The sequence below is a fragment of the Camellia sinensis genome, chromosome 7 (assembly GCF_055761805.1).
Source record: "Camellia sinensis isolate YWXY chromosome 7, ASM5576180v1, whole genome shotgun sequence".
In the NCBI taxonomy this organism is placed as follows: domain Eukaryota; kingdom Viridiplantae; phylum Streptophyta; class Magnoliopsida; order Ericales; family Theaceae; genus Camellia; species Camellia sinensis.
Genome location: NC_138967.1, coordinates 45,727,456 through 45,799,544, shown reverse-complemented (window position 1 = coordinate 45,799,544; position 72,089 = coordinate 45,727,456). Strand labels below are relative to the sequence as shown.

Here is a 72,089-nt window from a genome sequence, read left to right as displayed (position 1 = left end):
GCGACGGCTCATTTGGAGACCGTAATGCAGATGGAGAAGGAGAGGATGAGGGGCTCCAGGAGGAGCTAGGATATTTAGGGGCACAATAAGAGACAGAGGGGTTCTAACCTACAGCAGTCCCAGGGTGCTCAGTTGAGGTCCACTTTTCCAATACCGACTTCGGGTTCTGAGAGAGGTGGTTAGGGAGATGCCACTTGTTTTAAGTGTGGTCAGTTAGGCTACAAGTCTTTAGCTTGCCCGTATAGAGGAAGAGGGCAGCGATCTACGTCATCTTCGACTTGTTCTCAGAGCCAGAGTTAGGGGAAAGGCCAGCTACTCACTTGTTATCAGTGTGGGCAAGTGGGGCACATGAAAAGGTTTTATCCTCAGTTGGGTGGCACACCTGATGCGTCTGGTTTAAGGCAGACACAAAGTCACCAGTCGGCCCAATCAGCATAGGCCTCGGGGCTAATCAGGGAGCCTCTTCGGCTCAGTCAGTGCATCAGGCTTGTGTTCCGACGGGTGAGCAAGTTGAGCAGAGACCTACAGTGTGTATGTTGTTACCGTGCCAGATCTTGTACCAACTCCTTCAGTAGTGCGAGGTACCTTCTTGTTTTGCAATTTAGTTGTTAATGTGTTGATTGATATGAGTGCATTCCATTCATTTATCTCGTCCGCATTTGCATCGGTTTTGGGGTTAGCGTTGGCCCGATTAGCATCTCCTATCTATGTAGAGTCACTTATTGGTGGTGAGATTGTTTTGAAGCAGGGGTGTTGGGGTTGCGACATAGAGGTTACCGATCGCTAACCTCCTTTTTGCATTTGTGTTGATTGACATATCTAGTTTTGATGTTATTTTGGGTATGGACTAGTTGTCATCATATCGAATTGTCATAGATTGCTACCGTTAGAGGGTTACTGTATATACCTTGAGCGGTGATTGCTTTTATTTTTGGGGGACCGGGTTGATAGAGCCTTATCACCGATGTATGATTCGTGTGGGCGGAGTGAATTTAGTTGCATTCTTGCCAACTTCTTGAGTAGGGAGTATGATAAAGTCTGAGTTGAGTTGCCAAGGGTGGTTTGTGAATACCCGGACGTTTTTTCCGAGGATCTTAATAGTTTACCACTTCATCGAGAGATCGAGTTCTATATTGATTTAGTGCTTGGCACGACATCGATTTCTATGGCACCATATAGATTTGTACCTACTGAGTTAAGTGAGTTGAAGATTCAACTCCAAGAATTGTTAGATAAGGGTTTTATCTTCCCTAATACTTCATCTTGGGGAGCACCGTGTCACGTACCGACTCATTGGGGATGCGAGTTTTACACCAAGCACCTTACAAGTGCATTAGTTTGTGAGTGGCAAGGTAGGCAGGGTAGATCCCTATTACATCTCCTAGGTTGATCTTTGGGCATAATTCACAGGGATATGCAATACCATTCGTGGAGCCGACTTCTCGGGAGGATGACAAGCTCCCAGTCCGTGACAAGTGGTATCAGATCCAACCTAGGGGCATTGCGACGGGGACGGTACGTAGGACTTACACCAAGTGCCTTCATTGTGGGGTCCACACTAAGGGTGGTGTCCGCGCGGGGCGGGTTTTCCATGGGTAGGGGAATGGACAAGCATGGAAGCAGGTAGGGTAATGTCTCCTTGACAAGGGCGTCAGGGACTGGCGGTGGTAGCATGTCACGTACTGACTCATTAGGGATGCGAGTTCTACACCAAGCACCTTGCAAGCACATTAGTTTGTGAACGGCAAGGCAGACAGGGTAGATCCCTATTGCATCTCCTAGGTTGGTCCTTGGGCATAATTCACGAGGGTGTGCAGTACGACTCGTAGAGCCAATTTCTCGGGAGGATGACAAGCGTCTAGTCCGTGACAACCAGCTCTCTTTGCCAAAAAGAAAGATGGCACTTTACGATTGTGTATCGATTACCGGAAGTTGAACCGGATAACTGTGAAAAACAAGTACCTAATGCCTCGTATAGATGACTTGTTTGATCGGTTGAAGGGGTCTTGTTGTTTCTCTAAGATAGACCTGAGATCAGGTTATCACTAGTTAAGAGTAAGGGAGGAGGACATCCAGAAGACGGCATTCCGTACGCGGTATGGCCATTACAAGTTTCTAGTGATGCCTTTTGGGCTAACCAATGCACTAGCTGTGTTTATGGATTTGATGAATCGGATCTTTCGTGAGTTCCTAGACCATTTTGTGGTCGTCTTTGTGGATTACATCTTGATTTACTCACCCTCCGAGAAGGAGCACAAGGAACACTTGAGAGTGGTGCTTGAGTTGCTGTCACAACCCAAACCCGCCCCTATGGATTTAGCATCATAACCGGCCAGTAATCCGTGATTACCAAAGGCCTGCTTAACAGTAATGACAATAGTCTAGAGTAAGGGGCTGGCGAAAGCCAAACAGTAATAAAAAGATATCCAATGAGCTGTGAAAATCTGAATGCAAAAAGACTTTTATGGACAAAGTCACATTCAGAACTAAAACATATATACACATCAGATGCACATAACAAACAGGTTAGGGACCTAATCCCTTCACCACAACTGTACAGTCAAGTCTTATTCAGTCAATACAAAACAGAGACAAAAGGGTGAATTCGAAGCACCCCAAAAATAGCCTTGGCTTGAGCAGACTCGGAACCTCGAAGTGAGGCACAATGGTTGGCTTGACAAAACGTGAGCTTAACTTGACGCTCCTAGCTTCGGTCCGGTGCCTGGACACTTACATATGAATATAAACAGTGAGCTAAAGCCCAGTGAATAACAAATATGTAAAGAGGTTAAGAATGAATGTCCTTTTAGTAATTAAAATAGTCAATTGCATCTGTAAGTCAGTTATTCGATCAGTGGCTCATAATACATGTCATACAGTCATTTAGAAACCATAGTAGTCATATGTGGTACATCCCATAGCAGAACAGTATAGTTAACAGTAGGTCTTAATAGACTGAACAATCAGTTGATGGCCATCGAAACAGTATACAGTATTGGTTCCAAATATTGGAACTAACAGAGATCTTTGTAACAGTAGCAGTAACAGTAACAGTAACAATACAGTAGCAGTAACAGTAACAGTAAGTTGCTACAGATGCCACGAGTACAGTTCATAAAATAGGACAAACATTCATTCAGTAAACAGTGTCACTTCAGAAAACAGTACAGTCGATCATTCAGAAATAATTATAATTGAACATATCTTTACAACATTGTTACTCACAGATTACTGGGCTATAGGCAGGCTAATCAGCATCCTCGGGTGCCAGCCCTACACAGTTACAGAACAAACACACTCTAAATTACACATTCGGGATTAATAACTTAGCCCTTAACTTGACTTGGTGTGGTTCTATAACATTATCCTCATAAGATGCCTTAAGCATGGCCTAGAATGCCTAGGATGGAATGAGGATGCAAAAATGTACTTTAAAACACTTTTCAAAATTTACTGAAAACAGGGGTCTCACTTGAGCGTGGCTTTCTCCGCTTGAGCGAGCTTACCAAAACAGAGAGGTCGCTCAAGCGTAGACTCCCTCGCTCGAGCGGTCTGTAAAAATGCAAAAAAGTACTGGTTGCTGAAATTCACCGCTTAATGCTTGCTCGATGCTTACTCGAGCGTGAGACACAGTTCCTTACTCGAGCGAGCGTAGCATTCTGTCGCTCGAGCGGAGCTCTAAACACAAAGGTGGTCGCTCGAGCGTGGAAGCCAAAATCTGGGTTTTCCAGATTTGCTTCCAAAGCTCAAACTAAGAATCAAACATGCCAAAACTCATCTTTTTGGGCCAAATTTTTGGAAAACACTTAGAAACCCATAATACAACATGTTTCGAAGATCATTTTATAAAATTAAAGCCCAAAAGTATGCCAATTGAACACAAATTCAACCCAAAATTCAAGAACATGATGTAAATATGCCATGCATGTGTTTATTTGAATTCAAAGCTTTTAACACATGATCAAATGAGCCATTGTTTCCAAAAACATGATGAATTCTTAGATTACAACTATAATCTAGACATGCATGGAAGGTTTTCATGCAAAACAACTTCAAAACTCCAAAATATGGACATGCATGTATGAATTCACTCTCAAAACAACACTTTAAGCTAATTCTTGACTCTAATCACCAATTTTTCCATGAACCATGCAAGAACAACTTAGATTCATAATTAAAGGAATGAATTTCCTACCTTAAGTCTTGAATTCCAAATGTAGAAGCCTAGTCTCTCAAATCTTCTCCAATTTCCTCTAAGTTTCAAGCTAATCTTTGTTGAACTCAATTTTGCTTCCAATTCTCTCTCTCTCTCTCTCTCTCTCTCTCTCTCTCTCTCTCTCTCTCTCACGTTTTGGTCTAGAGGATGGAAAAGATGATATACCAAACATATATGAAGTAGAAAAGAGATAGTCTTGAATCAAGCCACTTAGTGGCAATTGTGTAAATAACTCAAACTAATGTAATTTAACTTTAATAATTCCAATTTAATCATTCCAAATTGAATTTTAATTAAACCTACCATAAAATCATATAAATCCTAATTAGCATATAACACTAATCAATTTCTGATTCGGTCGCCGATAAGGCCTTCAATTCGCAATTCGAAATTTAAAACATGAACAGATCATTCTATAGCAAATAGATAGAAATGCACTTAAGGCAACATACTCATGTAAACAATTAGGATTTCATCTTAATCAATTATTTATCATGTTTAATCACAATTTAACGCTAATTAGAGGTGAGGGTTGTCACAGTTGCTTAGAGCCTACAAACTGTATGCTAAGTTTGGGAAGTGTGAATTCTGGTGAGAGAAGTTAAGTTCTTAGGCCATGTGCTTTCCGGGAAAGGAGTGACTATAGATTCATCCAAGATAGAGGCAGTGCAGAATTGGGAACCACCTAAGAATGCTTTTGAGATTCGTAATTTATTGGGGTTGGCCTTGTATTATCGTAGATTTGTGAAAGACTTCTCTAAGCTAGCCTCACCATTGACTAGATTGACAAGGAAATGGATAAAATTTATGTGGAATAAGACCTATGAGAAGTCTTTTCAAGAGCTTAAAGTTAGACTTACCACTGCACTAGTTTTGATTATTTCGGAGAGAGGATTGGGCTATTCGGTGTTTTGTGATACCTCACGGAAGGGTTTGGGTTGGGTTTTGATGCAAGAGGGGAGAGTAGTAGTCTATGGCTTACGGCAGTTGAAAACACATACGAAGAACTACCCTGTTCATGACCTAGAGGTAGTGGCTGTGATCTTTGCCTTAAAGATTTGGAGGCATTATCTGTATGGTGAGAAGTTTGAAGTGTTTTCTGATCACAAGAGTCTAAAATATCTGTTTACATAGAAAGACTTGAATCTGAGGCAGAGGAAGTGGATGGAGTTCATAGAGAATTATGACTTTGAGTTACATTATCATCTAGGGAAGGCAAATGTTGTGGCCGATGCATTGAGTAGGAAATCTATTAGCAATATAGCTTGTATTGCAATCTGGAAATGGGAAATGTTGGGTGCTATAGGTGAGTTTGACTTGCATCTCAGCGAGTCCATTGAGTCGGCAGCCTTGTTTTCAGCAATTACACAACCTATACTTGTGAACTGAGTGACAGAAGCACAGAGGGGTGACCTTGAGGTAGAATCCCTTCGGGAGAAAATCTCCAATGAGAAGGTAGAGAGAGGCTTGAACGTGTACTCCGACTCGAGTGTTAGATATGGACCGTCTCTTCGTGCTAGAGTCTTGCTGAGAGGAAGTATTCTGAGAGTTTCACAATTCACGCATTGTGGTGCATCTAGGAGGCACAAAGATATGTCACGACCTTTCGTCAATTTTGGTGGATGAAAATGAAAAAGGATGTGGTCGTGTTTGTATTAAAATACCTTACTTGTCAACAAGTGAAGGCCATCAAAGACTAGCGGGTTTGTTGCAACCCTTGCTTATAGGTGAATGGAAGTGGGAGCATGTCATAATAGATTTTGTTATGGGCCTTCCAAGGACTTAATGGGGTAGTGATACAATTTGCGTGTGAGTGACTCGATAGATCATCTTGACGACCTTTATATTAGGGACATAGTGAGGTTACACGGGGTCTCTGTGACGATTGTCTCGGATAGAGATTGACGTTTCACAGCTCGGTTATAGCAGAACCTACAGAGTGCCTTGGGCACGAGATTGACTTTTAGTACTGCGTATCATCCTCAGACTAACGGGCATTCCGAGCGTACTATTCAGATCCTTGAGGATATGCTTTGGGGTTGTGTTTTTGACTTTAAGAGGTCGTGAGAAAGACACTTACAATAGCTTCTAATCGAGTATTGGTATAGCACCGTTTGTGGCCTTGTATGGTCAATTGAATGGATCCCCTATGTGTTGGGCCGAGATGGGTAATGCACCTATATTGGGTCCAAAGTTAGTCCAGGAAACGACAAAGAAAGTTGCACTTATTCGTAAGAGGTTGGCTACTGCCCATAGTCACTAGAAAAGTTATGCCGACTGTAGGAGGAGACCCTTGTCTTTTGAGGTGGGAGATCATGTCTTCTTGAAGATATCACCAAGGAGGGGGTTTGATGAGGTTCAGAAAGAGTGAGAAGTTGTCCCCTTGATTCATTAGGCCTTTTGAGATCCTTGAGCAGATTGGAGAGGTAACTTATCGTTTGGCCTTGCCGCTATAGCTTTTCGGGGTTCATGATATGTTTCATATTAGTATGCTTCAGAAGTATAAGCCGGATCCATCGCATGTGTTGGATTGGACCGACTTAGAGGTAGATAAGAATTCCTCGTATAAGGAGAGACCGGTGAGAGTCTTGGATAGTCGGGACCAAGTCTTGCATATGGAAACATCAAGGGGTTGAGGAAGCAACTTGGGAACGTAAGTTGGAGGTCCGTAAGAAATACTCGGACTTTTTTGTTGATGCTTGATCAAGTATTGAAATTTTGTTATGTTAATGAAATATGAAAACATTGTATATGTTTTAAGAATATAGACACATTGTATATGTTGTATATGTTTTAGAAACACGGATTTAATGTAAACATTGTATATGTTTTGGAAAAATGTGAATTGTGCTTTCTATGTTGGAACTTATGTGTCGAGTTAATGAGAATAGGTGACCGGAGAATGGATCATGGTGATGGAATTGATTAATTATCTTTATTGTAATCGGTTTAAACATAGTTTTAAAACTTGATTAGAAATTTTGGGGACGGAATTCCTTAAGGGGGGGAGATTGTAGCGATTCCAGTTTTAACCCGACCCTTTTGTATCTTAGACTCAGGTTTCATGGTTTCATAATGTTGTTGATGTCTTTTTTCCCTCATACTTCCTTGAGTTTAGCTATTGGATTGTAATGGTTGTGTTTGGAACAAGTTGGTTGCTTGGTTTTCAAACTTTTGTTGCTCAGAATCTTACTCCTCTGCTTAAGCGGCACTTCTTGCGCTCGAGTGGGCTTTGTGAACTCTCAGTACTTTGCCAAGTCTACAAAACTACTAGAAGAGTGTATTCTATGCTCGAGCGGTGTTTTTTGTGCTCGAGAGGCCTTTCTTGTGCTCGAGCATTGGTCTATTGTTTGCAAATCTACTGGGAGTGTATATTCTGCGCTCGAGCGAGACTTATTGCGCTCGAACGGAACAACGTATTGTGTCTAACGCTTGAGCGTCACTTCTTACACTCGAGCGAACTGTGCGTATATCAGTTCGTAGTGGAACCTTTCTGCATTACTTTTTCACATCTATTTCTCTCAAAACCCAAGATCTAGGGCCTCTCTCTCTAAAACTCACTTTATCTCTACATTTTCACCTAGATTTGGTGGTTTCTCTACCCTTGTGCCTTTGTTAAAAAGATGGAGCACCTTAAGGGCTACGTTTTGATCCGAATAAAGCTTGGTTTCAGCGTCTTTAAAGCTCCTCCATTGCTTCCTTGGTCTTCTAAACTCGAGGTAGGGACTCTCTACACTTTTCTATGAGTTTTAACTTAGTTATTTGTTGATGTGTAAAGAATATTGGCACTTTGAGATGTTTTTGAACAAACCTAGGGTTTTGGTTTAAAATCAAAAGAGCGGTTTTCAAATGTATGTATTAAAAATGGTTATGGGAGTATACGTGAGGTTATGTTGTGATAAATTTGTTGATTTTGATACCCAGGGTGGATTTTGGAAGAAAAGAGAGTTTGCCCTAAAATGTCTCAAATAGTTATTTTGTATAAATAAATGAAATTAGTATTGATAATATGAAATTGGATGAATGTTTATATAAATGATGGAGTTGGGTATGTGTTATCTCTCAGCTATGGAAATTTGGATAATTTATTTGTCTTGGAGATTAGAAGTATATTTATTTAGAAATATCTGTTTTGGGCTATCGGTGGAGGATAGCTATAATTGTTCTAGAAATTACATGAGGATTAGGTGAATTGAAACTAATCTCTTATAAGTTGTCATTGAATATGACTATGTCTTTGATACATTGTAAATGTATGATGTTTGGAAAAAGAAAATGGATGTACTCTATGTTTGGGAGAAGAAAGGAGATGGACTCCATTGAATCAAGTTGGCCTTTGTGTTTAGGGTGAAAGTCTCAAAAACTGTGCGTATACATGAGTGCCAATTCCTGCAGACAAAATATCCATAAAATGGCAAAATGGAAGTATTTGTATAATGACTGTGTTGGTTAGAGATCCACTGAGTTGTACCTTCAGTTTGGTTGTCTGAATGAAATGGTGAATGGGTTATGAATTGAGATAAAATGAATTGAGATACAAAGCTCAACATGGCATGGTTTTGTGAAAAAGTTATAAATGATTTTATCATGGGCATTGGATATGCATATTATACTTATATCTTTGTTAAGATTCATACATTGTGTTAGATTATTTCTACTGGGTTTTGGATCACCCTATTTGGAAAAAATCATTTTCAGGTGTTGGTGATATGCCTTCACCAAGACAATAGCTTGGAGAGATTTGGAGCAAGAGCTTCTCTTTTGTTGTATTTATTTTGTATAGCCTGGGGCTTTATTTGTATTGAGCTTATGACTCATTTTTTATGTACCCAAGCCTTGGCTTGGAAAGATGTAAGCCCTTAAGGCATATGAACATTTGTTTAGCTATCATTTTTTATCGCCTTTTATCATGCATGCTGTAAATTCAGGATGAACTATTTATGAATGTATATCGCATGTATCACATTTTGTATATCAATTCTGATTAATGGAATCTTATCATTTCGATTATGTCATTTTGTATTAGTTGTTTGGAGTTAGATTATTGTAATTATTTTGGGGCGTTACACTCTCCTTTACAATCTGTTCATATCTAGTTGCGCAGTTCATGACCGAATCCCCTCTATTTGTTCGATGGTCTATATCTGAACTATTATCATTTGTTAGGTGGTTTACATCTGAACCTCTACCATTTGTTCGGTATTATTTTTTTAAACCAAGTACGATAGTTTCAAATGAAAAGGAATTGAACATGGGTGGGGGAGGGAAAGGGTTGTAGGGTAGTGATATGTCGGTGGGAGCGACGATAATGGGTAAGATTAATGAAAAGGAAATTTCTAGTGGAGAAGATGAAAGAATACGAAGTTAGGGAGGTGGATTGTCTGAGGGAAATTTTTGATTAAGGAAGGGGGCTAGAGGAAAAAAGAGACTAGAGAGATAGGTCAGAAAAGGAAGGAGGTGGTCGATGGAAAGAAGGGCTATCGGAGGGTTACTTAGGTAAGGATGAAGCTATCGATGGAAAAGTGTAGAAATGAAAATTCAAAAGGTATATTTGAAATTATAGTAAAGATTTAAAGGAAATGTTTGACTTTTCTCAAGTTGTCATCTTAATTTAAGAGAGCATTTGGGTTTGGTAAGCCTATTTTAGAATAGATTTCGATGATTTGAATCATTCACTTTTTTAGACTCGTTGAGTAGAATATTTATACAAAAAATTAAGATGAATGGATATTAGTAGCTAGATATTTGAATCATATTTTTTAAGTATTAGAAAATAGATGAAAAATATAATTTTAAGAATAACTGTCCATTTCTTGTAATACAAATTTGATTGAAATATATAATTATTAATGTCTGATCATCTGAATTTTATATATGAATATTCTACTCAATAAGTCCTAAAAAGTGAACAGTTCGGATCATCGAAATGAGATCTGTGGTGAGTTTCATGACTCTCTCAAGTTCTTTTATATTAAGATATAAACAAAATGATTTGTAGCTCGGCTGAAAAGAGCTCGAATGGCTTGAATTTATTGCCAGCCTGTCTCACATTCTTAACTCACGCCCATTGCCTTGTCTCTCTCCTCTCTATCTCTCTCTTTCTCAAACCCCAAAAGCATTCATGTTTTGGCAAAGCAAAGGAAAATATAAAAGAAGTGCTCTGTTAGTTTCAACAATAAAGCATTCATGTTTTGGCAGCAAAGCCACGTTAAGTGGTAACAATGGGCCAGAAACAGGTAATGCTATTTGGGTATCAGAGACCAAGGTATCTAAGACAAAGGTGGTAAGTGATGAGCTGCTTATTGAGAAGCCAAACGATGGAAGTTGCCATCAGAGAGAAGGCAGCATGTCGATACAAGTTCCAAGAAGCGTTAATGAGTGTAAGGAGGTAGCAATTGATGGTCATTTGCTCACACCAGGTTTTGTTAAAAATCTGAGTGGGTCTGATGTAAGAAGGCCCAGCATTAATTTGGAGGTAGTTCTACAAGAGGCCCAACTAGTAAGTTATGGAGGTGGGTCTGATAAGGTGATAAATAGCACAGGTGTGGTCCAAGCCCAAAATGGTGTGGTCCAGCTCCATAAACACCCTTGAGGTCAGTCTCAAGCCCATCTGTCTGGAAAAAATCATACTGTAGCCAAGACAAGTGAACCAGTGGTGAAAGGAAATAATCGAGGATATGATGGAAGGAAAGGAGGACCAACCAGTCGGGAGAAGCGAAGGCTACACAGAAACGAAGTACCATTCTCTGGAGGTTTTAAAAGGGGTGCGCTATTCAAGGCGGCAGCTGCAGCTGCAACCATCTCATATTCAATGTCTTAGACTAGTAGATCGAGTAGGAAAAGAAAAATGGTCCTTGATGAAGCTTATGCTACTCTGCAGATCGGAAAACAATTGGGTATGGATTGCGAAGGCAAGAAAGAATATGTGATTAAAAAATTTGTGCAACTGGAGAAACAAGATACAGAGAGGTTAGTTGGAGTTAAACAGGGAGATGGGTTTGGGCAGACCTAATTGGTCTAGATTGGGGGGTTGTAGTGGTGTTAATTTAGTTGTAATGAAGATTATGTCTTGGAATGTGAGAGGACTGGGTAGGTCGGATAAGCGGAGTAGAGTCAAGCTTCTTATTAAGGAAAGGAAAGTGGATGTGTTGCTCCTTCAAGAAACTAAAAGGAGTAATATTGATGAAGTTTTTGCTAAATCTATTTGGCCTTGGGAAAAGATGGAGTTTATGGCTGTAGACTCGGATGGGAGTGCTGGGGGGTTGCTGAGCATTTGGAATCCAGATGTCTTCTTGTTATTGGACTGCTGTTGCAACAGGAATTTTCTGCTGCTCTCAAGTACTTCTACTGTCTCTTTTGAGTGTGTGTTTGTAAATATATATGCCCCTAATGATGTGGTGAAGAGAGCTCAGCTCTGGGAATTTATTATTAGTATAAGATCATTTTTCCAAAAGCCTTGGTGTATGGGAGGTGATTATAATGAGATTAGATTTGTTGCTGAAAGAAGAGGATGTACTAGGAGAGCTAAAGGGATGTAGGATTTTAATAATTTTGTGGACAAATTGGAAATTATGGATATACCAATGTTGGGCAGAAGTTTTACGTGGAGTAATTCAGTTGAGGGTGAGAGATGGAGTAAAATAGATAGGTTTTTATTGGATCCTGGTTGGCTAGAAAAATTCAAATTCAAGTTATGGGGCTTGCCTAGAATAGTATCTGACCATTGTCCTTTGTTGTTAAAAGAGGATGAGAGAAACTGGGGTCCTAGGCCGTTCAGGTTCTTAAATGCCTGGCTTTTACACCCAAGTTTCACAGCTGTTGTGCAAAGATAATGGGTGGATGTGCAAGTGCAAGGGTGGGCTGGGTATAGAGAAAAGATGAAATTATTTAGGCTCAAAGATGAGTTGAAAAGGTGGAACACTGAAGTGTTTGGTTGTATGGAGGATCAACTGAAAAAGGATGAAAATGAGTTGCATGAGTATGATTTGTTAGTAGAATCAAGGCTGCTAGACTCACAGGAAACTGCAAGAAGAAGGGTGTTGAGAAATTTGGTGTGGTCATTAAGAAAGAAAAAGGATTCCATATGGTTCCAGAAATCCAGGTTGAACTGGGCTCAAAATAGGGATAGAGATACTAGGTTCTTTCATTTAATTGCTAGTCAAAGACAAAGAAGGAATTTGGTGGACTCAGTGACTGTTGATGGAGTTGGTATTGAAGACCCAGACCTGGTGAGGCAAGAAGTGCTAAGGCACTTTACAAAGGCTTTTTCGGAGGATTGGCTTTCTAGACCAAAATTGTCTGGTAGTTTTGTGAAAGTTAGTAATGCTAAAGTGGTAGAGCTTCTTGAAAAAGAATTTTCAATGGAAGAAGTATGGGATGTAGTAAAAGGTTGTGATGGGAATAAAGAGCCGGGACCAGATGGGTTTAACATGGCGTTTTCTAGCATATGAGGACTGATATATTCCAATTCATGCAGGATTTCTATCTTAATAGTAAGCTAGTCATAAGGCTCAATAGCTCATTTGTTACCCTCATTCCGAAAAAGATTAACTCCTAAGGATTGGCTGATTACAGACCTATAAGTTTGTTGGGTGTAGTGTATAAAGTTTTGGCTAAGGTACTAGCAAAAAAGATGGCAGAAGGTCTTACCATATGTGATTAGTGAAGTGCAAACGGCCTTTTTGGGTGGTAGGAACATTTTCTATGGGATAATGATTGCAAATGAGGTGGTGGATTGGTGGAAGAAGTCTAAAATGAAAGGAGTAATACTCAAACTAGATTTCGAAAAAGCTTATGATTCGGTTAACTGGGAGTATTTGTTTTCTATGATGGAAAATTTTGGGCTTGGGGAAAGATGGTTGGGTTGGATACGAACTTGTGTCACAACAGCAAGGATTTTAATACTTGTTAATAGATTGCCTACCAAGGAGTTCTGTCCACAAAAGGGACAAAGGCAAGGTGATCCTTTATCCCTTTTGTTGTTTAATATAGCAGCTGAGGGGCTTAACCTATTGTTGGAAAGGGCAAAAGATTTGGGTTTATTAAAGGGTGTTACTATTAGGCCTGCTGGTTTGAAGTTGTCTCATCTTCAGTTCGCTGATGATACTATCCTATTTTGTGAAGCTGAGTGGAAGGAGATTGTGACTGTTAAAAGAATCCTCAAATGCTTTGAGCTCATGTCAGGACTTAAGATAAATTTCCACAAAAGTGTGGTATGTGGAGTTGGGATTTGTGATGAAATGGTAAAAGCTTTTGCTTCAAAATTGAAGTGCCTATGCCAGAAGCTGCCTCTCAAGTACTTGGGCTTACCACTTGGGGCAAATTCAAGAAGAAAGAAGACTTGGCAACCTGTGGTGGAGAAAGTTAAGGCCAAGTTAGCTCTATGGAAGCGGAAGATGTTGTCCTTTGCTGGTAGGTTAACATTGATAAAATCTATTCTAGATAGCCTTCCTGGATATTATATTTCCATCTTTAAACTACCTAAAGGAGTAGCAAAGGAAATTGATAAGTTGAAGGCATCATTTCTGTGGGGCAGCTCAGAGATAAGAAGAAAGATTCATTTAGTGAATTGGAAAACTGTAACTCTAATCAAAGAACAAGGAGGGTTAGGCGTAAGAAGGGTGAGAGACATAAATGATTTTGTGCTAGCTAAGTGGTGGTGGAGGTATGGGGTGGAAGATAACTCTCTGTGGAAAAAAGTAATTATAAGCAAGTATGGGGGAGTTGGTGGTAGATGGCTACCAGAAATGGAAGGGATTGGCAATGAATCTTTTGTCTAGAATGATATACTCAGTGTGTCCAGGTCTAATCCTGGACTATTTAATTTTTTTTGTATCCAATTATAAGATGGTGATTGGCAATGGGTGTAGGATTGATTTTTGGCATGATAGATGGTATAGGAACCTTCAATTAAAAGTGGAGTTTCCTAGGTTGTACCAATTATATGTGGAAAAAAAAGGATCATTGTGTTCTTTCATGCAAATGAGGGATAGCTCAGGGGTTTGGCAGTTATTGTTTCGAAGGCCACTTCTTGCTTGGGAGGAAGAGGAGGTTAGAAGGCTGCAAGTATTGTTAAGAGATGCTTTTGGGCTTAATGTGGAGCTGAATGACTCAATTAGGTGGGATGCATCCATGGATGGTCAGTTTACTATGGCAGCAGTTTGAGAATGGTCTGAGTTAAGTCAAGGTCCAAGATTGCAAGCTCCTAGGTTGATTTGGAAAGGTGTAGCTCCACCAAAAGCTCAGTTCTTGAGTTGGCTAGCATGGAAAGGAAGGGTGAAAACCATTGGTATGCTAAAGAGGTTTGGGGCTGTGAGTAGTATGGTGGAGAATCTTTGCCCTTTCTGTAAACATGAAGAAGAATCTGTAGATCATATCCTGCTGAAGTGCTATAAGATTTGGAAGGTTTGGTCATCTTTGCTGAATTAGTGGGGCTTATCTTGGGTCATACCTGATACTGTTGATAGTGTGCTGCTATGGTGGTTGGGAACAAAATTTAAAAAGTCAGTTAGGAAGGTTTGGCGGCTTGTACCAGTTGCAATGTTGTGGTCTACATGGAGGTTAAGAAATGACTGTGTGTTTCATGGACGGCAACCAAATATAGAGGAGCTTGGTGAAATTGTAAAAGTGTGAATTAGGTTGTGTAACGCCCTAAAAAAATATACATAAAACCCCACATTCTTGACAAGCATTGATATAAGAGAAATAAACACTTTCCATTTATCAGAGTAGTCCTTACAGATGTATTACATGTTAACATCAAAAGTAAATGCCCAACGGCTTACAACTTTCCAAGTCAACACTTGGTTACACAAAAGAGAGTACTAACTCACATCATATTTAGCCCTTGGCCTGAATTTACATGTAATACCACAAAAGATAACAAAATAACAAAAAGAGTCTTAAACTCCTAAGACCTTCCAAGCTATGTCCTTGGAGGTGGCATATCACTTGGACCTGAAAATGATGTCCCATAAAGGGTGAGCCACAGCCCAGTAAAAATATACTAAACCAAATATAAGCATTGACAAAAATAGTAGCATTTGATAGATGGTTAACACTCATAAACGAATTATATCGCAATACAGTTCCATGACACTTGTGTCCATGTTACATTCCATTTTCCTTCACTTATCAATTCATTTCATAAATGTGGCTCAGAACCTGGCCAGATAATTTAATAGCAACTCGTATTAAACACTTCTTACTTCACAATAGATGCACATAATTGTTGTATCAATTTCAAACAAATACTTCCATACTTCATATATGATATACAGATTTGTTATATCAATATCTCAATAGATACACATATTTGCCGTATCAGTGGAGTACATCCCCTATCTCCTCCCAAACAATGTTCGGTTTAGGAGTCCATCCCCTATCTTCCCCTAAACCGTGGAGTACATCCACTATCTCCTCTTACACAACACAATGTATATAAACACGTATCATATACAAGGTTAATCAACACATAAGTTTAATGTATTATACCCAACGGTCATATTCGATGACATACTCAAAGTGATTAGTTTCGGTTTTCCCTAATCAACATGCAGTGTCTACAACAATCAAGACTATCCTCCACCGATAGCCTAAAACAGATATTTCTAAACAGAACATAAATGCAACAACAGATATACTATCAACATTTACCATAAGTGAGTGATAAATTAATCCAACTACACCATTTAATCACATAATTTCCCAATTTCATTATCCTCAACTCAATTTCACATTTCCCCAAATTAATTATACAAATTAATTATTCGTTACAATTAGGGCATTTACCCCCTTTTTCCAATAATAGCCCTAAGGCTCATTTTTCACCCATAATCCATAAACAACCTCCATTTCAAGTCTATAGCACAAATATGACTCAAACATGGAAAACCTCTCTTTTAGAAATTACAAAACAAACCCTAACTTTTCCAAAATTACCCAACAACCCCAACATATCAAAATGCCAAAATTTAAATACAAAGCCCATAAGATGGAGTAGGATATACCGACCTCAAAATTAGAAGCTCAAAGGAGAAGATGACCAAAAACCAAAGTGCTCCAAATCCGAGATTTTTCAGATTAAAAGCAAGCCCTCGCGACCCTCTATCTTTCTTACAAAGAACTTAGGGTAGAAACACACTCTATGTAAATCAATCCCTAGAGAGAAGATATGTAGAGAGAGAGGGAGAGTCGGTTCTAGTGTTTTGAAAATGAAAGAGATGAAAAAGTGAAGTGTTTACCCGCTGCTACCTACTGATATAACACAGGCTCGCTCGAGCGAAGGATTGGTCGTTCGAGCGACCAGGCACAAAGAATTCTCGCTCGAGCGTAGAAAGTCTCGCTCGAGCCAAGAATGCGAAGCTTCAGGTCTGCAACCCAGAAGCACGCTCGAGCGACAGAATGCTCGCTCGAGCGAAGAAACTCAAAACATACACCTCGCTCGCTCGAGCGAAGGAAAGCTTGCTCGAGCCAAGGAACACAGCTCTCAGGTTCAGAATCAGACGCAGACGCAAGCTCGAGCGAAGGACTTCTAGCTCGAGCCACCAGATACAAAACTCAACTCTCGCTCGAGCGAACAAACCCTAGCTCGAGTGAAGGATCTAAAACAAAGAGCTCGCTCGAGCGACAAAGTCCTCGCTCGAGCGAAGACACCAAAATCTGGGCAGCAACCTTTTGCTCCCAATCACACCCAACCTGTAACAAACCTGCCCAACACATCCTATAACTCATAAATAAGGAATTAAAGGATAACAACAAGATATAACAACAGCCAATACTACGGAACATAAGTTTGGAACACTGTACATAAAAGGGTAAAACCCGGGATCGCTATAACCTCCCCCCCTTAAAGAATTTCGTCCCCGAAATTAGGCACAAGTTTTCAAAAACAAGTTTTCCTTAATTTTCAACAATATTACATTTCAACATTCAATAATTTGACCCATTACTGATCATTCCATCTCTATTCAAGAGGCATTTCACAATATATATTACAACATGCATTCCTTCCCAATCCAACAATTTTCCAATAATACATTATTCACAATTCTATATCACGTTCAATGTTCATGATACATCTCCATTTCTACAACACATTCAACATATACGATGTTATAATAAACTTCCATTTCAAGGCAAGTTTTACAATGTTTTTATAAACCGAAACATATACAATGTTTTACAACTTAAGACATATTCAATGCTCTTAAAGTTTAACAACACAATAGAATATATAACATATACTCAAACATCCACAAATAGATTCGGATATTTCTCTCGGACCTCCAACTCACGTTCCCAAGTGGCTTCCTCCACCCCGTGATGTTTCCACAAAACTTTCACCAAGGGGATGGTCTTGCCTCACAAGACTTGATCCCGTCTATCCAAGACCCAAACCGGTCTCTCTTCATACGAGGCATCCTCGTCAACCTCTAAGTCGGTCCAATCCAATACATGCGATGGGTCCGGCTCGTACTTTTGAAGCATACTAACATGAAACACGTCATGAACTCCGGACAACTGCGGCGGCAAAGCCAAACGGTAGGCAACCTCGCCAATCCTCTCAAGGATCTCAAAAGGGCCTATAAATCGAGGGGACAACTTCTCTCTCTTACCAAACCTCATCACACCCCGCTTGGGTGATATCTTCAGAAACACGTGGTCACCCACGTCAAATGCTAAAAGCCTCCTCTTACGGTCGGCATAACATTTTTGACGACTCTGGGCTGTAACAAGCCTCCTACGGATAAGCTCAACTTTCTCCGTCGTTTTCCTTACCAACTCCGGGCCCAACAAAGGTGTATCACCCTCCTCGGCCCAACAAACTGGAGATCTACAAGGTCGGTCATACACGGCCTCAAATGGTGCCATACCGATACTCGACTGAAAACTGTTGTTGTAGGCAAACTCCACCAAGGGCAAGTGCCTCTCCCACGACCCACTAAAGTCAAGAACACAACCTCGAAGCATATCCTCAAGGATCTGAATAGTACGCTCGGACTACCCATCAGTCTGAGGATGATAAGCCGTACTGAAGGTCAACCTAGTACCCAAGGCACTCTGCAAACTCTGCCACGACCTAGTAGTAAAGCATGGATCTCTATCTGAGACGATCGACACTGGGACCTCGTGCAATCTCACTATGTCCCGAATATACAAGTCGGCAAGATGATCTACCAAATCTCTCACGTGCATAGGGATAAAGTGTGCCGACTTAGTCAACCGGTCTACAACCACCCAAATAGCATCGTTACCCCGCTGAGTCCTCGGAAGACCTACAACGAAGTCCATAGTGACATGCTCCCACTTCCACTCGGCAATAGGTAAGGGTTGTAACAAACCCGCGGGCCTCTGATGCTCGGCCTTCACTTGCTGACAAGTAAGGCACTTCGGTACAAAAACTGCCACATCCTTCTTCATACCCCGCCACCAAAACTGGCGACCCAAATCACGATACATCTTAGTGCCTCCCGGATGCACCGCAAGGCGTGAATGGTGAAACTCTCGGAGTACCTCCTCTCGGCAAGACTCTAGTACAAACAAACGGTCTCGGTATCTCACACTCTGGTCGGGATACACAGACAAACCCTTTTCAACCTTCCCACTGGAGATCTTCTCTCGGAGGGATTCTACCTCAAGGTCACCTCTCTGTGCCTCTAACACTCGAGTCACAAGTGTAGGCTGCGCAACAACAGAAAACAAGGCCGCAGCCTCAACGGATTCGCCCAAAAACAAATCAAACTCGCCAAGTGCACCCAACATCTCCCACTCCCGGATGGCTATACAAGCTGCATCATTAATGGATTTCTTGCTAAGGGCATCGGCCACAACATTGGCCTTCCCCGGATGGTAATGCAACACGAAGTCGTAATCCTCAATAAACTCCATCCACCTCCTCTGCCTCAAGTTCAAGTCTTTCTGTGTAAACAGATATTTCAGACTCTTATGATCCGAGAATACCTCGAACCTCTCACCATAAAGGTAATGCCTCCAAATCTTCAAGGCAAAAATCACACCTGCTAACTCTAGGTCATGTGTAGGGTAATTCCTCTCGTGTATTTTCAACTGCCGCGAGCCACAGGCTACGACTTTCCCTTCTTGCATCAACACACAACCCAAACCCTCTCGTGAAGCATCACAATAAACCGCATAACCCGAACCTCTCTCTGGAATAATCAAGACCGGAGCAGTGGTCAATCTAACTTTCAACTCTTGGAACGACTTTTCACAAGTCTCACTCCATACAAATTTGACCCATTTCCACGTCAATTTAGTCAATGGAGAAGCTAGCTTGGAGAAATCCTTCACAAACCGACGGTAATACCCAGCTAATCCCAGAAAACTGCGGATCTCGAAAACACTCTTAGGCTGTGCCCAATCTTACACTGCCTCAATCTTGGATGTATCAACAGACACCCCTTCCCCGGAAACCACGTGGCCTAAGAACTTGGCCTCTCCTAGCCAGAACTCACATTTTCCAAATTTAGCATACAACTTATGGGCTCTAACAACTCCAGCACCACTCTCAAGTGTTCCTCGTGCTCCTCCTCAGATGGTGAATAAATTAGAATGTCGTCCACGGAGACGACTACAAAACGATCTAAGAATTCCCGGAATATCCAGTTCATCAAGTCCATAAAGACTACCGGTGCATTGGTGAGCCCAAAAGGCATCACCAGAAACTCATAATGGCCATACCGCGTACAGAATGCCGTCTTCGGAATATCTTCCTCCTTGACCCTCAACTGATGGTAACCCGATCTCAAATCTATCTTAGAGAAACAACGGGAACCCTTCAACTGGTCAAACAAATCATCAATACGAGGCATAGGGTACTTATTCTTGACCATAGCCCAATTCAACTTCTGGTAATCAATACAAAGTCTCAAGGCTCCATCTTTCTTTTTAGCAAAGAGGGCCGGTGCTCCCCACGGCGAAACATTAGGGCGAATAAAGCCCTTATCTAGCAACTCTTGGAGTTGAATCTTCAACTCAACCAACTCGGCTGGGGCAAAACGATATGATGCCATAGAAATCGGCGTTGTGCTGGGCACTAGATCAATAGAGAACTCAATCTCTTGATGAGGTGGTAAACTAACAAGGTCCTCGGGAAAAACATCTGAATACTCACAAACCACTCTCGGTAATACAGTCTGGGTCTCATCACACTCACCACTCATGAAGCTAGCGAGAAGACCACTAAGCTCATTCTGCCCTCGCGGATCATACACCGGTGGCAAAACACTACCAACCCGATCCCCCAAGAAATGGAAACAAGCTCCGCTCACGGTACATACTGTGACCCTCTGGCGGTAACAATTGATAACAGGCCGGTATGACGATAACCAGTTCATATCCAAAATAACATCAAAACCCGACATAGGCATAACTACAAAAGGAAATGGAAGCCGGCGGTAGGCGACCTCTATATCACAGCCCCAACACCCCTTTTTCAAAATCAACTCACCCCCAATAGGTGACACAACACATATAGGAGATGCTAACTGTGTCAACTCCAATCCCAAAACAGATGCAAATGTAGTAGATATAAAAGAATGGGATGCACCCGTACCAATCAACACATTGGCAACCGAGTTGCAAAACAAAAAGGTACCTCTCACAATAGATAGAGCAGGTACAAGATCCTGCGCGGTAACAGCATACACGCGGCCAGAAGGTCTCTGATCAACCTGCTCACCCCTAGGAGCAAAAGACTGCTGCACAGACTGGGACGACGAAGCTCCCGGATTGGCCCTCGAGGCCTGAACTGACTGTGCTGGCTGAAAACTCTGCGTCTGCCTCGACCCAAACACACCCGATGTGGCACTCAACTGCGGGCAAAACCTCTTCAGGTGCCTCAGCTGACTACACTAATAACAAGACAGTGGCTGACCTCTATCCTGACTTTGGCTCTAAGGTCGAGCCGAAGATGAAGCAGCTCTCTGACCTCCTCCCCTCTGCGAGCAAGCTGGAAACTTGTGACCCGGCTGGCCATATTTGTAACAAGTAATGTCTCCCTGACTGCCTCTCTCAGAACCTACACTCGGCACTGGAAAGGTAGACCTGGCAAAACCACCATGAGACTGCTGAGGGTTAGAACCCCTCTGTCTCCTGCCATCACCCTGGCCATCCTGACTCCTCTTGGAGCCCCTCAATCTCTCCTCCTCCTCATGCATCATAATCTCCATATGTGCAGCTGCGTCCACAAGGCGCCTATACTCCCGAGTCATAGACCCGCCAACTCTCATCTTGAGTCTGTGCCTCAATTTCCTCTCAAACTCGAGGTAGCGACGTTCTTCTGACGCCACAAGCTCAGGTGCAAACCTGGATAGTCTAGTAAATGCGGCTTCAAACTCAGCCACTGACGAACTCAACTGTTTTAGCTGGCAGAACTGATCTCTCAACTTCTCCCTAACAGCAGGAGACAGAAACTTCTCTTGGAAAGCATCTACAAAAGCCTCCCAAGTGCCAACAATGCTACCCCTCGTGAACTTCCACCACTGACCCGCATCTCCCTTTAGCTGGAAAGACGCCAAGGTCACATTCAAAACCCCGTCTTCGATGCCAAGCATCTCAAACGTCTTAGTAATCTGCTCCAACCACTCATTCGCTTTAAGTGGCTCTTTCGGATCCCCCAAAAACTCATCTGGATTAGACCGGAAAAACTCCCTCTTCAGAAAGGAAGGCCCTACATCAACAACCTGGGCCTGATCTGGAGCCTGAACTGGATTCTCAGCTCTGAGGATACCTATGGATTCCCTGAATGCTCTTGCTATCTCGCGGGCTAAGGTACCCATAGCCTGTTAACCCACTAGCTCGGCCACATTGGCCTGGCCAACACCCTCCTGCTGTGCCGGAATCTCATCCGGTAAAGGCACCTCCTACCTTCTAGGCCTACCTCGCCTACCACTACGTCCACGTCCTGACATCCTAATAAAGGTAACGAAGAACATTAGCACATTCACAAATGTACCGAAGCTATAACACTCACGTCCTAATGCGATGGACAACAGTAATTCACTCCACGTAAGCACATAATCACATAAGCACTTACGAATTTCATTTCCGGATAATGACAGTCCCGAGGCATTACTAGAGTTCCAGTTAGAAACAGCATTGATCAAGTGCTTTTCCAATAGGACTCCCAGAAACCCAAGGATCCAATCAACATCCCAGAAACTAAATCCCATACCCAAGTAGTCACATAAACATGTTATCAAATAAACACATAATGTCATACATAAGTCTCTAATAAACGAGACGAACCCATTGTGATACTAACCACTTCCCGCGTACCCAAAGTATTCAAACCCGGTACGCTCTAATACCAAGTTGTAACGCCCTAAAAAAATATACATAAAACCCCACATTCTTGACAAGCATTGATATAAGAGAAATAAACACTTTCCATTTATCAGAGTAGTCCTTACAGATGTATTACATGTTGACATCAAAAGTAAATGCCCAACGGCTTACAACTTTCCAAGTCAACACTTGGTTACACAAATGAGAGTACTAACTCACATCATATTAAGCCCTTGGCCTGAATTTACATATAATACCACAAAAGATAACAAAATAACAAAAAGAGTCTTAAACTCCTAAGACCTTCCAAGCTATGTCCTTGGAGATGGCATATCACCTGGACCTAAAAATGATGTCCCATAAAGGGTGAGCCACAGCCTAGTAAAAATATACTAAACCAAATATAAGCATTGACAAAAATAGTAGCATTTGATAGATGGTTAACACTCATAAACGAATTATATTCGCAATACAGTTCCATGACACTTGTGTCCATGTTACATTCCATTTTCCTTCACTTATCGATTCATTTCATAAATGTGGCTTAGAACCTGGCCAGATAATTTAATAGCAACTCGTATTAAACACTTCTTACTTCACAATAGATACACATAATTGTTGTAGCAATCTCAAACAAATACTTCCATACTTCATATATGATATACAGATTTGCTATATCAATATTTCAATAGATACACATATTTGCTGTATCAGTGGAGTACATCCCCTATCTCCTCCCAAATAATGTCTGCTTTAGGAGTCCATCCCCTATCTTTCCCTAAACCGTGGAGTACATCCCCTATCTCCTCCCACACAACACAATGTATATGAACACGTATCATATACAAGGTTAATCAATACATGAGTTTAATGTATTATACCCAACGGTCATATTCGATGACATACTCAAAGTGATTAGTTTCGATTTTCCCTAATCAACATGCAGTGTCTACAACAATCAAGACTTTCCTCCACCGATAGCCTAAAACAGATATTTCTAAACAGAACATAAATGCAACAACAGATATAATATCAATATTTACCATAGGTGAGTGATAAATTAATCCAACTACACCATTTAATCACATAATTTCCCAATTTCATTATCCTCAACTCAATTTCACATTTCCCCAAATTAATTATACAAATTAATTATTCGTTACAATTAGGGCATTTACCCCATTTTTCCAATAATAGCCCTAAGGCTCATTTTTCACCCATAATCCATAAACAACCTCCATTTCAAGTCTATAGCACAAATATGACTCAAACATGGAAAACCCCTCTTTTAGAAATTACAAAACAAACCCTAATTTTTTCAAAATTACCAAACAACCCAACATATCAAAATGCCAAAATTTAAATACAAAGCTCATAAGATGGAGTAGGATATCCCGACCTCAAAATTAGAAGCTCAAAGGAGAAGATGACCAAAAATCAAAGTGCTCCAAATCCGAGATTTTTCAGATTAAAAGCAAGCCCTCGCGACCCTCTATCTTTCTTACAAAGAACTTAGGGTAGAAACACACTCTATGTAGATCAATCCCTAGAGAGAAGATATGTAGAGAGAGAGGGAGAGTCGGTTCTAGGGTTTTGAAAATGAAAGAGATGAAAAAGTGAAGTGTTTACCCACTGCTGCCTACTGATATAACACAGGCTCGCTCAAGCGAAGGATTGGTCGCTCGAGGGACCAGGCACAAAAAATTCTCGCTCGAGCGTAGAAAGTCTCGCTGGAGCCAAGAATGCGAAGCTTCAGGTCTGCAACTCAGAAGCACGCTCAAGCGACAGAATGCTCCCTCGAGCGAAGAAACTCAAAACATACACCTCGCTCGCTCGAGCGAAGGAACACAACTCTCAGGTTCAGAATCAGACACAGACGCAAGCTCGAGCGAAGGACTTCTAGCTCGAGCCACCAGATACAAAACTCAACTCTCGCTTGGGCGAACAAACCCTAGCTCGAGCGAAGAATCTAAAATAAAGAGCTCGCTCGAGCGACAAAGTCCTCACTCGAGCGATGACACCAAAATCTGGGCAGTAACCTTTTGCTCCCAATCACACCTAACCTGTAACAAACCTGCCCAACACATCCTATAACTCATAAATAAGGAATTAAAGGATAACAACAAGATATAACAACAGCCAATACTACAGAACATAAGTCCGGAACACTGTACATAAAGTGGTAAAACCCGAGATCGCTATAGGTTGTGGGTGAAGTCTGGGCTGCCTGCGATTCCTTATTCAGTGCATGATATTATGGAAAATATAAACCAGGTATGCCATTGTGTGAAGTAGGGATGCAGTTTGCTGCTGCTGCTCCTAGTTTTTTTGTGATTGAAAAGCTGTTGTTTGGAGTTTGTTGATGAGAAATAGGGACTTAGTTTGCTGCTGCTATTGCTAGTTTTTGTGAATAAAAAGCTGCTGCTAGTTTGTCAGTTTGCTTGTTGTTGATGCAGAGTCAGTTTTGTTGTTGTTTCTACTTGTTTACGAGGATTATGTCTTATTCAGCTTAATTTGGGGAGCATTTTAGCATAGGAAGAAAAAATTTGCATTAGTGAAAAGGATGCTAGCTTCAAAAATATTAACAAGCAATGGGATCGTTGCAGAGATGAGCAGAATAGATGTTGCATAAGAGTGAGAATATCTGCGATAAAAGTGCTATTCCTAGTGTTGGGCTGATGCTAGCTGCTATAGATCTGTTAATGTGTGCTGTTGTGATGGCTTTGGTATTGCTTTGATATTCTTAGTGTTTGCTTGTTTGTTTGTATTGGTCTTAGAAAACAGAGGCTAGTTTTGTGTGGAAGCTTGGGTTGTCCCTAGTTGTCTCCTGCTGCTTAAGAGCAGTATTAGGCTTGGGGTGTGTTATTTTGGGTGTATTCTGTTTTTTTTTTTTTTTGTTTTTTGTTTCCTTATTCTTGGCTGGTTGATTGGATCCTCACCAATCGTAGGTGTTGTGCTAGCATATGATTGTGCTTCCTCTTCGGTGCCAACCTAGTTGGGATTGTTGAGTGTAGTTATGATGTTTGGTGCACATTCCTTCTTTATTGATGTAAGTTCCCCGTTGTTATTTTTTCTTCATCAATAAAGTTTCTCTTTTGCTGATCAAAAAAAAAAAAAAAACAAAAAAAGTAAAGGAAAATACAAAAGTAGTGCTCTGTTGTTTAGAAAAATGATTTGAAGACAAATAAGTTTCAACAATGAAGCATCAACCAAACAATTAACAACAATGAAGAATCATTGTGAGATTATAAGTTTCAATAGCGAAGCATCAACAATGAAGAATCAACCCAAAAAAAAGAAAAGAAAAGAAAAGAAAAAAAAGAGCAACAACATCAACAACAATGAAGAATCAACCAAAAAAATAAAATAAAAATAGAGCAACCTAGTACAAGAATAAAAAAAAATAGAGCAACCCAATCAGAAATCCTCCAAGAAGATTGTGAGATTCTAAGCAACCAAACGAAGAAAAGAATCAAGAAAAATGGAAATGGGTACCAAGTGTTTTTTTTTTTTTTTGTGTGTGTTGATCTCTGTCTTTTCTTTTTATGAAAAAAAGCTGTCTTCTCTCTCTCCACTGTCTCTCTTTATTTCGTTTCTTCACGGCAAACCACTGTCGACGACAACCAAGTTTCCCAAGTTTTAATCAAAACTATCTCATTAAAATCAACAATCCCAAATTCATAAAAAAAAAAATCTATCTTCAGTCCCAAATCAAAATATTTTCAACTAATTCAAGCAAAATCTATCTTCTTGGTTCGTGTTTACACTCGTTGGCGATTAGCGATTTGAGAGAGAGATCGTTTCTTCTCATCGGTGAGTGAGGGAGATTGTCGGTGGTGAGTAATAGAGAGATCATTGGCGGCGCTGAGTGATAGATCGTCGTCGGTTGGCGATGCTGAGCGAGAGATTGTTAGCGGTTGATGGTTTGAGAGAGAGAAAGCAGAATTGTGAGGTGTTTCAGAAATAGATGAGAGAGAAATGAACGTGGTTTTCATGCAAGTCTGGGCAACTGGGCGAAAACATTCGGCCCATTCGAGGGCTTCTAATTCGAGCTACGTAACGGGATTGAGATATAAATATGAGAGAAGGCTAAGCTAAAAAGGAAAAATAAAAAAATGGATAAATTTAGTTTAAAAAGGACAAAAAGAAAAAATCCAAAACAAATCTCATGGTGCTATTAGCTATAGGGTTGCAAATGAATCAAATTGTTTATGAATAAGTTTGGCTCGGCTCGACTCGTTAAAGGCTCAGCTCGTTTAGTAAACGAGCTTGAGCTCAAATATTAGGCTCGTTTAGTAAACAATCCGAATTCGAGCTCACACAAGCTCGGCTCGTTTATTTATATTTAAATTATATAATAAATATATTATTTATATATTAAATAATATATAAATATATATAAATAATTATATAAATACATTATTTATATTTTTTATTTAAATAATACAAAATAATATTAAAAAAATTATCGAGCCGAGCCGAGTTGAGTCGAACTCGAGTTTTATTAATGTTAACGAGTCGAGCCAAACTCAAACCCAATTTCATATCAAGCCGAACTCAAACTCAATAAACAAACTTAATAAATAAATGAACCGAACTCGATCTCAACAAAACTCGGTTCGGCTCAGCTTATTTGCCCCTCTAATTAGCCACACTAAAAAAAAATAAAAAAGCGGGTGGACAACCAAAGCCCAAAACGAACGGTTACTATGGCGCGCAAAAACAAATCGGTGGGACTACTGAACCACAGAACCCTTTCCTTCTCTTGCACAGTATGTCGCCACGTGTTCCCCCATTCACCGAGCCTTCCTTCCTGTCGTCCACCTTCAACCAAGTCTCCCAAATAACCATTACCAGTCCACTTCGATTCTCGCTCTCTCTCTTCTCACAACACAAACAAAACCCACTCACACCTTCTCTAAGGTACTCTCCCTTTCTCCCAGCAATTCTGCTTCTCTGTCTCTCTCTCTAAAACTCTCTCTCTCTCTCTCTCTCTATATATATATATATATATTATACTTCGGTTCCGCCATGGACGTAGCTTGTCAGCTCGTCTGCTGTGGAGTCGATCCTATTCGTCGCACTTCTCTCTCTTCCTCTTTCATCAACACGACAACAACCAGTCATCACCGTTCATTCCCGTCTACAATCAGGATTCGGAGGCGAAACGGCGTCGTGCGAGCCGTGGCCACAGAGCCCAAACCGACCGATACAGGACCTTCGCGATCTCCGCCAAAAGTGGTTAATGGATCTCCGAGATCGTCTCCGCCCAAGGCAGTCAATGGTGCTTCCACGGTCAGTTACTCAGCTGAGTTCAATTCACTTACTATATTCTCTAGTGTACTTAGCCATATCTAGCCCTTAATTAAATTTCTTTTACTCAAATTGAGTACTACAAGTTTGAGTAAAAAGCTTCATTAACACAAATTTGGGTAAAATTGGCAACTGTCAAGTTTAGTCAATTCGGATAGAAATTCAAGTAAAGGAATGGTGACTTTTTACTCAAATTTAAGTTTGGAAAATGTTTGATATCCACAAAAACTCTCGCAATTTGACCCACAATGATGTGGTATAATAGGTGTCAGTCAACGTTTGATTTGTTATGCACCAGTGTTGTAAGCCTGAACTCCTTTTTACCTCTGTCATTGTGGGTCTAAAAGTGTGGGTCTTTAGCATTTTGCAGTTAAGTTTTGAGTAAGGGTTATTGATGCCCTTGATGTATTTGGTGAATTAACTACTGCTTTGTTTGGCTGGGGATTTGGAGAGGGATTTAGAAATAAAAAGAGAAAATGTGTGTTTTATTCATATTTCACCTATCGTTTCTCTTTCCGAATCCTTTATCAAATTCCCAAACCAAACACAGCGTAAATGACACCTTTGGTTGCTGGAAAAGCAGAGGACTAAAAAGTGAAAGAAAGTTGAGTGTTCAATCTCAGTTTTTTGGTTTCTCAAAGAAAAAGACCATCAAACTAAATTGGACCAATTTACTAACAAAACTGGACCAAATGGTTTTCACTAGAAATCCAAGAGCTTCGATTATTTATTTTTATTTTTTTTGTTTTGATGATATGTCTCTTGGCAATCAAACAAAGTGGCATTTGAAAATTTGTGTGTTTGTGTGAACTTGGAATTATCATTTTGGCAAGATTTGGTTATGCCTTTTTATGTACTGATGGTTTGAAATTGTGAATGGCAGAGAATGGAAAATGTTTCGAAGGAGATCAAAAGAGTGAGAGCACAGATGGAAGAAAATGAACAGTTGGCGATACTTATGAAGGGGCTTAGGGGTCAGAATTTGAGGGATTCCCAGTTTGCTGATGACAATATTCAGCTTCGCCTTGTTGAGGTTTGTTTGTTGTTTTTGATGCACATTCATACCGGCTGGTGTGAAATTTTACTTACTTTAAAGGGTTGTTTTACATTTGTTAAGTGTTGAGTTTTAAATCTATGGCCATAATGGCATGGTGTGATGATTGGTTAGTCTAATTACTCGATATTCATAAAAGCGGTCAATCATGATTGAATTTCATAATATAAGTTTTGGTTCCCATAGAGCTCCACAATGGTTAAACCTAATTGCTTGGAAATTGCAGTTTAATAGTCTGAACTTTGTGAAATAACGTACTATAAAGTACAAAGGGAACCCTGTAATAGATAACTTCAAAATACAGTCATCAAAACTGTATGTCCAAGCAGTAGGTAAGTTTTGAACTGTGGTTTAGCATTGATTTGAAACTTGGTAGGGATGACAACTATTAATTTTGTAAATTTTTAGTATGCTATAAGATTCTTGCCGATAGGTTTGAAAGTAACTGAAGATATTTATCAGTGCAGATCAACTTGTTTCGACTTTGAAGCGCAATCGTGGGAAATGTTTAGGATATAGTGTGAACCATGTATGGTTTTGCATTCCTAGCTGAGGAATAATTAAATCTATGCATGTAAAACCTAGTTGAATGTGGTTCACATAATATGAGCATTTCTTGGTCTTAGTTTTTTTTTTTTTGATAAATAAAACTTTATTGAGAAACTAAAGCATCAAGGAGATGCTAAAGAACTACAAGGCAGCAGCCCTAAGAAAAGAGCACCACAAACAAAACAACAAAAACAAAACCAAAACAATTATCTCAGCCAATCACATCATCTAATAAATCTATAAAGGTAAACAAATTTGGATCCACCTGCTTAGACACCCAACCACGCCAAACATTGAGAAACCTCCTCTCTAACCAAGACACGAACGAGCAACCTAGCGGAAAATATGCCGATTTCGCTCTAATCAAATCAGTCACATTAAACACAAAAGAGCCATAGCCCAAGCCTTCCAACGCCTCATCCCCACCTGACCCCCGCCTACCTCCACAGGATCGCCAACATCCCCTTCGGTTGCACACATTGCACCCCAAAAGTAGAGAAAATAATAACCCACAAACGAGAAGCCGCCGAACACTGAACAAGCAGATGGTCCACCGACTTCGTATCGCCACAGCATGTCTTGGTATTAGTTGGACACAAGTTAATCTTACTTTTGTATATTCAAGATTCTGGAATATAATTTCACCTTAAATTGTCGTGGGTGATGGACAACTATGATAGGCAAATATGAAGCATGGGCAATGATGAAGTATTAAAGCTCATTTATCCTTAGAATGCTTGAAGCCAACGCCTACATTATTTCATAAGAAGTTAAGGGAAGACAATTTTGTATGAAATGATTCAATTTCATGATCCTTAAGGTTTTAAATACGTGGTTGTAGTCTGTAGGTATCTTTGCATATCTTTGAGCAGTTGTAAGACCACTAAGGAGTGGACCCTACACCCTCAAGGCATAAGCTTGGCCTCGCTAGCCACTAACCTAAGCACTGCACATTAGCTTGTTAGCTTGCCTCGCCACCACCTCTTCTCGGCGCCATGCTTCTTGCCTCACTTCACCTCACCTTGTTAAGTCTACATTTCCCAAATGGCACCATGATTTTGTTTAACCGGCCTAGGCAGAGAGCACAGCTTAGTTGGTGCCTTAGTTATGGAATTTGTGAGCAACCCATGACCTTGTATGAGATCACCAGGGACTTGTTGATTGGCAACTAGAGTTGAGGGATTGTTGAGGTCTATTGGCTCATCTCTTCGGGGTGACCCTACTTTGCCAGGCTTAGACATGAAAGAGAGGTCTTTGCACATAGATTAAGATTGCCTAGGTCATTTTTATACTTTAGAAGTCTATCACAACCACCCATTGTGAAACCTCATAAGGTATATCACATCTACTCAGCACAACTCTATCAAGTGAACTGGTCTCCATGGCCCATCTCTCCTATAATAGGATATCCTTCCCTCCATATGCAACAAGCCAGCTCGCCTGTACACACAGAGCTCCTCCATGCATCATAGGGCTTCCTCCCTCACTATCTTTCTTTCTTTCTATTATAAAGCTGACCTAGCTCTCTCCCTCTCCACCTCTAGTGGTTTTGCACTGTGTTAGTGCCTACTGTGATTCCTAGAAGGATCCATGGTAGGAAGGTAGGAAGTGGGATGTGAGAGAAAGTCTTACTATCCAACTATTTGTGGTGCCCCTAAGATCCTTTTCGCAGAGGAGTCTTCATCTTGCCTACATCATCAACGACTGTGACTGTCAACATTATGCTCCACGTGTTGGTCATTGGCACTCGCCGGACACTTCATGAATGTATTGGAAACACGTTCAAACATGTCTTATTATTTTTTTAAAAAAATTTAAAATTGGACACTTGGAAGATCACATCCAAACATGTCTTATTATTATTTTTTTAAAATTTAAATCCAAGCATGCATTGGACACTTAGAAGATATACATGTCCATCGCTTAAACACATATAAAACATATTACAAATTTAAAGAAAATAACTTAGATCCAATGCTGAAAGAAATACAGTGCAAATTTATACCAATTAAATCCTCATTCTTTATTATACTTTAGGAAATAGTGTTATGTTGTATTATTTCTTAATGAAATATTCATATATGTGGTATATGATAAATATACAAAACTATATATTTTGTATGTGTCCCCACTTGTGTTGCTTGTCTGTGTTTGGGCTTCTTAGGTAGTCATAAATATTTGAAGCTTTTTGGTTGAAATGCTGCATCCCATTTACAAGGAGTTTTTTTATTTTTATTTTTATTTTTTTTCTAGATGAGAATGGCTAGGAGGGGTGATCAATGTGTGGCAATTCTCCCTGGGTGTGACTATAGGAGTCTCTATAATTGGAGAGCTAGATATGAGGAGCCTAGACAGGCCCACAAGTGTGCGGGTTTGCAGGGGATCTGCAGGCTAATAAGTCAGTGGCATATTTGGTTTGGGAGAGAGGGAGGCCATTAGGTGTTGCATGAATAGAGATCCAAGGATTAAGAAAGATTGCCGAGGTCTTTCATGGAGATCTGTTGGCATATTTTTTCATTGAGCTTAGTGATATATGTATTATCCTTGCCACTAATCAGGATATCATCGAGATCAATGAGTATATTGGGAGCACTTTTAAATAAAAAGGGAGGAATTGTCTAGATTTAAAACCAAGAGGAAGTAGAAATGAGGAGAATGTAGGGAACCATGCTCGGGGCCTTGCTTGAACCTATACAATGCTTTATACAAGTTACAGATTTATTGGCACAAGTGTAATAATTTCCAAGGAATTGTTTGAGGGTAATGTTTTTTTGCTGTTTTGTGCTGTTTCAGGTTGATGAAAGCAGCGAGTTTTTGCCTTTGGTGTATGATCCTGCTACCATCTCTGCATATTGGGGGAAGAGACCACGTGCTGTTGCAACCCGTATTGTACAGTTACTATCTGTTGCTGGAGGTTTTCTTTCACGTCTTGCCTGGGATGTGATAAACAAGAAGGTTAAAGAGGTAAACCTCTAATGCTATGCTTGCTATCTTTGACCTATTGGATAGTGTCTAATTCTTTCATAGTTTTAGAAGTTTAGAAAATCAGCTTTTGGTAGGGTAAAAAGAATTTGCAAGTTTCTATGATTTGATTGCTTCTGCTTATTCCTCTTCTTCTTCTTCTTCTTCTTCTTCTTTTTGAAGATTTATAAAATATTGGAAGCATTTGCTATCATTCTGAAATACTCTCCTACTAAATGTTCCTTGCATCATCTCTCCTGTTGCTTGTAGCTCTACCTTTAATCCTGTAAAAGTCATTTTTTAGAAGCAAAATTCTTGATTCTTCCGTATAAGAAGAGAATTGTTGATACAAGTAGCAGAATTATAGCTACTGCTGTAGGTGGAAGATGTAAAATAGACAATTAGGGCATCATGTGTAATTTTAGCATTACTGACGAGCGCTAATAATTCTACAACTTGTGCTATCGACTTGCCTAAATTGGTTAGTTCCATGACTCTAAAATTCTCTTCTTCTAAACACTTCTTCATGTTTGGCTTGTTTATTAAATGAATGAACACGAGTTGAGCCCCTTAGCTGATGACTGACCCTGGGCTACTCATGACAGCTGATTTTATTTGTAATCATGGAGAGAGAGCTGAATGTATTGAGGATGTTAAGTTGGCTGAAATCAAATGAATCCAATGTATGTGTGTTAAAAGATTAACTAGTCTTGCTTCAATAGTGACCTAAGAAACAATAACTAGAATGTAAAAGTAAAAACCTAGGTCAGAAAGAGCCCAAATCACAAAGGGGGAAAAAGATATTCATGCACAACTAAAAAACTATTATGCATAGATCTTATACAATTCAACCTAATACATATGAATGTTGAGTGTTATTGTGTATATATGTATGAATAGCGAATCAAGCTGGTTTATTCTCAATCTTGGCTCATTTATTAAACAAGCTAAAAGATAAAGCTCAAGCGCAGTTTGTTTGAAAACATAAACAAGCTTGTCAACGAGCCAAATTTGAGCCACAGCTTTGCTCAATTGCAATCCTAGACAAATCTAAAATAATTTTTAAAAAAATGCCAAGTGTGCCTCTATTAATGCTGAAATCAAACCAAATTTGTTCCTTTTTTGCTAACATCTCTTCACCAGTGAATGTACTTCGTAGTCTTTCTTATCCTTTGCTACCTGCAGGGAAATGACCAAAAAGCTGGGGATATGGGTGAACTCCATTGATTTGAACAGTTGAAAATTTGACAGTCACCATAGAACAGGCACATAGGGATTTAAATTTCTTATCTTTACATGTCGATCTTTTTAAGGCTTGGTTTGGTTTGGTTTACATGTCAATCTTCCTTCCCAGTTTTCACTTGTATACTGATCGTTACTTCATTTTTCCTATAATCAGAATGAAGTTGCGCGAGCGATTGAGTTAAGAGAGATTGTTACCTCTTTGGGTCCGGCATACATAAAACTTGGGCAAGCATTGAGCATTCGACCAGATATACTGTCACCTGCTGCAATGACTGAGCTGCAAAAGCTCTGTGACAAGGTTGGGGTGGACTGTCATTTAATGTATTTTAACTTACATTAGAACTATATATGATCCAACTGCAATTTTACTGATTTTCCTTTTAATCTTCTGTTATGTCTAGGAGATGCTTTTTCAAAGCATTTACCAATATGTAAATAATAGAGTTTGACTAATTGAATGCAGTTGGAAAATTTTCTAATGTGGCTGTGATCTACAAATACGATTATATTTATTCTTGTTTCAAGTAATAACTTTTGATTGTTACTTGCTAGGAAAAAAATAAAAATAAATATACTCTTGATTGTTATTGAGGAATGAGGATGATTTATGAGTGCTTTAAAATTGAAGAGGTAGAAAAACTGAAGGAAAAAGTTCTGAAATAAATAAGGTATACGGAGATGAGTAAGTTGTAATATTTAGCAATGTGGATGCTTATTAAGTGCTACTTCATGAAGCCATTAAAATAACATGTGCGTACTTGTAAAATCGTCAAGAGTTGAGTCAAATACTAGTTTGAAAATAGTGGTTAGTGAATTCATGATGCAACAAATTAAGTAACACAAGTTAACATAGTCCTTGATTTAGGAAAAGATCATTTTTTCTTTAGTTGACCATATAACTTTGGAGGGTGGAATATGCCCATGCAATTGGATGGAAGTGTTTTTGTTTTTCCTTTTTATTTTTTTTTACAGTTTTGTCTCAGTTTTATGAAAGATATTGTGGCCAGCCTTACAGAATCTCCAATGGTTTAGTGGCCACCCCAAAGTGGGGAGGTGTAGGGATCAGGTCCCAACTAGAAGACAGAAAAAATAATAATAATAATAATAAAAATAATAATAATAATAATTTGGTGACTGGTATCTTTAGGTAGGTTTATATATTACAGTAATTTTAACAGCTTGTCGCATGTAAAACAAAATCTGCCTCGTTTCATTGAAATGATTATAGGATTGGGGTTGTAATTGTACATCTGCCTTATTTTTACATTCATTGCTGACATTCTGTTTCTTTTCTCGATATTCGTAGGTTCCATCATTTCCAGATGATGTTGCCATGGCTCTCATAGAGGAGGAGCTTGGTCAGCCGTGGTATAACATCTATTCTGAACTGACTTCCTCTCCTATTGCTGCTGGTAATCTCGACAATTGATATAATTACTTTATTGAAATTTATTTTAGAGCATGGGGTTGTCTAGTTGGGAATAATGAATTGTAATTTCTCATGTGTTTGTTCACCTAAAACACCCAAGATTGAGTCTGCAAGAGACTTAAATTGTACACTTGAGCCTGCATTTGTCTCTAAAACTCACCCAACGCAATGTCTGGCCTTGTTGCTTAGTTTCTAAAGTTCATCACTCTCACATTATTTATTCTTCTTCTGAAAATCTTTGGCAGCATCTCTTGGCCAGGTGTATAAGGGTCGGCTAAAAGAGAATGGGGATTTGGTTGCTGTTAAAGTACAGAGGCCTTTTGTCCTCGAGACAGTAACAGTTGATTTGTTTGTCATAAGGAATCTGGGATTGGTTCTTCGGAAGTTTCCTCAGGTAGTGCTTTGTTAAATCACAAGTCTTGCAGTCTCTTTGCTCGTTCTCAATGGAGTTTCTTTATTTGTCTAAGCGATAAACAATAGTTTATGTAATGAATTTCCATCTATATCATTCTTATCATTCAGGTCTCCATTGATGTGGTTGGACTGGTAGATGAATGGGCTGCCCGTTTTTTTGAGGAGCTTGATTATGTTAATGAGGGTGAAAATGGAACCTACTTTGCTGAGATGATGAAGAAGGACCTTCCACAGGTAATTTGATCACCTTTGAAAGTTATTTTTTTCATCTCTTTCTAAGTTGTGTCAATAATTCATGCTGTTTGTGGAGTTCAAATTTGGATATTATCACAAGGATGGTATTATCCAGACTCTAAAAGGTCAGAAAGAAACATGTGAGCTTCAAGAGACTATGTCCAAACCCATCGTACTGGTTTTTTGTTGGCACCATTTTATATGGTCCCTAAAGTGTACTGCCTCAGTGGTTGTTGGTGTAAACCCAACTGATCGCCCGCATTTGGAAAACCAGGGGAAGAAAGAACACAAGATTTGATTTCCAAACAAGGATGATAGGTTGTGTGCTATTAGTATTACACCCCAAAACTATGGCATCACCACCATTACTATTATGGTGATTTCAACCTTTACTTGAAACCTTGTCGTCAGACTCAGAATAGTCTGCCCAGCAGGATGATGGGTTCTGCGGTAACAACCCATTTTAAAACCACTTCTGATGCTATCAGTACTTGTGGATAGTGATTTTGTTGGTTCTTCGCTCTTTGTGTCTTCTATGATTGAATGATAGAAATAGAGAAGGGTTAGGACTTGTCAATTAGAATTCTAAAGCGTAGGAAGAGGTTAAAACTGATTTAAATGTAGGGTTTAACTCATAATAGAAATAAAGAAGGGTTAGGACTTGTCGATTCGAATTCTAAAGCTCTCAAAACTTTGTTGAACTGATCTTTCCCTTATACAGAAAGAGATTCTGAACATATACACTTGTAGGTATAACTCATAAGTTTTACACACTCTGTGGAAACTAATGAGAATTTAACTAATGAAACCTATACAGATTGACTAAAAACCATATCTAATGACAATAACATTATTTGAGCCACATTATGCCCCATGGGCAACCTCTACTGCCCATGTTCTGCAAATCAAAGTTACCAAAATTCCATTGATCCTAGAATCAAACTAACTTGAGGAAAACAAGCAATTGGAGATAACCTAAGCCTTGATTCTAAGAGGAAAAATGGCGGCTCTTCCTAATTTCAAAGGAGAAAAAAAATTGTTGGCTCTTCCTTGATATTCAGCCAATTTATGGAATTGCCTTTTTTGGATAACCTGCATCATAGACAGTTTAAGGAGAGAAATGATATGACAAACAAAGCAGACCTTTTCTGGCACTAACTTTAATTCCCACACCGGGGAAATTTTCCTTTCATAAGTAGATTATTTCTTCACAAAAATTGTATGCCTAACTGATGTCCATCTTAAATAACATGTAAGGATTGGAGATATTGCTCATATTTTAAAATAATGTGAGGCGTAAGTTTCTATTCTCAATTTCATTTACTGAAATGGGTGCAATTAATTTACCATTTAAATGTTGCTGTCTTAGTTTTCAATGTTACTTTTGAAAAATTTCTTTATACTTCTCAATTAGTTTCTCTGTTTCAGGTGGTTGTACCAAAAACCTATAATAAATATACTTCAAGAAAGGTTCTGACTACACAGTGGGTAGAAGGAGAAAAGCTTTCACAAAGTAAAGAAAGTGATGTCGGGGAACTAGTCAATGTTGGAGTCATATGCTACTTAAAGCAGGTAATTTCTCTTGTAATATACTCATAAAAAATCCAACTCTCCTGTAAAATTTTCTTTAATGCAAAACTGAAATGATAAACAGTATGCCTTTGTTGTTGTTGATAGGTTTTAACATGCGAAAGGCTTCTAATTAGGCATGTTTCCATGCATAAGTGACTATTTTGTTAGTAAAGGGATGCACCTAATGCATTTGTAGTATACAAGGACAAAGAGCTAAAGTTGAAGAATAATCTCTGGCAGTCTATTAATGAAAGCCTACATAAAATTAGAGGAAGATTACATTATATACTGATAAAAGGCAAAGGCTGCTTGACTTGCACAGCGGGGAGTTCTTCATATATAAATAAACAATAAAAAACTCTTCTATTTCACTTCTTCCTTGCTCACAAAAATCAGATGGTTACATTGTCCTGCTGTCATCTTTGCTTGTCAATTCTTTTTGCATGTATAGTTCTTGTGGTTACTGCAAATTCCCATTCTCAAGGGTTTCTAGAGTTCATTTTTTTTTTTTCTTGAAATGTGGACAAACTCCTCAGTCCTCAATATGTTACCTACCTTATCTTACACGGTATCACTTGTATTTGTAGTTGCTTGATACTGGTTTCTTCCATGCCGACCCACATCCGGGGAATATGATCCGGACTCCAGATGGGAAGCTTTGTATACTTGATTTTGGTAACAATTTTCTTTATCTTTATAAGAGCATATGATTAAACATGTCTTTTCACATGTTTAGCAGCATCATACACATTCTCCTTTGGAACTGCAAATATTTGCAATGATATGACCAATGGTTTAATTAATGAAGAAGACAAGGACAGGTCAATTAGCACCAGGGAGTTTTGTGGTGAAGTGGCCATCATCTTTTCTCTTTCTTTTTTTTTTTTAAATTTTAATTTTAATTTGTTTTACACTGACCTCTCCTAAGGTTTGGGTGAAAAAACATTAAGCCTCACAATTTTGCATAATTACACTAACCTCCCTACGATAGCAACAAAGTTATTGAGCTAATGGATGATGTAAAATGAAATTTTTTCCTCTCTTGTATCATAATAAAAATTTATTTATTTTCTCTTCTGTCCATCAACAGAGGTGCACACACAGCAGAGGCATACACACCTCCTTCCCTTTCCTTCTACATCGGTCTCACCAGCCCCACACCCCACGCCTTCCTCTTTCGATACTACCCCACCACCATTGCAATTGGACCACCATGATTGAACTGCTGCTATTAAAGCACCGTGATTGCAGTCGTACCACAACAATAAATAATACCACTTCAAACCAGTGCAATCCAGATCGTCAAATAGGGTTGTTGAGCTTCGATTTGGATGGGGGTTCAAGCTGGATCTCTTCTCCTTTTCTTTAATTTTTTTGCTTCATTTTTTTATTGTTATTGATAAAGGGGGAGAATGAGGGGGTGGGTGGAAGCCATTGAGCAGAAGGGAGTGAGGTGGGTGGTGCTGGAGGGGAAGAAGGGAGTGGGGTAAATGGTAGTTATTGAGATTAGTTTTACTTGGTTTTCCTTTTCTTTTTTTTTTAACCTTAAATTTTATAATTTTGAATTTTTTTTCTACATGGGTCACAAATCTGTTAATTGGTTTTGGTTGATTGTTTGATTGGATTATCAGAAGTTGGATTTTTTTTCTCGTGGGTTTTGAGGATTTTATATTTCATTGTTTGATCAAAGTTTACTAATTTTGGAAGTTTTCTTAGACATATTTGACATTGATAATGTGTTTTAGTTTGCTTTTTTGATTGAGGGATATGGTGTTTGAGAGTTCATACCTTTTTCCTAGATATTTTTGAGAGTTAATATACATGGCTATGGTGTTTGAGGCTCATTGAGTTGACTCAGTCGGTGATTTTGTAATGGAAGGGTAAAATTGGTATTTCAGTTTTAAAAATTGATGACCTCATCAATTCAATCCACCAATAAACTGTGATTTAACGGAATAGTGATTATAAACCTTAAGGGAGTCCGGTGTAATTATGTTAAAACTATGGAGCTAGCTATATTTTTGTCAAATATCATGGAAGGATGATGTAATTTACCCTTCGTTTTTTTAAAAAATTATTTTATGTTGGTTAAGAAATCGAATATTACATTATAAAAAATGACAATTGGACAATTGAATATTCTTCCCCGAAAGAAGAAAAAACAACTAGAGACTGAACCCCAAAGAAAGAATTTCTTCTGAACCAGACCTTGAAATATCACAGAGGATAATAAGAAATGCCTTTAAAAGGCTACATAGAAATTTTTGATCTGTTGGTACCTGCTTTGAATACTCAAATAATTTTATATTGTACAATGTGATACTCCAGGAATAGTCTTGATGATTATAATGTATGCTTTTGTTGTGACAGGCTTGGTTACAAAACTGACAGATGATCAAAAATATGGGATGATTGAAGCTATTGCTCACCTTATTCATCGGGACTATGCAGCTATAGTGAAAGATTTTGTCAAACTTGGTTTCATTCCAGACGGGGTTAATTTGGAACCCATCTTGCCTGTTCTGGCCAAGGTTTTTGATCAGGCACTTGAAGGTGGTGGAGCAAAAAATATCAACTTTCAGGAGCTGGCGTCAGATTTGGCGCAGATAACATTTGACTATCCATTTAGGATTCCACCTTATTTTGCTCTTATAATTAGAGCAATAGGGGTGCTGGAAGGCATAGCTTTGGTGGGGGATCCTGATTTTGCTATCGTAGATGAAGCTTATCCATATATTGCACAGGTGTGGAAATACTATAGCTGTGAGTCCAACTGATTTTATATCATAAATATAAGCACATGATAATGTATGTGCTAGGTGATCCCAATATGTGATGCAATCAAATTGGTATGTCAAATCATACAATGTTGCTCCTAGATTGGATGACTAACTGACTAACTGTGTCTTTCGTAGATTACATTATTCATGTTACTTGTAAGATTGTAAATAATCCTAAAACCTAATATAATCAAATTTCAACAAACATAAGGAATCCAAATTGAACAAAATTCGAAGTTATTATATGGGGTAGCTAATTTTTCTGATCATCTAATCAACCTGGCTAATATTTGAGTTTTTAACAAAAAAGTTATTTAAAAAATTTCCAGCATCCTCAATGGTTATGATATTCATTGTGTAATCATTTTTGAGGTTCATATATAAATCTCCAGTTCAGCTACCCTTAAAACAAATACCTAATATGTTATTTTTAGTGCCAATCTGGGTTGGTAATTGGTAGCTGATATAGTTTGTTGGAGTGTTTTTGTTATGAGACTTGAACCATGGGATGCATTTGTTTATAAAAAATACTGTATGCACTTTGCCTTGTTCAATAACCAATCGTGCATTACTATTTTATTTCACTGACATTTTTGATGTAATATACGGTTCCTATGTTTTTGCTGGATATTGGTATAGATTAAAGTTTACTGTACTGTCTCTTATTTCTTTTCATTTTATTTATATATTTTGATTGTAATGTCAGAGGCTCCTAACTGATGAATCACCACGTCTAAGGAGTGCTTTACGCTACACAATATATGGAAAATCTGGAGTTTTTGATGCTGAAAGATTCATAGATGTTATGCAAGCCTTTGAGAATTTCATAACTGCAGCCAAAAGTGGAGGTGGTGAGGATCTGAACGGGAATATGGCTGAGCTTGGTATTCTGCAAATTCAAAGAAGCAATTTCCCCATATTTCCATTTAGTTCATCTCAATCAGAGCAGCCAATTCAAACAAGAGCAGCCTTAGCATTTCTATTGTCGGAGAAGGGGAACTTTTTTCGAGAATTTCTTTTGGATGAGGTATTTCTGAAAGTAACTTGTGTTTACATCTAACTTGTAGTAGCTGCATTTTCCATTTAAGCATAGCCTCTCTACATGTTTCACAGCACTATGTTCAATCTTACATATCACTGTAAGAATTGTTTTGATGTAAAAAATGAGAAAAGGAAGTTACTAAACATATCCAGTTTGTGGTTGAAGTACAAAAAACTTCCAATTTAATTGAATAATATGATTCATTTGCACAAGGTATCATTCAAAGCATGCCTTTTTATCTCCGTTCAACTGATAGTTCAGTCATATGTTTCTTGGGCGAAAAGTTCAATATTAAAATTGCTATTTGAAGATGTGCACATTTTCTTGACTGTTCAAGTTTGACAGCTGTTGCTTCTTACCATTCCTTTTCATACATCAGCTAAGGGTTCAACACTAGGTCATTTTCTGATTTTCATTGTCTCTAGTTTTCAATAATTAGATTCGAGGTTCTTTTTCCCTTTAAAATATCATTTTCCCCCCACTATCAAATTAGAGGAAACCAGAATTACAAATTAGTGGTGATTGTTCAAGAGAGCTGTATTGTTTAAATTTGGTCATATGCTGAACTGGAATGATTAGAGAGAGTGTTTGTAAGATCTAATGAGGAATCTTGAATAACTTCTTTTTTCCTTTCTTTTTGTTGTGACATGTAAAACAGATTGTGAAGGCTATTGATGCTGTTACGAGGGAACAGTTGGTAAGAATAATGGCGGTCCTTGGAATTGGAAATGCTGCCCCGGTTTTTAGCATGGTTCCTGCTTTGGGACCCATTAGGCCTGTGGGTCTTGTACCTACCGTAACTGAGGAGGACGAAGTCATACTGAACAATGTTCAGAAAATCATTGAATTCTTGACTGCAGGAAGTTCAGCATCAAGGTCATCAAATCAGGTATCAAAAATCTCTATTTGTTAATTCATCAAAAAAATTAAAAAAGAAGGGAAAAAAAGTTGTATAATAACTTGCAGGTATATATATTTGGTGGGAATTTTTCCAAATAAAAAGTAGTTTGACATGTTCAGATATTTTTATAAAAGGCAGCGACACATTTAGATTTTTTTGTTCAGATTTCAATAAATGTTAGTATTTTTATATTTGAACTGGTTCTTATACAAAGAGATCTTCACATTTTTGGTATGTGCGAATTTCTTGCTATATTTTATGATATTTCTAGCATTTGCATAGTCTCACTATTCCTTGGGAATTTGGGATGACTAGAAATCACCTGTGTTCTTTTCTTTTACACTAGAAAAGCTGTTGATATACGTTTCTTGTCGACTATATGCGTATTGATATACAAAACAATGAAAAGATTTTAGTAGAATACAACTTCATACTCGGGGTCATAACGAAGAGTAATGGTACTCACAATTGCAATTTTACAAAATTTAACTGCAAACTACAGTGGATTACTCCTTCATGTCATGTGTGCATCTTGTGATTCGGTTATGTATCTCAATTCAGATGACCGTAGGTGAAATGAGAGATATAGGACACATATCTTGTAGTGTAACTCTGTAGCATCACTTTTCACATGGCGGTTGTGGTTGCTAAATTGATGGACTTGTGTAAAACATTAATGCACAATCACGTTATGTGCTTTGATAGTGCAGATGTACTTTTTGGTTCTACTCTAAGCTATATTTTTAACTTCTGTGGCTATGGATTAAATCGATTTAAATTTGCTACAAATTGCACAAGTCCCAGTCAATTATAACTTGTTAAGCACAGTACACAACTTTTTCTCCACATTCCTTCTGTTTAGCTTATTTTATGTTTTACAATTGTAAATTTTCTTTTAAGCTAAACTGTAGAACTCTCTCTCTCTCTCTCTCTCTCTCTCTCTCTCTCTGTGTGACTTGTGTTGTTTTTTCTTTGTCTACAGACTGTTAATGTTACTCAGGTAGTTCAAGAACTTCTTCCGGTGTTGCCAGGCATCTCTGCAAAAGTGCTTCCCGAGGTGATCACTCGACTATCTTCCCGAGTAATGGCACGCATAATTCGTGACACATTTATACGATGAAGTCGCAGTAGTCTTGCTACTTCGAGGCCCGCAGAATTGTACATATAATCATTCACATTCAAAATGATTTTCCCAAATCCATATTTGTTTATACCCAGTTGATTGCTCCACAAACCCTAGTCTGATTTCAGTTCTCTTAGATGGTTACCGTATAGGCCAAGGCTGAAAAGGAATGGATGTATTATTTGAGAAAAGGAAAAAAAATAGAAAAGCTAACAAAGATTTTTGTTTAAAGCTTTTTGTTTTTCCATTGGCCATTTGCATGTTGTTCTGTATTTCATGTGTAATGGGTGCACATGATGGTGTATAGGGGCAGGTACACTATGCATGTCCACTCTTTACACAAAACACCTTCACTTTCAATACAGCTAGATATTAGATCATTTTGTACTGGTCTAATTTTCGTCAAAATTTTAATTGGCGTTATCAATTGGACTAATTTAATATAAAATTTAAAACTAAATAATAAAATTGATAAATGAAAGAAGAGAGATTAAATTGATGCAAAGGATAAATTATATTCATGAAAATAATAATGTAATTTTCACGATTATTGGGGAAAAAAACATTAAATTAACAAAACGCGAGTCAAAATAACTATAATGAGTGAAGGGTGAAAATATTGTTTCAAATCCTTAGTAGTTACATGACCTTATTTATGTTAATTGATAAATGAGAGCACAAACTTTAGGAAGATAATTCAACCATTTTGATACTCTCTGTTAGGTTTGGATGTTGAATTTGTTGAAGGAAAGCCAAATGAAGAAAAGTACTTGCCTATATTATTTCATAACTAACTAAAAAACAATGGACTATACAAAAATAATGGTTATGTTAAATATACATATATATATATATATATGCTTATATTTATTTATTTATTCATTTTCCTATGATTTCTCTTTCTTTCTTTTTCTTTTTTTCTACAAATTCAGCATCCAATCATTAAATAAGTGTTTTGGCCTAATACTTCATCAAGTGAATAAGTAAACAATAACCCAAGAATGCCAAAGAATAGTGAATCACCCTTGTTTTGTTTTGTTTTGTTTTTTTTTGGTTTTTTTGTTTTTTGGTTTTTGGTTTTTGGTTTTTTTGTTTCTTTGTTTTTTTTTGTTTTTTGTTTTTTGGTGGAACACAGCAGGACTCAATGAAAGTAGGGAATAGGACTAAGCAAGGAATCCGTAAAATCTGTAATCCGATTCAGTCCAGTCCAATTTGGTAGGTTTGGATTGGTTTTTTAAATCCGTGGTTCGGTTCCGAATTAAAGAATTAAAAATTCGTAATCCACAGATTGGTTCCGGATTGAACTCTACGGTTCTGGATTGGAACCGACCCGGACCGTATACAAATAGTCTATATTTTTATTATACATCCTCCTCCATAGTATATTCTTTTATTCCATATAAAATATGAACTCAAATCTGAACCCGCATAATATCTTCTTTTATTACTTTTGTTTGTTAGTTTTTAGCTTTAATTTGTAATGGTCTAAATACTTATGGTGAAACCAGTTTTCTTATAGTTGCTTAAATTCTAGAACAGTATGTCGCTATTATAGAAAGACATGTTACTATTGTGGAACAAATATAGCGCTATTTTTATGTTTTTACGAAATTAAAGTGTTATATATATATATATATATATTTTTGTTATTTAATTATGTGAATCCATGGTTCTAAACCGATTTAATCCGTGTTTAAATAGATTGGTTCGGATTGGTTCCATGCTTTAAACAGATTGGATTGGTTCCAATTTTTCAAAAATCGTAAATAACAGATTGGTCTTAATTTTATCTCAATTAAGTTCAATCCGAACCATGCTCACCCCTAGTAGAGAGATTAAATTGATGCCAAAAAATGGTGAACCACGAGACCAAAAGACATAACATATTTGGTCACAACATGTAACCACATTGGAGAATACTCTTCTTCATCGCTTGCTTAACCATTCCAATTCTTGCCTCTCCAATTTGCTTTTCTTCACAATACTCTTCCAGTTGATCCAATTATTCTGCTAAAACAAGTACAAAACTAATCCTTTCTTATGTGAAACCATGATTTAGAATGATTTTTATACTTACAATTAGATTATGCTCAAAATTCTTTTTTTTATATGCGATCCCTGTCTCCAAAAATTTCTATCCTCTGTTTTAAATCTCTCCCCATCACACAATGTGGCATCTTGCAAATTAAAGTTATTTGATTTGCCCAACTCTTGTAGTGGAGAGGGGGCTTAGGACAAGGGCCAAAGATTTTGGGAGGAAGGATATAGTCCCCCCCCCTCATTACAATAATAAGTACCCTTTTCAAAATAGGCTCCAACACAAGGTCTAGTTGTTGTTTTATTTTTATTTTATTTATTTATTTATTTATTGCATTAATTTTCGTAACATTATTATGTTCTTCCCTTTTTCTTTTCTTTATTTTTTTTCCCTACAGTATATCTCCACATTATTTTGGGTAGGGAAATTCTAATATACACCCTTTTTACAAGAATGTACCATATACATCCCTAGTTATGCTTTTTTTTTTTCAAAAATGCTTCGGACCCCCACTGGGGGTCGACCCCCAGTGAGGTGGCACACGGTGATTGGGCAAAAAAAAAAACTGTTTTATTTTATTTTATTTTTTTTTGAGTTTCAGCGAGTGGGGGCACGCCACCTCACTGGGGGTCTGCAGCATCATTGTTTTTTTTTTAGTTATGATTAATTTTTTTCTTTAGTTATGACATTATTTTAGTTATGACTCATGAGTTCTTTAATTATACCTTATGTTGTGTTTAGTTACGATATTTTTTCTTATTTTTTAGTTATAACTCAAAAAATTAAAATTATACTATTTTTATTTTTAATGGATAACTTGCCAAGATCAAGAAATATATCCTGATGCCCAGAAGGTGTCTTGTTTATTTATCCACCTATAAACTTCCACTTTCTGTAGTCCTTGGTTCATATTATTCCCTATTACTTTCAAATAGTTTTGTAGAGATTTGGAGAGAGAAACTTCCACTTTCCTAGTTTCTTTCAAACCCTGGCTAATATGTAAGGGAAATATTTATTAAGAGAGTGCACTCTTAGAATATATGAACAATCAAAAGTATTCCTTTATTTTCATGAAAAAAAAAATGGAATTAATTACTTACTATTGAATTTAACTTAAATCTAAGGCAAAAATATGGAAAGATGAAGAACCTAACAGCAACTTATGTAAAAATTTTGTAATTCGTTGCACAAGGTATAGTTTTCACTTGTACATAGCACAATTTTTACATGTTTACAATTAGTTTCTCAAATTCTCATTTATTTGATATTTCTTTTTAAATTTACCAACTCGGGGCTCATAGAGCATTAGGCAGTTTTCGAATATGAAGAGTAAAATAAAAACACCCTCTTAAATAACCAGCAAACAAACAAGGCTTTATAATTATGTTGTTCTTTCTTTTCTTGAAGGACAGTGATGAAAAAGCAAATAATAGCCTGAGAAAGAAAAGAACAGATGCTTATCTCGTGCTATAACATAACAACATGTATACAATCTCATGAATAGTCGAAAAAAGATAAAGAGCACTCTTATTGTCCATTTTTTGTGATCACCTTTTTCACCACACCAATGAGTACCAAAGACAAAAGCAAAAGGAAACAACTCTTAGTGGGAGAGAGGCATGAGAGCATGAACATATCTATTCACATCTTTTCCCAACCTAAAAAAAAAACATCATATCCAACCCCCACCTCTCAACCAAAAATCCAAAACCACTTATCTTACTTGCAAAGCAAACTGTAAATGATTACATACATTCAACAAAATACATATACTATGTATGCCTCTCTCTCTTTTTCTCTCTCCCCATTTCAATAGTTTCATAGTTTGATCCAATACCCATGTTGTCATTGAACTGTTCATGGTATAATCAATAAATAGGAAGGCAAGAGATAGGTTAGGGTTGTTCGAGCTTGTTACCTGTACTCCTGGCGGCGTCGGCGCAAAACAGGTGCACCTCCTTAGTGTGCTCTTGCTATGTACCATCTAGGTGTTCTGACTACAAAGGCGAACAAGATAACAACCACAGAAGTAGTAGTAGTAGCAACAACAACGGGAACAAGAAGCGATTGCAAGCGGCGAACAAAGATGGGGTCAAGGAAGAAGTATGTAATGATCATAGCAATGGTGGTGGTGGAGGCAGCAATTGTACTAATGGGCCTCACACTGATCCCACTCCTCTCAAGAGTAATCTAAAGAAAACAACACCACCAACAGTGGAGGTAATTACTCAACCACCAAGAATGATAGGTACAAGGAAAGTTAATTGGCCTGATGCTCATGGCAAAGATATTGCTCATGTTCAAGAGTTTGATCCAAGGTAAAACATTAACCATCTACCCTCTACTTTTTTTTTTTTTTTTTGCATGATGGATGTTTTACTTTTGGATGATTTGGACCATATGCTTCTACATTTTATAAAAATAAAGGAAAAAAACCCAATACTAATTTAACACTACACAAGTTTTTATGGGTTTTATTTAAGGTTTCAATTTTGCCAAAATTCTATTTAGTGTGAAGCTCTGAGTCCTGATTTACTATGTTCTCACTTTTTTTTCTTCATCAATATAGTCTTTCAGAGGACGGTGAACTTGGAGGAGTTCAGAATTCTTGTGTTTGTGCAATTCAATGAAAAAGGTATCACCTTTGATTTGATTAAGTTCTTGAATTATGGATGTATACTTACATAGGCATGTTGATGTAAACACATTATTATTCAAATGTGTATTAGAAGTTTAAACTGAAATGTGCAAACAGCATTTTACACATCTTCCTGTGATGTAAAATGAATGTATTCAATAATTGAGTTTGTAAGCTTTGTTAGTTTGCATAGCACTGATCAATTGAAATATAGCTTTGAAAGATGGGTATCAAAGGGAATGGAGAAGAGTTCGATTTTCTGTGTTCTCCCCTATTGTTGGGATTGGATGTAGTTGTTCTTGTGATGGTTGTTAGGCTTAGTAATTGTTGACTTTGCAGTTATTGTTAGACTTTAATTGTCCAATTTGATATAAAGTTTCTTATATTTGTAATTATTCTCTTATTCATTGACAAAAAAAAAAAAAAAAAAAAGAAAAGAAAAAAAAGGAAAGAAAGAAAAAAGGCACATAATACAAGATATATGCTGTATTAATTTCTTTTAAGAGCTACTCTAAAACGGTAATGGCACTTTATTCATAATTTTTTTTTTTAAAAAAAAAAAAAAAAAAAACCCTTTTATGTAATTTGTGTTCATGATGATAGGATTCATAATTGGTAAGGGAGCACATAAAGTGCTTCCTACCCCACAATTATTCACTAAGAAACATGCTCATAGCTTAAGTCCCACCTCTGTAATATGAGCACTACACCATGTCAAAACCTCACCAATCTAATACAATTAGTAAAATAAAAAAATAAAAAAAAGGCAACTATATGTACCAACACTCTTGTTAAAGCAAGATCTGAGGAGAGAAAGATGTATGCAACATTACTATCATTTTTAGAGAGGTGGTTTCTGTGACTTTAGATAAAAAGTATTTTCTTTCTTGAAATTAGTTTTGAAAAGCAGCAAGTTTCTTTTCTCAGATTTAAACGTTGCATCCCTCCTCCCTATTCTTTGGGATAGATACTTTGAAGCGAAGTTCCACATCATTTGGTTACAAAGTAATGTGCAGTATATAAACTTGAGGGCACTCTTACTTTAATAGCTAGCTATTGGGATTGAATTCTACCCAAGACTGTGTAGTATGGTATCATAGTCGAGAGTACAAGAAATGGGTAGGGTTGTTGCCGAGTGAACACGTTGTGCTAGGTACAAAACTAATGTGTAGTATAAATAGTCAACTTTTGGGGTTGAGTTCTACTCAAGACCATGTAACAAAATAAGAAAAAGAATGATCAATCTTTTTGAACATCAATCCTTAATATGGGTGTGGCATTTTCAAATCAAACTGCAACAGTAAACAGCTATGATAAAAGTTTTGCTGCATATCCAGAGCCCATGAATCAACCCCATTCTGACATAATTATGTTTTGATTAATAAATTGTCACCGCATGATTAAATAATTTCAATTCATTTCATTTTGTTTGGTATGGAATGGTATGGTATGGTATGCAAAAAAACAAATCTTCATTTTACAAGCATTTTTATAGTGTAATCACTCGAAAGTGTTTTCCAATGAAGGCTTGAATCTCGGGTTATTATGTGATTTTGGTGAACTTGGTAATGATCATCCATTTTACATGGCAAACATGTGTGTTCAAATCCTGCTTAAATATAAATCAAACTATTTTCATTACCATCTACAGAGCTATGAGATGGAGCGTTATTTAATCGTTTTTTATGATTTTTGATTCAGTAATCTTCTAACTCAAGAAATTTGATTTATTCTTTACCTCACAGAGGTGCTTTTAAAATCCGGTTCTGCAACGTTCAATCATATTTAGATGTTAATCTCTTCACCAACATCCAATAGGAGCTAGAATTCTGTATTCCACATGAACGACCGGATTTGCATAAACATTGTAACAATATGTTCTAGAAGGAAATTGACTCCCCGGATTTAAGTGTTCTTCTCTTTCGATTAAAGTTATGAGCACTGAGCCTTGAGAAGTCAAGAAGTAAGTTCAGAATCAAATGAATGAGTTAAAATGCTAAAGATGAATAAATAGAAAATCAAGAAGAAAACTACATGAACGTAAAAACCAAACTGGAAACAGCGTAAATTATGAGAATTGACATGAACGCTAGCCTGTTTGGTTGTATTTTTCATTTTCAGTTTTCATTTTTTGAAAAATTTAGAAAACTTGTTTGGCAAACTATTTTCCAAAAGTTTTAGGGAAATCTTACTAAAACAACCCACCTTATAGAAATCATCTAGAGGTTTTTCATTTTTTAAAACTCTCTTTGCACCAAAAAAAAAAGAGTAAAAACAACAACAACAAAACACAACCAAAGAGAAGGTTAGCAAATACATGATACAAATGAAAGGGGAATAGTGGAACAAAATAAAATAACAAAGTGATTATGATGATGACCGGAGACAAAAATGATCACCGGATTGGAGCATTTAATTCCTGATCAAACTATTACTATATGTTTCAATAATAACAAGCAACATAAAGAGGTCAACATGATAACTAAATCAGTGTAGTCTTCCCTCTGATTAAGAGGAAGTTACAAGAAGCAAATAATTGAACTATAAAAGTGACAGAACTAGGAAAACTAACCGAATGGAGCGAAGGCAACCATAAAACTGAGCCAAAAATCACATGCTGGTCTTTTGCCATGAACACTATTTTCATCAAAAAGCACTTTCACTCCTCAAAATCTCGACATGAGCCTCCACTTTCTCATTGTCCAGCAAGAGAACTGGATCTGAAGCATCCAAGTGATGAATGGGCACGAGCTGAAATGCTAAATGCAATCAGATTTAATAATAAGATGAAAACATGAGGTATTCACTAGAAAACTTGAGTTGATGTTTAAGAACTTAATTATTGTAATTAGAAAATAAGGGACCAAAGTAAAATTCAAATGAAAGTCTCTTTCATATAAAACCTGCTTGATTGAGAGAATCGTGCGGTTTTATGAAATGGCTCAAATCCGTAGTCAATCCTATTTCCGATAGGGGCAGTTGATAATTGAATCTAATTTTTCTCATTATTTTCATATCCGTAATAGTGAGAAAAGAAGGCCCGGCTCCAAGTTGTTCAAGAATAGTGGTGTTGAGTTTAGAGATGGCAATTTAAACCCGGCCCGATGGGGACCCGACCCCCCGACCCCGATTAACACGGGATTTCCCCGAAAAATATCCTCGACGGGCTGGGGACGGTATTCAAAAAAAAATTCCCGACCATTTTCGGGTCGGGGACGGTGATAAGTTCTTCCGCCCTGGCCCCGGCCCCGGCCCCGGCCCGACCTCGGCCCCGTTCCCCGTCCCGTTTCTCCCCGCCTCCCTCTCCCTCTCTCATTTTAGATCTAATACATTTCAGATCTAATATATTATACTCATCTAATATAATATAATATTATATCTAAAAATTATAATATATACTCATCTGTCTCTTTTATTTCAGATCTCATCTAACCATCCCAAAACCAAAACCAAAACACACCTCTCATCTCTCTCATTTCAGATCTCTCTCTCTCTCTCATCTCAGATCCTCTCTTCCTCCGCCGCTCTGTCTCTTGTCTCTCCGCTGCCATGGTCGCACTCCGCCGCTTGCTCTCAAGCTCGTTGCACCCGAGCTTTGATAGCTCCGCCGCTCGTCGCTCCACTGCAACCAAAGTCTCCGTCTCTCCGTCGCTTTGACAGCTCTACCGCCATGGTCACTCTCTCAAGCTCGCCGCCTGTCACCGATCAAAACCTCTCTTCTCTCCGTGTGTCTGTGTGTGTGATGATGATGATGATAATGACAACTCAGATCTCAGATGTGTGTGTGTGTGTGTGTGTGTGTGTGTGTGTGTGATGATGACGACTCACTCAGCTCTGTAACTCCGTCACCGTCGGGGATTTTACGGGGTCAAGGAAACCCGATCCCCGTTAGGGAATGGGGGTGGGGGGAGTGAGGGGTTCCCCGTCGGGGATCGGGGTCGGGGACGGAGAGGGAATCCCCGGCCGCGCCCCGCCCCGCCCCGTTGCCATTCCTAATTGAGTTTCACGACCCTTTGACTTAGGATTAGTCAGTTCCATTTTTCAATGGAGGCGGAGAAGGGATATAACTCAACGGTAGAGTGTCAGCTTGACGTGTTCGGAGGGAAAAGTATAATTTACCCAAAAAAAAAACTATATAATTTCTTCAAAAAGGCAGCATTGGCAAGAACAGCCAATTCAAACCCACCATTTCACAAGGAAAAAACAAGCATTCTGACTCATTTAAGTTCTTACTTCATTACACTTACACAGACCAATTTTTTAATTGAAGTTGTTTATAGAGTCCAATCCCACCAGAGCATTATCATGTTTTCCAATTATGCAGTGAGGCAACTGCAGATCCATTTCAAGATAAAGAGGATGATGCTTCAAAGACAGAATTCAAATTTCAAGCACATCTCACAAACACTAGGCGACATTGTCAGAAGATCTACAAAAGTTAAGGGAAGCAAATGAACAATGTACAAAACCTGTCATTATATCCATGATGAATAGAAACAAAGTTAGAAGAACATATGGAAAGAAGCAAATCAAATGATGTAAATGATATAAGCATCCACAAGAAGTCCAACAATTGTTCCATATATTGGTTACAAGCATTTGCAAGAATAGCAATTTCAACTTTTTATACCCCCCACAATGATTTACCAGATTTTCACCCTACAAAAGGATCACCACTTCTGAATAGAAGTATATGGCCCCCCCTATTTTTTGTTCTTACACTATTGCAGATTAGTAGATTAATGAAACCGGTATAGCCTCTCTTGGTACCTATCCAGTACCTCTAGCGAGATAAATTTTCTTCCTAAAGATACATCTCAATCCGATCCTATACTACTGATTCTGACTTCGTCCTTTCTTTGATTTGTTCTTCTCCTGCATTTTCTTCTTCTTTTCTTCAGCTGTAACCCATGTGTACCCAGGAGGAATTGCAAATGGGTCTGGAATATTTTCTATCTTACTGCTTGAAGAAATGGAGGAAGAACTTGGCCTTTGGTATGGAGTTTTTATCCACTGAAACCATGACGAACTCAATGACTGCAACATCGCTGGGCTCTCTCGGCCTACAGAACTTGGACTTGAAGGAGGGGTTGCAAACTCATCCAGTGGCTGCAATTCTTCAAACTTTGTAAATGTGACCAATACTCTGATCGTGGGAACCACCGGGATAGCAACCTGAAAAACAACACAGGACTTTTTAACAAAGGGGGAAAAATAAGTTACAAAGCAACATGAAGCTACTTCTAAGAAAAAAAAATTAAATAAAATACAAGAGAAACGGGAGAACAAGGAATCCTCCAAAAAAGAAAAATCAAAAACCTTGAAAATCAAAATCTCACACTACAAATTACACACTGCCTTCATATCTCTAGAAAGAGAAAAAAAAAAAACAGAAGCGGAATTCCACTGAAGGGAGTGGAGACGGAAACCCATAAAGATGTCAGGTAACAAACATTATCCCATAATGAGTTCACCTCTTCAAACAAATCCTCAAAGATCCTCCTAGCATTATGCTCCAACCAAATAATCCAAAAAATAGCATAAAAACACAATCCCACAAGAATAATGCTTTATCATTGATCCCAAAACCCCAGAAATCAATTGAAGGGAAAAAAAATAAAAAAAATTCCTGCATGCCATATACGAGCAATAACCTTCAAGTGTCTGTTGTGAAGATTTTGAAAATATCATGCAGTCAAAATAGAACTATAGTGAAATATGCAAAAAAATATTTGGGTTAGCAGAGCTGGTTCCCAGGGTCCTTCCTACCACTTTGTTACGCTGAAAAAACTACCACCAGGTTAACAGTTTTTTTGATATCCAAAGCAACTTCCATTCTCTTTAAACCCAATAGTATAAAGCAAGTGGATCAAACATGCAATGGTACAATCCAGCAACAAACTCAGAAGTCCCAAGGTAAGTCAATTGGGATACAGAGACTAGCAACCACTTTTCGTAGGACTGGAAGGCCCTATAAACAGGCAAAGAGCTTGGGATACAGAAACTGTTAACCATTTTTCTTAGGGCTGAGAGACCCTATAAGCTGAGGAAGAGAGTGGTAATTAGAATTGGTTGCCCTATAAACTGAGCACAAAGAAAGTGAGTAGTAGTAGTTGTTTGTAGCAAGTAACTGATGTTATTACCAGTTCAGCTAAAATATCCGCAACACAATTTTGACCACCACTCACTCACCTTCTATTGTATTGAGAATTTCTGGAATGGCAATTGATTTTTGAAAATTCAAAAAAGATATCAAACAAGCTTGAGTAGTTCATCCAGGACAGAAAAATATTGCAAGGACTTTGTAATTTACAAACTTACCTCATACCAACATATCGTTTCCTTTGTCAATTACCATTCCCAAAATGTTGCTCAGCTTAATAGTAGAACTATTTAGGTTTGGTTTAACTTTCCATAAGAAAATATAAATCAAATAACATACAAATTTTAAGATATGATAACTGAAAATGGATGTGCTTCTGATCCTTTTGGTTCTTACTTGAAAAACGGTATATTTATATTCAACCTTGAATTTTGATTTCCACAATATACTAAAATTGTCAAGACGAAAATTAACTTTTAGGTTTCCTTAGATTTTGTACGTTAAAGGAACAAAATCGGAGCAATGCTTTTCTTATGCTTATCACTCTATTGAGCAGATATCACTGAATGGTCATTACTCATCTCCTTTTCTATATTATTTCTCCATAATTGTGCTCTTTCCTTGCCCCCTAGTGCATTAAGCTATATATGTTGCAAGCAATTGTTTAACAAAATTTAAAAATGAATGGTAAACTAATTGAACAAAAAATGGTTGTTACTGCAATTGATATATTATAGTATCATAATGATAATTAGCAGATCACAATAACAATAGAAGATGCTTTCATAACAGCAAATAATCCTAATAGCCTGGATTTTACAAGTTCAATCATCAGTGCTACAATTTCTGCATTCCACGTTTTGAGCAAGTGAAAAGGCATGTAACTAAAATATAATTATCTTTTCAGCTCATTTCTTTCATACAACAACCAGTAAACTTATCGATAAGAAAGTCAAGGCAGAAAGATCATAATACATGCACTGGCTATAGACCGATCCTATCATCATCCCGAGATTCACCTTGTTTGGTTTCAGAATTTTGAAATCACTTTTTAGAAAATTGAGTTTTTTTTCTTTTCTGTGTTTTTTTGTTTTCACTGATTTTTTTTAAATATTTATGCAAAGTTTTTAATTTTTAGATACACCTAACATAAATATACTTAAAAAGTATAATATTTGTGAAAAAAATCTTTCAAAAATTCACTTAATACCAAAAATACAAAAATTCGGTACATTTTCGTATTCATGTATATTTATTGCCTTTTTTTAAACATTTTTTTTTACCAATATTTCACTTTTTAGGAACATCTAGGTTAGGTGCATCTAAAATGTAAAAAAATTGCTTAAAATATTAAAAATAAAATCACTAAAAACAAAAAACTCAATTTTTAGAAAATTCGAGTTCAAAAATTGAAACCAGACAAGGTGAACTTTCAATATTATAAGCTGTGAAAATGCACATGATGTAATAAAACATAACCCTACAAGTAACTCTTGCTTAGCATTTGACTACCACTTAACCTCTTTAAATTGAGTACACCATGTGATATGCATATTCATATATATATAATAAGTAAACCTCTATGAATTATGAGTGTCTCTTGTCACAGTTCCTTCGGCTTTTCCTTAGGGCCAAGAGTGAGCTTTATACAGCTTTCCTTTTCATCTTGGAGGACGTATACAAATGAAAAGGAAGTTGTAAATCCTTTTCAAGCCTAATAACCTTTATCTGGAGTTTTTCTAAGGAACTTTTTAGTAACTGGTTTTCAGCCACAAGGTTACGAGATTCTTTTAAAGAGACTTTACTTAGTAAACAGACTCGATCATAAATTACAGCAATGTTATGAGCTAGTAATATTTATTCTAAATTTGACCTCAAGAGCGGATTCCATCAAGTGGCCATGCATCCAGATTCCATTGAGTGGACTGCATTCTGGACCCCTCTTGGTCTTTATGAATGGGAAATACGAGATCTTGTGTCGGAACTCACTCATCAATCTCGGAAGACTGAAGGCCAAGCTGTTGAAATACTGCAAAGGGTGCAAGAAAAGATTGACTCCGCAGAAGCTGTACTCCAGCAACTCAAGCAAGTTGTGCTTGGATGACCAGCAGCCAAGATAATCTTTTCTACCTAACAGCACTAAAGGCAACAGAGGAAATCGAGGAACCCGCGATCGGATTATCACAATCCACGGGCAAAGCAGCAGGAATATCAGAAAGCAACCGAGTTCTAATCCGACAGAACAACACTATAATTGAACTTTGTGTTCGATTATCCAATCAAGTATCCCAGCTTGAAGCTAGAATTCGCTCTCTTGAAGCAAACAAGCAAGCTGAGAGAGGAATTACTCCCGATTTGGTTTCAAAACTTGAAAAGCTCACTCTTGGCCCTAAGGAAAAGCCGAAGGAACCTAAAGGAGTTCATAAGGATCTCACCTATGATTCTGGAATATCCTTCAATGAATTCTCAGTTATACAAGGAGACGAGACTCATAATTCATAGAAGTTTACCCCCCTATCTCGTAAAAGGAAAATGAAAAGGAAGTTTTATTCTAATTTTCAGCATCGTGTCCTATCAAAAAAGATTGCAACACTATATTAGTATCAATGTGTTGACACGTATACATGTCAACACGTAGATACTAATATAGTGTTGCGAATAGGACACTATAGTGATTCTGATTTGAACCCGACCCATTTAATATTTTAGATCCAGGTTTATTGTTGTATATGGACAATCTGGTCTTGTATCCCCTTATTTCTCTTTGAGTTTGGCTTTTGAGTTATGTTGATTGTGTTTGGAATAGGTTAATAGCTTGTTTTTCAAACGGTTGTTGCCCACATTTTTGTTCCTTTACTTGAGTGACACTTCTTGTGCTCGAGCGATCTATATGAACCTCCAGTACTTTTGTAGGTCTGTAAAACTACTGAGAGTTTGCATTCTTTACTCGAGCGAAGCTTCTTGCGCTCAAGCGACGGTCTTCTATTTGTAAAACTACTAGGAGTTCGTATTCTGTGCTCGAGCGGCGCAACTTATTGTGTTTGATCGCTAGAGCGACACATCTTGCGCTCGAGCGAACTATGTGTATATCAATTCGTAAAAATATTTTTTTGAGTTACTTTTTCACACCTCTCTTTCTCTAAACATTTCAAAACCCTAATATCTCTCACTTTCTCGCTAAAACTCATCTATTTCCCTTGAATACACCTAGATCCGTCGATCTTTTCACCTGTGTGCCTTTGTTAAAATGGTAGAGCTCGACGAGGGCTTCATTCTAAACGGAGCAAAGTTGGTTTTTGGCATCTTTGAGTCTCCATCCCTCCTCCAATCATCTTCTAAGCTTGAGGTAGGGATACTTTCCACACTTTTTATGAGTTGCAACTTAGTTATTTGTTATTTCTAAACAATATTGAGATTTTGGAAAATTTGGAACAACCTAGGATTTTGGATAAAAATCAAAAGAGGGGTTTTTCAAATAAGTCCTTGAAGATGATTTTGGTATGGAAGAAAATGTTGATTTGGGAACAAATAGTTGATTTTGGTATTTGGGATGGATTTTGGAAAGAAAAGAAATTTTTCCCTAAATGCCTCAAATGTTGATTTTTTTATAAATTATGATATTGATATTGGAATTGTGAAATTGGGTTGATGTTGATGGGGATGGTGGAGTTAGATATGTATTATCACCTACCTCTTGAAAATTTGGAGAATTTATCTTTATTGATAATTGTTTATCTGTTTTGGGCTATCAGTGGAAGATATCTATGAGTGTTGTAGAAATTGCATATGAATTAGGAGAATTGAAACTATTTTTCTCATTCATTTGCATTGAACATTATCTCACTTATACATTGGAAATGTTACTGCTTTTGAGAAAATGGGTGAATCTAGTGCTTGTCTGATCCCGCAGACAAAATTTTCATAAAATGGCAATAGTAGTGCTTGTATAGCCTATGTTTACATAAGTCCCGGTTTACGGTTTTCTCCGGACGAAATTTCCGGTTTTCTCCGGACGAAATTTCCGGTAAAGGTTGTATTGTTTTGAAATTCCCATAGTGTAATTCACTACCCTATTTTCTATTGTAAGGAAATGATTCATGATAATAACTTGGCATTGCATAGTTTTGGAAAGAAATATAAAATGTTATGGCACAAGCATTGCATATGCATTCACCTTATAACTTTGTTAAGATTCATATACTGTGTTGAATTATTTCTACATGATTTTGGCTCACCCTATGTGGGAAAAACATTCATTTCAGGTGCTGATGATATGCTTCCACCAAGACAATAGCTTGGGAGAGCTTCTTTTGTGTATTTATTGTATTTATTTTTGTACAAGCCAAGGGTTTTAACTGTATTAGACTTGAGCCTATTTTTGTTGTAACCAAGCATTGTCTTGAAAAGATGTAAGCCTTTAGGACAATTCTTATTTGTCTAACTTTTGTCTTATCTTACTATTATATAATTCTTTTGTAAAGCTTAATTATAAATTAATGAAAGATAACTTCTTTATCATTATGAGCACTTCTTGATATTGAGTATGGGTTATAGTAATAATTTCGGAGCGTTATAGACACGATGTTGAAACTTAGAATAAAACTTCCTTTTCATTTTCTTTTAACAAGTATACAAACAAACTCGTGCCGCAACTGGGACTTGAGCCATACCTCCGTTTAAGAACCAGACGGCAATTCAAGCTAAAAGATGGTGGTACACAAGGAAAAATATCATGGCAATTCCAAACCATATATGTTAAGCAAACTTTGAGCCCAAACCATATTACGTTAAGCAACCTTTGAACCCAGACCATAGACATGCTGAGTGAATCTGTCAAGTAAATAGCGCCATCCCCTCTCCAACACTGCCACCAACACCACACAGCAACGACAATGCCAGTCGAGAGGCAGATCGCATGCCTCAACCTCCAGTCATTTCTGTCCCACCATGTCCAGAACTCCGCAGGATTTCTAAACCCACCCTTCTCCCCTCTCCCTCTTCAAAACCCCTACTCCCTAACAGAAGCCATCTGCAGCCATTGAGTTCTGTTGCTGCTGCCTCCAACCGAGAGTTTGGTTTCTTCATGCTGACTTTGGTTTATTAACAAAGACATCGAATATTTCTCCTTAAACCTCCCCCTTTTCTCGTCTACAATGATTAGCACAACCTCTGGGAGGGTATTTGCATGTTCTCAATTCTACATTGTGCTTTGATTTTAGTAATTGACCGCATTTAAACAATGCATACTAGGTGTTTGAAGTGAAGAGGCCAATGCCAAACCATAGTTCAAGGGGGTAAAGTATCAGTTGCCCACAAAAATAAAAAAATAAAATATAGGAATGAATTCTGAAGTGAAGACTAAACTATAGTATAGCGACAGGAATAAAAAAGCTAAAAGTCTGACTTTTAAACTAGTGCTGGTATTAACTTGAATAGCTAAAGAACAGTCTAAATACATAGCATACGATTGATGGAAGATGTTATAGATCAATCAGGAACTCAATACAGATTTTGTATCATTTTGATTTGTAATCTAAAGAAAGTTATGCAAAGACTTTTAAAATAGTGCCTAAAACTTCTGCAAAAGAATCAAAGTGTAATTCATCTTAGCTTCAATATGGAACCAAGAGTTCATACCTCTCCCTTAACGTTACACTCAAATTTAGGGAAAAGAAAAAGAATCGAAGTGGAAATTCAATAGAAACTCATATTTGATTTAGTAATTGAAAAAAATATCACTTTAATAATATTTGTTGAAATTTTTTGAACACAAAGTTGTGCAAGCTAAATTCATTAAGTTATCACTTAATTAAATGAAAGCCTCAATGGGGTGGTTGGTATACAACTAATGTTTCCAAATTATTAGCGTAGTTAAATTCACGGATCACTCTTATATGTGTAATGCACATGAATCCAGACGCAAGCATCTATTTACACCACAATTTTTTTTTCAAGCGATCTAATGGTTCCTTTAAAAAAATGAAGTAAAGGGCCAGCAAGTAATATTGTCAGTTGTATGATCCTTTTGTTGTAGCTCTTATATCTTTAGTTCTCTCCTAGACGGATTTCTGATTATCTTTTCCATGTTTCAGATTTCTCTGCTTTTCTATCTATTTTTTTTTTTTGATATCTGAGTGTCCTGCTTTTCTATCTATCTACACACACATACTTACATAAACATAAAACCTTCACTACCTTGGGGCACTTGTAGCCATGACCATGGTCACTCTCAGGTGTAAACTAGCACTACGATCATAACATGAGTCCACCATTTCCCTTAACCTACAGGTACTGAGGTAGGCTCCGCCCCATACACAGTCCCAAACTTCTTATATAGTAAACACCCATGTATACATGCATGCACTGATTAGGTATATGTGTGTGTACATAAATTTAACAAATTATTATATTAATCAGAAAATAATGATTTTGATGCAGAATTGATTGGAAATGCCCATAGGAAGAATAAATCCATGTCCTGAATCTGAGAAGCAAGGTAACGGCATGAGGGTGTGCAAGAACAACTGCATGTACTTGTGCAAGTATGTTTATGTGCAACAGTGCCAGAGTGAGAAAAAAAACAACGCCCAATTAATACACATTAATTTGTGTTTGGGAGGGGAAAGATTGAGTACACATCTAACATTTGGCATCAAGGGTGAGAGAAACGAGAAAAAGTTCATCAAAGCCTTCTAACTCTTCAATTTTTTCATCATATAAAGGAAGCTTCCTATATTGCAACTATCAAGTGACGATCAAGTTTCCATCTCTAATTTTTATACGTCTATAGTTTGTGTACTCTAAAGAAAGTAAGATCTGATTTTGAGTAGTAGATAGTGTCACTGGCAGCATTTCTGTCAAGGTTTTGACTTGTAGCACTGTAGACCAGAAGTCAATGCTTATTTCTTGTTCAAAGGTTTAGTTACCTACCAAAACATTTATAAACTCTCTCATTCTATTTTCCGGAATTTTAACTGGACTGTATCTCTAATACACCTCAAAACGGCAACCACACTCCCTACAAAATCCTCTAAAAAGGCAAGATCCAACCACCGTAAACAAATCATGAAGACATATACAAAGTAAGGAAAGCAGCTTATCATGTAGTTGTAAAACATCTTTGCAAAGCATAGAATTAAGCCAAGAGAACTTAAAGAAATTAAACATGCATAGCGATAATACTAAATGACCATATAATCAATTTAAACTATAAAAATTACTTATGCAACACACCTTGACTGGAAAGGTACCCATAGGAAGTTTTGTTGTAAGTAGTTCCCGTAAGCGACGAATGGCTTTAACTTTGCTTGCTAGAATATCAAGCAATGGAAGGAGTTCTTCAGTTCGCAAAGGGAAATCTGGGGAAAGCCAGAGGACAGGCCTTAAGCCTTTCTTATACTCATTTTCACGGTTTCCTTCCTTGCGTCGAGTTCCACTCTCAGTACTCATGGATGAGGACGCTTTGGCATCCCTTCCTCCAGGTTGTTCATCCCCCCTCACAACAATCTCCATGGAATGCCTCCCCGGTTTGATCTGACTTTGTGATGGAGAATCCCCAAGGAGATCACTAACCTTCTCTTCTACACAAAGTGAACTTCTTGGTGCTGTATTCAACTTCTGCCCTTCATGCTTAGTATCACGTTTTCTCCAGCCACCAAACCATCCTTTCTTTTCCTGCTTAGTCTCTCCATTTCTACAACTACCCATGTCCTCAATGGGAATCTCTCTTTGCACATAACAACTCTCTCCATTTCTAGAACTACCCATGTCCTCAGTAGGTGTCTCCCTTTGGTCGTAACAACTATGGCGGTGTTCAATAATCACATCACCATTCTCATTGCTTAAATTTGAAGAATTGAACTTGAGTGCAACTTCAAGTTGCTTTCTTTCCTCCTCTGAAAGAAGATTATCAAGGCCATCACTTTCTGTGTCATTTTCATTGGAAGATGAGAATAACTCATCATCTGTCATAGCCCCTGGGACCCTTCTGGATTTGATGCTCACAACCACATTGTGCATATCGTATACTTTAGCCTTCCAAGGACCCACCATTTCTGTTTTCTCCTGTCGTCTCCATGTCAGCTGTGGCAAAAGAACTGCTTCAGTTACATCAATCCCAGGCCTAATTATATTAGTCTGAGACATCGCTGCAACTTCTTGCTGCACCTCTGCCTCGCTCGCTGGAGCACCAGCACCATCCAGAGTGTTCATCACTTCCTTATCTTTGTGCGAGATCATGCAAAGTGAACCAGCATGAACCTTCCCATCCTCGGACCCATCACCAAGAAAAAGAACGGTCTGATCAGAGCGCTGTATTCTGAACCCATCGAAACCAGCCAAAGTCATATCCGCCCTCAAATTGGCACCTCTTTTCCAAATTTTATAAGTATCAGAAGGTGCAATCCTCGATATGAAAGGAATAACAGAGCTCTCAAAATTGAATGTAATTTCCATGTAGAAATCTCTCATTCTCTTCATTGTTTCAATCAACCGTGGCAACCTTCTACACCATTTCGCCCAAGCCAATGGCTGGTAATGCCTAACTATAACTCTGGCAATCCCTTCCTCTCTATTACATATTGCTTCCTGGAGTGCACTCCAACCCTGTTCATTTTGCAAGCTCCAATCTGCACCAGCAATCATAAGCATCTCGGTTGAAGTCTCGTCACCGAGTTTGACAGCCAAGTGAAGGGGGGTGTCCCGGTTAGGGACATCCCGCCTATCAACCACAGCAGAGATGGCATCAGCCTTCTGTTCCTCAGACAGTGAAGCCGACTCAGAGCGAATTTCAGCTGGGTCACAGAACCGAGGGAGGCCCGAAAGTATCTTCCTCAGACAAGCATAGTCTTTCATGGCTACAGCTCTGTGCACGGGACTATGGACATACTTGGACACATCAATGCTTGCCATACCTCAGGAGTATGCAAGGCCAATCCAAAACCAGTACACACAATCAAAACTCAATTCAAATCATCCAAAAGTAAAACTACCAGAGACCAAACAAATAAACCCTAATTCCAAATCAATAGAGTATGATGAATGAACACTGCCAAGAATTCAAATCCCAATAAGACCAATTAGTAGATTTCAACCAACACCAACTTCTAATTCAATTTACCAAAACAACCAGACCCAATTCACAATTTGTCAAGAAATCTCACCTCTTCTTTTTCTCCTTTCTTTTGCTCCTGCGAAACCCTCCCTCAAAGAGGACCAAGATTGCTGCCAAAAAGGACTGAGTCAGAGAACCCCACCACCTCTGCAAATAGAAAAAAGAACAAATAGATTCTTGTGATCCGATCCAGATCAGACAAAACCAAGAACATGTATGTGGGGGTTCAAAAATATATTTTATATAAAAAAGAAAAGAAAAGAAATGAAATGAAATGAAAAGAAAAGTCCAATTAAAGAGATTGAAAAGTTACAGAATCAAATGAAAGAAAAGAAATAAACAAAGAAAAAGCATACAGGAAAACCCAGCAGCCAAGAAAACAGCAAATTTGTCTATATTAAAAAGGAATAACACAAAAGTAGAATCACATGATAAAGGAACTCAAGACAACTCAACAAGTATTCATAGTTCTAAAGAGAGAGAGAGAGAGATTACCCAGTTCTAGAGTGCAAAGGGAAGAGAGAGAGAAAATAATGGGAAGGGTTAATTTGAGAGTAAGGTTGAAGTTGAAGGAAGAAGAGTAGTGGTTCCATTTTACCTTTTTCTAACACAACACACAAAGTTGGAATTGTTGAATGAGAAGGAGTGTGGAGAGAGAAAGGAGGAGATTTTTAGAGAGAGAAAGAGAGAGGGGAATGGCTGCATGTGAGCCTGGAAAGTGGGAACCTGCCTTCCTATATTCCCATTTTTTTTTATAATTATTTTTTCTTTTTTTCTTTTAATGATTTTTAATTAGTGCTCCCACTAATTAGGTGGCAGTGGGTCTCGTCATTAATAATATGATGTTTTGATCTTAGAGTTATATATATATATATATTTTTTACTTTTTTAATCATTAGTGCTATTAGTGGTGATGTTTTTAATGGGATGAACCATTATTGTTTTTTATACTAAGTAGTAATTTTTGTTTGAAAGAGAACTAGGAGGGGTCACGTGATCTATCGATCCAAATCATTTAGTTATGCTAAGCTAAGTAGTAGCGTAGGGTCAGCTAGCAGGCTGTCAGAAATATTCGGGTAAGTTCTGACCCGACCCATAAGATCATTTGTAAGGGAGAAATTATTCGGTACTCGAACATTGTCAGATAATAACATTAAAGTTTCATTTGATGACTTTTAATTTTAGTTAAAAAATATTATAAATTGTCACATTATTTATTTTTATTTTTTTACATGTTTTTTTATAAAAAATTAAAAAATTATTAAAATAACATATTCTTATATGAGGCCTAAAAATAAGATTGCGTTTTTCTCCGATTCTTAATCGAATTCAAGAGATGTTGTCAGACCTATTGGGTCCACTTTTGGGTTTCAATTCTATAATATGAATCATTTACGTTTTAGGATTCAACATATATATAATCCTTGTAAAAAATTAAGTCGGTCGGATAAAGGCAACCATATGTTCGAATCAATTTTGTATGAACCGTTTATTTTGTATGAACCATATTCAGATCAATTTTAGTCTTTTTTTTTTAATGAAAAAAAATGAACGGTGAGAAATTAAACAATTCATACAAAACAAATCTAATCACGTACTTTCCGTTATCCGATTCACTTGATTTTTTACAAGGATAATATATTTTACGCATCCTAAAATGTGATGGTTTGAATAATTGAAACAGGATCCGAAAGTAGGTCCAATAAGCCCAACAACATATTTCTAGTCTAATTAAGGACTAGAGAAAATGTTATTCTTTAAAAATATATTGATGGAATGGGTTGGGGTTGCGGTGGCAATCAACTCGTTGCCCTCTTCAGTTTACCTCGATATTTTTATGGTATGAAAAAATTATTTTGTGCATAGGGCCGGGTTGAGATTTTGTATCTATTTAATATTCAAACTTGATTTGAGATAAAGAGCTATAGTTTAACCCTGTCTAGCTCTGTGGTCCATTTATAAAATATTAATTATAATTTTATATCATTTTAATTATAAAATAAAGTTAAAAAAATGAAAGACAAAATATATATAGTTTTTTTTAATGTTTAAATTAAAACATTTGTTAAAAATTATATTTATTTTACAACTAAATAATAAATGAATAATTTAATATTCAGTCTAGATGAATTTTTTTTTAAAAAAATAATAGTTCATATTTAGTGGGTTAAATGAGTGAACTTGAGATTTTAATTTTTTTTTTTAAGACTGGCCTTGGGATGATTATATTAGACCCGATGTCAAGCCGGGTCAAACTTTGAATAACACATATTCTTTTATTATATAGTGTAAGCCCAATCTAGCCCGGCCCAAGGTTTGTCCATCTTTACTGGGGACACATGACTTTGGGTTGGGATATGAGAAAATAACATGTAACATGACATTTTTAGTGATTGGTGAGAGTACAGGCACATGGTGTCCTGGGCCACAACCATTATATTTGGTTCTGAATTTTGAAATACAAATTTTGAATTTTTTTTTTATTTTTCATATATATATTTTTTATTTTAAGTGAATTTTTGAAATATTTTAATCATTTCTTTTTTACTTTTGGAATCCACATAATCTGAAAACACTTAAAAATAAAATACTAATGTAAAAAATCTTTAAGAAATTCACGATATATAAAAAAATATTTTTAAAGAAATTACAAAACTTTAGTACATTTTATTTATTTTATTGTATTTATTGATTTTTTATTTTAATGTCTTAACAAATAGTTAACCTTTTGAAGTATATCAAGACTAAGTGCATCTAATTTTTTTTTTAAAAAAAATAATAAAATACTAAAAATTGAAAAAGATTAAAAATAAAAAATAAAAAATAAAAAACTTAAAAACTCAAAAATTATATTCAAAAATTCAAATCCAAGCAGAATGATGTGTTTGCCAGAAAAAAAAAAAAACTAGTTTTTCTGTCTAATGTGCTAACTTCTGTATTAGTATCATAAATTAACTTGTTCACTAATTATAGAGTTTCTAAATAAAGTAAGGCGCGAGGAAAGGGTTAACTTGGCTTAACCTGAGAGGGGTGCCCTCTGGGGGTTTCACTCTAAAGAAGCAAAGCTCTCAAAAGTCATCCTAAAGTGGTGCTAGATAGTACAACTATTTAACTATGTAGTGGTGAGTCGCGAACTCGCATACTGGTGAAGATTTGAACCTACACTCTTGACATTAGGTATAATTCATTTAGGATTGAAAAGTTTGTTATACCAATCATATCTGTTGTAGCTCAAGTAAATTAGTTTCAAAAAGGCTTAACTTGTGTCGACGGTTAAAAGATGAAAGAAAGAGGGGAAAAAAAAAGTTTTCATTTTTTCATAAATTTTTATATTCACTACAAACGTATTTCAGCTACATTATTAGAGTATTCATTCACTCTTTAAACTAATGATTAGGGATGTAACCAGTTTTGTGCAGTCGATATTTAGATAAAAATAATCACCAAATCGATAATGTTGGTCCCATCAAACTGCACCGAACCGAATCGATTAAAACGATTCGATTTAATACGGTTTAATCGGTTTAGGACCTTTTAAATGTAAGCCACTTTTTAGTATAGTTATTAATCTATAAAAAAACATTGAATTAGTTATTTGTCCACCACTTTAAACATATCCAATCTATCTATTTAATGATTTAGTTATCTTGGTTCTGACATAAGAAGCTTTTAAAATTTTAAAATGTGAAGTTATTAGATTGACAAACAACTTAAAACTTAAATATATAAATCTTTTTATATACTTGTGCCTATTGTAATAAACTGGCCCACTCATTCTCACATAAAGAAAGTGAGAGTACAAGTAAAACCTGAAGTGTCTATTCAGTCTATTGATATAAGTTGAACATAAATAACACGTGCAACCTCCTATACATTCTTGTACAGTTAAAAGATTCTTGTGATTATATTATTTTTCTAAATGAGCAATATCAAGAGATTGAAGAGATAATTGTTACGTCTGACGAAGATATTGGTGATTTGTAATATGGTAAATGAATTTATACAAATTATTAATTAGATGTGAGATCATGTTATGCTTTTTAAAAGTTTGAAATCTAGCAAGTATTTTTAAAGATAAATAAATAAATACAAAACTATTGCAAGAGGCTGTGATTTGAAAATGGTATTGTCCTTACCAATGTCGTAAAGATAGTGTGTGAGTGATTTTCTGACCATACTGCCAACTCAGTACTCAGCTGGAAAACACTGGCAGAATAGACGGCACCTGTAAAACCTGCAACAGAAGGAGAAGACTCCGGCGGTGGTTCTTCCACCCGGGGGCACTCCGACGATAAGTCAATATATCTCTCAAAGATAATTCAAGTGCTTAATCACTGTTCTCAATATAAATTGCGTACCTTAGACCTATGGGGGTGCTTTTCTTTTATAGTTAACTCAATCCTAGTCCCAATAGAAGCCTGACTTCTATGGACTCTCATTCAGTACTTGCTTTGGACTCTACAGGAGATAAGGATAGACTCCCTAAGAGGGTTATCCCTATCCATTCTGAAGTCTTTCTTCATTCTAGGACTCTTGTCCCTTATCCGCTTATCTCTGATTTCGATATCTTCGGAGATAACCTTGGCCATGCCGAGATCATCTCGGCATCATGACCAAGCCACGTGGCACCTCGGCTGACACGTTGGCGTCACCTTGGCCACGTGTTGGTACTCGAAAAATATATCCCCACAATTGCCCCCTAGGTTCTATTACCTCGGTATTCTGAGGTGATGGAACCTATATCTGTGTTTCCTGCCAGTATATCGGCTTGAGTTGAGTTCATCACTATAAGCCGACATGTCTTCTTAAAGATCAAGGTTTCCAAGAACTTCTTTCACACGTATGAGCTGTCACGCATAACAATTCAATTGTTTCAGCTACGTGTCTTTCTCTTACTGGATCGTACTTGTGACGCGCTTGTAAGCCGTCTCTCTCTCACGTGCGCCGTCTGATGCCTACGTTCTTCTAAGCATTTTAATGACTGTTTTGCCGGCGTTTCCGCGTTTTAACAAAAATCATTTTCCCTCTTCCATCTCTTCACTTTTTTCTACCGTTTTTTGAAGTTTTCTCTCTCTCTCTCTCTAGCTTTCCATCTCCTCCATTGTTTCGAAGCTTTCTGAGTTCTGCAACTTGCCTTGTTTACCACCTCTGGCGTTATTTCCACCAGTCTTCCGCCTCTGCAACCATCATTAGACTTCGCAAATCTCATTCCGGCTTTCCTTTTCTTGGTAAGCTACTGTTCTTTCTGGTTCTTATTTCTTGTTGCTTTTCAAGAAATTCTGCTTTATCATCAGTTGTCATTGCTATTTTACTCAAGCAATTGATTTATGAATCATGTATCTCAGTGCGTTTATTTCGTGATTTTGCTCTTGTTCATGTCTTGAATACACACACTGTTCACAACTCTTCTGCACTGTTTTTGGCCTTATAGCCTTCGTATTTGCAATGTCTCTGATAATCCTTCTCTGTTCTTAATTCTGAAACGCATTCTTGCTTTTCTGTTTTCCAGATTTTTGTGACTTCAATCTTTGTTTCCGTAGATTTAGGTTTGGGATTTACTTGTAGAACCCACAATTATTAGGAAAAACTGAAACTATCTACACAATTTTTTGCCCAGCTCATACTTTAGGTTTTTGCCGAGGTTCCCATAACCCTTTTTAAAACACCTCTCTGAAATCCATCTTCTTCTCGTTAAGCCAACATCATGGGAATGTGGAAACACAGGGTAGACACCCCGACGAAATTAGAGCACTTCAGGCAGGAGTTCGAAATCCCAGCCGATGTCAATCTGAGGTTGGTTGGGGATGATGACTCCATCATGCCTACTGATGACTCCATGCCCTTCCCTGTAGTCGCCTTTATTGAGTGTGGACTTCGGCTCCCACTTAACACCCTTTTCCGTGAAATACTTCATTATTACAAATTGAACCCAATGCAACTTGCCATCAATTCTTATCGAACCATCAATGGTATCATAGCACTAGCCAAACAAGAAAACGCCAGGATCACTCTAGCCGATATCTAATTCTGTTACACTATGTGTGGCCTCAAAAAAGACACCGGCTACGTTTATTACCTTAAGCTGAGGTCAACCGAATACAAAATCGTTGCCGACCTCCCTGACTCCAACAAGGGAGCTGGGGATGACTATTTCATAACTTCGGGGAACTGGGAGTTCGCCCCAGATGAGGATCTCCATCTCTTCCCTCTTCCTCGTTCAGTCTTTGTAGAGGGTAATGGTAATGGCCCTGCATTCATACTTACTTGCTTTCTTTCAAAGTTTTCAGTATTTTATCTGTTTCTAACTTCTGTTTTTCTTGCAGCTGTTCCTAAGCCACCAAAAAACTTCTGCCAATCCTTCTATCCCAGCAAGGATTTGAAAAAATTTCTGATCTTGCCAATTTACAAACGAAAGGCGCCTCTGCTCCTCAACTTTATTCCAACATACAGGTCGGCTTTGCCCGACGTCCTTAAGAGGAAGAAGAAAAGCTTTTCTCCACCATCTGCAACAACTCCACAAACCGCATCCACATCTCGGACAGACCAATGATCAACCTCTGATCCAGCTGAGTAACCGTCGACCTCGGCTCCATACTTGATTCCTATATCCCAACGCCGCCGTCGACGCCGAACAATTTCTTCTGCCGAGATGGGTCGCCCAAAACCAATTGCAAAAGATCTCCTGGCTAACATTCCAACTGATGTTGATGCCCAACCAGTTCCAACCCAACTTCCAAAGCCAAAAAGAATAAAGAAGGCTCAACTAAAGGCTAAAGTTACTCAGACTGAGTTTGAGGGTATTTTGCCGATCTCCAAGTTGGCTGAGAGTGACAAATCTCAACCCCTCTGCTGAAAAGAGGCGCTCCGAGACCCAACCATCCGAATCGCCAAAATCAAAAAAGCCGAGGTCATCTTCTACAATAACCACGGGGTCTAAAAAGCCTGATGCCCCCTGGGCTCCCGCAATCACTTTGGAAGATAAGCCTATTATGGCTAGTGATAGCGCCGATGATATCAATGTCGGCGTTGCCCTCAGTACTGCTCTGCTTCTTCCAGGCGATCTGGAGTGAAACACCGAGTTCAGCGAGTACGAGAACTATGCTCTGATGCTTCAGCACTCCGTTCAGGTAAGTGTTTTTTGCTTGGTACTTTTTCTTTCTTTGTCTTCATTTCACACTTGAAATATTTTCTAACACTTCTGTTTTCTTTCAGGCCATCCAGCATGCCCACTCTTTCTCAATGCAGTCTTTTGAGAATCGGGAGAGGCTTGTTGAGGTGAAGAGGGAGGTCTCCAGTCTTCAAAAGACTAATAAAAGTTTACAATCAAAGATGAAGAAGCTGGAGGACCAGGCCGAGGCTGCAATCAAAGCTCAAACCGATGCTGAAGAAATGGTTGAATCTGCCGAGGCTATCAGGAAGGTTTCTGAGGGCCAAAAAAGAGAGGCCGAGGAAAAGATGGATCAGGCCCAAAAGGAGCTTCAGGAGGCCCTGGCCACCAAAGAAGCTGAAATAAAAGATGCCGACGAGAAGGCGTATGCCCAGGGCATGGCCGATGTCACGGAGGCCTATGAAAAGCAAGTGAAGCAGGCATGCAACAGGGGTTTCACCCTTGGTTGGATGTCTCTTCTGAAAAAGCTTGAGGTCCCCGAGGACTCTCCTCTTCGGAAAGCCGACGCCATTCCTCTTCCATTCCCTCCAACTCCAAGTCCAGCCCAATCTGATGGTGACTCTGAATCAGAGGGGGAGGGTTTGGTGAGGAAGCCAAAAGATGCTGCTGGGGCCAAGTCCCCCTCTCAGAATGAGCAAGTCTTGGACTTGACTCAAGATGAGGAGGGTGATGAGGTTCTCAATGATGCTGCACCTGAGAAGGCACCAGCCGACGTCCCCTTTGCCGAAAAAAGCCTTGACGAGACTTTGCAAGAAATTGATGCCGAGCTTGCAGCGGAAAAGGCGGCCGAGGTACCTTCTCAACAGTCTTTCGAGGTCCAAACCCAGCCTGTTGCTGATACTGGAGAATCTTAATTTGATGTCTTCTTCCTTTGTCTTTTTTACTTTTGCTTCTTCTTTATCTTTTGAAACAATGTAAGCTCTTTGTATGGCCGATATGCCCCCTTTTTTTTTTGTTGAATGTTAATACAACTTTCCTTCACTAAGTGCTTGTACCTTTGTCTTCTCTTGACTGCTTTTGTGTGATTCTATACTTAGAATATTCTGCATGTTTTTAGCATACTCTTCCTTCTTTGTGCAATCTTCTCGGGGTGACACACCTCGGATATACAAACTTCTCGGTTTAACTTAACTTGTAAACTTTTCTCAAGTTTCAACAAGTGTTGAACATCATATCGGTTTAACTTAACTTGTAAACTTTTCTTAAGTTTCAACAAGTGTTGAACATCATATCGGTTTAACTCAACTTGAAAATTGCTACAAATTTCAACAAGTGTTTAAACAATAATCTGGGTTTAACTTCAACTTGTAAATTGCTACAAATTTCAACAAGTGTTAAACAATGATCCCGGTTTAACTTCAACTTGTAAATTGCTACAAATTTCAACAAGTGTTAAACAATGATCTCGGTTTAACTTCAACTTGTAAATTGCTACAAATTTCAACAAGTGTTAAACTGTGATTTTAGTTTAACTTCAACTTGTAAATTGCTACAAATTTCAACAAGTGTTAAACAATAATCTCGGTTTAACTTCAACTTGTAAATTGCTACAAATTTCAACAAGTGTTAAACATCATTGTCTTCTCTCTGCCCCCTAATGTGAACCTGAGTTCTACTTGGGTTCTCATTATTTATGCATTCCAGAAACAACATTATGTATCTTTATTAGTCACAAGTGTTGAAGAATCTTGCTAAAATTTTATTCATGACGTCGGCAAAAAACAAGTCAAATCTCAATGATAGAAAAATTTCACGTTACAAGTGTTCCAGGGTCTTGGTAATGCTTTGCCCTCATTATCTTCAAGCTGATATGTCCCATTGCCCAATACCGAGGTGATTCAGTAGGGTCCTTTCCAGTTTGGGCCAAGTTTGCCCTCTCTAGGGTCCTTCT

General features: G+C 37.8%; 3 protein-coding genes and 1 long non-coding RNA gene across 7 annotated transcripts; 3 read left to right on the top strand and 1 right to left on the bottom strand.

The window, feature by feature from the left end:
- Positions 1-12,093: 12,093 nt before the first annotated feature.
- On the top strand, positions 12,094-12,666 carry LOC145795770 (uncharacterized). Its single transcript, XM_082880668.1, has one exon. The coding sequence runs from the start codon at positions 12,094-12,096 to the stop codon at positions 12,664-12,666; it is 573 nt and encodes a 190-aa protein (XP_082736794.1).
- Positions 12,667-27,215: 14,549 nt separating this feature from the next.
- Positions 27,216-43,370, top strand: LOC114288597 (Protein kinase superfamily protein). The gene is made up of 13 exons (XM_028232118.2): positions 27,216-27,817; positions 28,719-28,868; positions 32,232-32,402; positions 33,799-33,942; positions 34,951-35,056; positions 35,319-35,467; positions 35,596-35,721; positions 37,150-37,293; positions 37,881-37,968; positions 39,664-40,037; positions 40,780-41,100; positions 41,774-42,004; positions 42,999-43,370. The coding sequence occupies exons 1-13, from the start codon at positions 27,554-27,556 to the stop codon at positions 43,134-43,136; spliced, it is 2,406 nt and encodes an 801-aa protein (XP_028087919.2). The 5' UTR covers positions 27,216-27,553; the 3' UTR covers positions 43,137-43,370.
- Positions 43,371-46,651: 3,281 nt separating this feature from the next.
- On the top strand, positions 46,652-48,037 carry LOC145795072 (uncharacterized). The gene is made up of 2 exons (XR_014335252.1): positions 46,652-47,495; positions 47,747-48,037. It is a non-coding gene; the product is annotated as an uncharacterized LOC145795072 (long non-coding RNA).
- Positions 48,038-52,336: 4,299 nt separating this feature from the next.
- LOC114288568 (uncharacterized) lies at positions 52,337-63,765 on the bottom strand. Of its 4 annotated transcripts, none has more exons than XM_028232102.2 (4): positions 63,629-63,765; positions 63,080-63,177; positions 61,152-62,964; positions 52,337-52,990 (listed from the first exon to the last, which is right to left on the bottom strand). In XM_028232102.2, the coding sequence occupies exons 3-4, from the start codon at positions 62,826-62,828 to the stop codon at positions 52,649-52,651; spliced, it is 2,019 nt and encodes a 672-aa protein (XP_028087903.2). In that variant the 5' UTR covers positions 62,829-62,964; positions 63,080-63,177; positions 63,629-63,765; the 3' UTR covers positions 52,337-52,648. The 4 variants fall into 4 exon arrangements, with proteins under 4 accessions (XP_028087903.2, XP_028087902.2, XP_082733946.1 ...); XM_028232101.2 differs by having other exon boundaries at positions 63,526-63,761; XM_082877820.1 differs by having other exon boundaries at positions 63,080-63,140; positions 63,526-63,738.
- Positions 63,766-72,089: the final 8,324 nt, after the last annotated feature.

What these genes read in the sequence shown, in the direction of transcription:
- LOC114288568 (XM_028232102.2), bottom strand. Translation starts at nt 62,828, where the DNA reads ATGGCAAGCATTGATGTGTCCAAGTATGTCCATAGTCCCGTGCACAGA. An exon ending in TGGGTACCTTTCCAGTCAAG is followed by an intron (nt 52,991 to 61,151) that starts GTGTGTTGCATA and finishes GTTGTTTTTCAG; the next exon opens with GTTGCTATCCCGGTGGTTCC.
- LOC114288597 (XM_028232118.2), top strand. Translation starts at nt 27,554, where the DNA reads ATGGACGTAGCTTGTCAGCTCGTCTGCTGTGGAGTCGATCCTATTCGT. An exon ending in CAGTCAATGGTGCTTCCACG is followed by an intron (nt 27,818 to 28,718) that starts GTCAGTTACTCA and finishes TGTGAATGGCAG; the next exon opens with AGAATGGAAAATGTTTCGAA. An exon ending in GAGAATTTCTTTTGGATGAG is followed by an intron (nt 41,101 to 41,773) that starts GTATTTCTGAAA and finishes CATGTAAAACAG; the next exon opens with ATTGTGAAGGCTATTGATGC.
- LOC145795770 (XM_082880668.1), top strand. Translation starts at nt 12,094, where the DNA reads ATGAAATTATTTAGGCTCAAAGATGAGTTGAAAAGGTGGAACACTGAA.